At 39.1% G+C, this 70,932-nt stretch overlaps 1 protein-coding gene and 2 long non-coding RNA genes across 3 annotated transcripts; 2 read left to right on the top strand and 1 right to left on the bottom strand.

Moving 5' to 3' along the window:
• Window positions 1-17,640: 17,640 nt before the first annotated feature.
• cacng1a (calcium channel, voltage-dependent, gamma subunit 1a) lies at window positions 17,641-23,924 on the bottom strand. The gene is made up of 5 exons (XM_077199976.1): window positions 23,531-23,924; window positions 18,958-19,032; window positions 18,469-18,606; window positions 18,055-18,300; window positions 17,641-17,729 (listed from the first exon to the last, which is right to left on the bottom strand). Exons 1-4 carry the CDS (start codon window positions 23,763-23,765, stop codon window positions 18,071-18,073), a joined length of 678 nt encoding a protein of 225 aa, XP_077056091.1. The 5' UTR covers window positions 23,766-23,924; the 3' UTR covers window positions 17,641-17,729; window positions 18,055-18,070.
• A 17,574-nt stretch (window positions 23,925-41,498) lies between these two features.
• On the top strand, window positions 41,499-47,177 carry LOC143707260 (uncharacterized). The gene is made up of 2 exons (XR_013193141.1): window positions 41,499-41,534; window positions 47,032-47,177. It is a non-coding gene; the product is annotated as an uncharacterized LOC143707260 (long non-coding RNA).
• LOC143707261 (uncharacterized) lies at window positions 45,036-45,268 on the top strand. Its single transcript, XR_013193142.1, has 2 exons — window positions 45,036-45,070; window positions 45,111-45,268. It is a non-coding gene; the product is annotated as an uncharacterized LOC143707261 (long non-coding RNA).
• Window positions 47,178-70,932: the final 23,755 nt, after the last annotated feature.

Genomic DNA, 70,932 nt, shown 5'->3' with positions numbered 1-70,932 from the left:
GGGGTGACGTGACGAGACAACACAAGCACATGGCTCAAAACACAAGACCATGTGCTTGCACACAAAACATGATTCTGTCATGATCCTGCCTCAAGACTAGAGAAAATCAAGGACACGAGGGCAGAATCATGACACTTTCTTTCTTTCTTTCTAACTAATCTTTCTTCTTTCTTTCTTTCTTTCTAACTAATCTTTCTTCTTTCTTTCTTTCTTTCTAACTAATCTTTCTTCTTTCTTTCTTTCTTTCTTTCTTTCTTTTTCTTTCTTTCTTTTTCTTTCTTTCTAACAAATCTTTCTTCTTTCTTTCTTTCTTTCTTTCTTTCTAACTAATCTTTCTTCTTTCTTTCTTTCTTTCTTTCTAACTAATCTTTCTTCTTTCTTTCTTTCTTTCTAACTAATCTTTCTTTCTTTCTTTCTAACTAATCTTTCTTCTTTCTTTCTTTCTAACTAATCTTTCTTCTTTCTTTCTTTCTTTCTTTCTTTCTTTCTTTCTAACTAATCTTTCTTCTTTCTTTCTAACTAATCTTTCTTCTTTCTTTCTAACTAATCTTCTTTCTTTCTTTCTTTCTTTCTTTCTAACTAATCTTTCTTCTTTCTTTCTTTCTTTCTTTCTTTCTTTCTTTCTTTCTTTTTCTTTCTTTCTTTCTAACTAATCTTTCTTCTTTCTTTCTTTCTTTCTTTCTTTCTATCTAATCTTTCTTCTTTCTTTCTTTCTAACTATTCTTTCTTCTTTCTTTCTTTCTTTCTTTCTTTCTTTCTTTCTAACTAATCTTTCTTTCTAACTAATTCTTTCTTTCTTTCTTTCTAACTAATCTTTCTTCTTTCTTTCTTTCTTTCTAACTAATCTTTCTTCTTTCTTTCTTTCTTTCTTTCTTTCTTTTTCTTTCTTTCTTTCTAACTAATCTTTCTTCTTTCTTTCTTTCTTTCTAACTAATCTTTCTTTCTTTCTTTCTAACTAATCTTTCTTCTTTCTTTCTTTCTAACTAATCTTTCTTCTTTCTTTCTTTCTTTCTAACTAATCTTTCTTCTTTCTTTCTTTCTTTCTTTCTAACTATTCTTTCTTCTTTCTTTCTTTCTTTCTAACTATTCTTTCTTCTTTCTTTCTTTCTTTCTTTCTAACTAATCTTTCTTCTTTCTTTCTAACTAATCTTTCTTTCTTTCTTTCTAACTAATCTTTCTTCTTTCTTTCTAACTAATCTTTCTTCTTTCTTTCTTTCTTTCTTTCTTTCTAACTAATCTTTCTTCTTTCTTTCTTTCTTTCTAACTAATCTTTCTTCTTTCTTTCTTTCTTTCTAACTAATCTTTCTTCTTTCTTTCTTTCTTTCTTTCTTTCTTTCTTTCTTTCTTTCTTTCTTTCTTTCTTTCTTTTTCTTTCTTTTTCTTTCTTTCTAACTAATCTTTCTTCTTTCTTTCTTTCTTTCTTTCTTTCTTTCTTTCTAACTAATCTTTCTTCTTTCTTTCTTTCTTTCTTTCTAACTAATCTTTCTTCTTTCTTTCTTTCTTTCTAACTAATCTTTCTTTCTTTCTTTCTTTCTAACTAATCTTTCTTCTTTCTTTCTTTCTAACTAATCTTTCTTCTTTCTTTCTTTCTTTCTTTCTTTCTAACTAATCTTTCTTCTTTCTTTCTAACTAATCTTTCTTCTTTCTTTCTAACTAATCTTTCTTCTTTCTTTCTTTCTTTCTTTCTTTCTTTCTAACTAATCTTTCTTCTTTCTTTCTTTCTTTCTTTCTTTCTTTTTCTTTCTTTCTAACTAATCTTTCTTCTTTCTTTCTTTCTTTCTAACTAATCTTTCTTCTTTCTTTCTTTCTAACTATTCTTTCTTCTTTCTTTCTTTCTTTCTTTCTTTCTTTCTTTCTTTCTTTCTTTCTTTCTTTCTTTCTAACTAATCTTTCTTTCTAACTAATTCTTTCTTTCTTTCTTTCTAACTAATCTTTCTTCTTTCTTTCTTTCTTTCTAACTAATCTTTCTTCTTTCTTTCTTTCTTTCTTTCTTTCTTTCTTTCTTTTTCTTTCTTTCTTTCTAACTAATCTTTCTTCTTTCTTTCTTTCTTTCTAACTAATCTTTCTTTCTTTCTTTCTAACTAATCTTTCTTCTTTCTTTCTTTCTAACTAATCTTTCTTATTTCTTTCTTTCTTTCTTTCTTTCTTTCTTTCTAACTAATCTTTCTTCTTTCTTTCTAACTAATCTTTCTTCTTTCTTTCTAACTAATCTTTCTTCTTTCTTTCTAACTAATCTTTCTTCTTTCTTTCTTTCTTTCTTTCTTTCTTTCTTTCTTTCTTTCTTTCTTTCTTTCTTTCTAACTAATCTTTCTTCTTTCTTTCTTTCTTTTTCTTTCTTTCTTTCTTTCTAACTAATCTTTCTTCTTTCTTTCTTTCTTTCTAACTAATCTTTCTTCTTTCTTTCTTTCTTTCTTTCTTTCTAACTAATCTTTCTTTCTAACTAATTCTTTCTTTCTTTCTTTCTAACTAATCTTTCTTCTTTCTTTCTTTCTTTCTTTCTTTCTTTCTTTCTTTCTAACTAATATTTCTTCTTTCTTTCTTTCTTTCTTTCTTTCTTTCTTTCTTTCTTTCTTTCTAACTAATATTTCTTCTTTCTTTCTTTCTTTCTTTCTTTCTAACTAATATTTCTTCTTTCTTTCTAACTAATATTTCTTCTTTCTTTCTTTCTAACTAATCTTTCTTTCTTTCTTTCTAACTAATCTTTCTTTCTTTCTTTCTTTCTTTCTTTCTTTCTAACTAATCTTTCTTCTTTCTTTCTTTATTTCTTTCTTTCTTTCTTTCTAACTAATCTTTCTTCTTTCTTTCTTTCTTTCTAACTAATCTTTCTTCTTTCTTTCTTTCTTTCTTTCTTTCTTTCTTTCTTTCTAACTAATCTTTCTTCTTTCTTTCTTTCTTTCTTTCTTTCTAACTAATCTTTCTTCTTTCTTTTTTTCTTTCTAACTAATCTTTCTAACTAATTATTTCTTTCTTTCTTTCTAACTAATCTTTCTAACTAATTATTTCTTTCTTTCTTTCTAACTAATCTTTCTTCTTTACTGACGTGCATTGACGGATGTTCAGATCAAACACCCCAACTGTCAAAAATTCAAATATAAACTCCTTGAAGCCCTAGACACAATCAAATTGCTATCTATCATTTATAATCTATCTAAACTATTTAATAGTTGAGGTTTTTAAATATCATTTGTGTCTAACTGAATGCTATTGAAATTGTGTCTCATAATAGCAGTTTAATTTCCTCCTTATCTTCACCTTGGTTACTGTGCAACGCGCCTCCAGGGCCACATTAGCTGTTCTTAAAATATACATTTCCTATTTTAACTAGTGTTGAAATAAATATACATGTTATGATGAAGATTTTAAAATATGCTCACATTTAAACACGAATCATTGTTATTACTGTTTAGAAAAGTTTTTGTCATGGAGTTTTGCGGGTTACCGTCGTGGTGACGAGTGGATCCTGATGTTAGCCAATTACTGCGTCTGCGTGACAAATAAGCCACATTTTCAGTAAAGTGAAGCTATCTTCTCAAAAGATCTGATAACTAGTGAAAAGCTTTGTCTGCAGATTGAAATGTATGAAACGTCTCAGGTTACTATTGTAACCATAGTTCCCTGAGAACAGGGAACGAGACGATGCGTCCATCGACGCCATGGGAACGCCCCCAGCGTGACTGCGTCTGAAGCATCTATGTCAACTAGTCCAATGGAAAGAATGAGCGTCACGGGCGGGTGACGTCATGACCAGGATATGATAAAAGCACATCCGGTGCAAACCGGCATTAGCTTCGAAAATTGCCGAAGCAAGCCGATCACAGGGATGCAGGAAGTATGGCAGGGTGACGCATCGTCTCGTTCCCTGTTCTCAGGGAACTATGGTTACAATAGTAACCTGAGACGTTCCCTTACGAAGGGAACTCAACGATGCGTCCATCGACGCCATGGGAACGAGAATACCCAAAGCGCCAGAATTCCAAGTACCTGAGTGTCAGTCTGTTGTAACTAAGCACTAAGCACCTGAGAACCTGGGGCAGCATCCAGGTCCAAACTGTAAAACCTGACGAATGTGAGCGGTGAGGACCAGCCTGCCGCATCACAAACGTCTTGGAGGGAAACCCCAAATAACAAGGCTTTAGAGGCCGCCATACCCCTCGTTGAGTGAGCTCTGACCACCAAGGGACACGGATGGTCAGAGTGCTCGTATGCAAGTGAAATAGCCTCGACTATCCACTTGCTAACCGTCTGTTTAGAAGCAGGAAGACCCTTCTTAGGTGATCCAAAGCAAATAAATAACTGGTCGGACTTCCTCATAGAAGATGTCCGATGAACATAAGTATCCAGTGCTCGCACTGGGCACAAGAGGTTCAGCCTTTCCTGGTCCGCAGATGTAAAAGGAGGAGGACAGAAAGCCTGCAGCACGATAGGCCTCGGAATCAAGGTCGGCACCTTAGGGACGTATCCCTGTTTTGGATATAAGAATGCCTTGACCATCCCCGGTGCAAACTCAAGGCAAGTGGGGGAAACCGAAAGGGCCTGAAGGTCTCCAACTCTCTTAAGGGACGAAATAGCTAGCAGAAAGATAGTCTTAAGGGTAAGAAATTTCTCTGAAACCGAATCTAAGGGCTCGAATGGAGCCCTAGACAGGCCTTCTAGTACTAATGCCAAATCCCAAGCTGGCACCCTAGTGCGAGTTGCAGGCCTCAGCCTCAGTGTGCCACGAAGGAAACGTGTAATCAGGGGGTCTCGACCCAACGATGTACCCCCAACCAGGGCGTGGTAAGCCGCAATGGCCGCCACGTAAACCTTAAGTGTGGAAGGACATAAACCTGACGTAAAGCGCTCCTGCAAGAACTCGAGTACTGTGTTCACAGAACAGTTAACCGGATCCCACTGATGTCGGTGACACCATACAGAAAAAACTTTCCATTTCAGCGCATATAGTTTCCTAGTAGCTGGAGCTCTGGAGCTTAGGATGGTCTCAGCAGCCTCAGCTGAGAGACCACTCTCTATGAGTTGGGCCCCCTCAGAGGCCAAACCCACAGGTTCCAAATCTCTGGCCGAGGGTGAAATATTGTGCCCCCGGCCTGAGACAGAAGGTCTCTCCTGATCGGGATCTCCAAGGGAGGACCGTCTGAGAGATGGATCAGGTCCGCAAACCAGATCCGACTCGGCCAGCGTGGTGCTACAAGCAGTAGGCTTATTCCGTACTGGCGGACTCGTTCCAGAACTCCTGGGAGCAGAGCAACAGGGGGAAATGCGTACAGACGTAGCCTCGGCCACGTCTGCACCATAGCATCCAGCCCCAGAGGGGCTGGGTGAGTAAGGGAGAACCAAAGTGGACAGTGCGTCGTGTGCTGAGACGCAAACAGATCCACCTCTGCTTGGCCGTAAAACTCCCAAATTTTCTCCACCGCCTCGGGGTGGAGTCTCCAATCCCCTGGCCTCAGCTCCTGCCTCGACAGGATGTCTGCCCCCACATTCTGGTCCCCAGGAATATACACTGCCCTCAGGGAGAGTACCTTCCCCAGAGACCACAGGAGGATCTGGTGCGCCAGTTTGCAGAGCGGACTCGACCGCAGACCCCCCTGACGGTTCAGATAAGAGACCACTGATGTGTTGTCTGTTCGTACAAGCACATGATGGCCCCTCAGGTCTGGGAGAAACTGTCTCAACGCATTGAAGACAGCCATCATCTCCAGGCAATTGATGTGCCACGAAAGATGATGACTTTTCCACAGACCCTGAACCGAGCGGCCTTCCATTACCGCTCCCCAGCCGGTGAGGGAAGCACCTGTCGAGATCGTAACACGATGGCAAAGAGCTCCCAATACCGGACCCTGGGTTAAGAACCAATGTTTCCTCCATATAATTAAGGCACGAAGGCACCGCCGCGTGACCTTGATCATACGAAGTGGGTTTCCCCTCGGGGAGAACCCTCTGGTCCTTAGCCACCACTGTAAAGGTCTCATGTACAGCAGGCCAAAAGGAATCACGTTGGACGCTGCCGCCAAGAGACCCAACAGTCTCTCGAACTGTTTCACAGTGCGTGACTGGCCTAGCTTTAGCTCTTTGGTGGCTGTCAGGATAGCAGCTACACGAACGGGCGATAGAGTGGCCCGCATCGTCACTGAATCCCATACCACACCAAGGAAAGTGGTTCTCTGTACTGGAGAAAGAACACACTTCTTGGCGTTGAGCCTCAACCCCAACATCTGCATATGAGCGAGAACGACACCTCGGTGCCGAACCGCCGACTGCTCTGATTCCGCCAGAACCAGCCAGTCGTCGATGTAGTTCAGAATACGTATGCCCTGAAGCCTGAGAGGGGCTAGAGCTGCATCCACGCATTTCGTGAACGTGCGGGGTGATAAAGCTAGACCGAAAGGAAGAACCCGATATTGGTATTCTTTGCCCCCGAAAGAAAACCTTAGGAACTTCCTGTGCTGAGGGAGGATGGAGATATGGAAGTAGGCGTCCTTCAGATCTATCGTGACAAACCAGTCCTCGAATCTGATTTGAGTCGCGATCTGTTTGAGTGTCAGCATCTTGAACTTGAGTTTCTGTACTGAACGATTCAACAGACGAAGATCTAAAATGGGACGCAACCCCCCATCCTTTTTTGGAACAATGAAATAACGGCTGTAAAAACCCGACTCTCTGTCGGGTGAGTACACCTGTTCTATAGCTTCCTTTGCTAACAGGGCCTTTACCTCTTGCTCCATTACCAGAGCCTGCTCGGGATGCACCACTGTGGGCAGCACCCCGTTGTAACGAGGAGGACGAGAACCAAACTGGATTCTGTATCCTTTCTCTACAATCTGCAGGACCCAATGAGAAATATTCGGCAGAAGCTTCCACGCTGCCAGAAAATTTACTAAGGGAACCAGCCTCTCGAGGCTGGTCTCTGGTGTTATCGAGACAGCCAATTCCGGAGCCTGAAACATAATGGCAGGAACTACCTGAACTGGCCGCTCTAAGGCCCCCCTCAGAGGGCGCGAAACCGATGCTGTGCCGCAGCATAGCATCAGCGACTCGCTGGAGACCGCTGCGCCCTGAAGCACCGAGGGTGGCAGGGTTGGCAGAACGGTCTCGTGAGGACCCCGAAATGGAACGGGCACCGTAAAATGAGGTGTACACCGCTCCACTTCGGTCGGGGCTGTCCTCACAGGCCTGATGCGTGAACATCAGGACCTTTTTTTTTTTTTTTTGAACCGAAGTCTTCTTCGCCTGAAGAACGGTCCTCAGATCCGGCTTCGACTTAGAAGACTTCGGTTGAGAGGGTTGCGTCTGTCTCCAGTCTCTACGTGGAGGTGCACGAGATGCAACACTCTCTTTCTGATGCACACGATATGATGAGCTCGACGGCTGGGGCTGCTCACGCCCAGCAGCCCCAGGGGGCTGGACACGGCGAGGGATAAACTTTTTAAAAGCGTCAGCTTGCTTTTTAGACTCCTGAAATCTCTCGACGACCGCGTGGACTGCGTCGCCGAAGAGACCAGAAGGTTCAAGCGGAGCATCTAATAAAAAAGCTCGATCTTTTTCTTTAATCTCTGACAGATTTAACCATAAATGTCTCTCAGTAGCTACCAAGGCTGCCATAGACCGCCCAATTGCTCTGGCGGTCTCCTTAATAGACCCTGAGAGAAAGATCGGTAGCCCGACGAAGTTCTCGAATATCGTCATGAGAAATTCACTCACTACTATCCAGATCCCCCAGCAGGTCAGCTTGATAAGCCTGAAGCACTGCCATTGTGTGCAGACATGCTCCAGCTTGACCTGCTGCCTTATAAGCTTTGCCCACTAAAACCGAGGTGGCTTTAAGCGGTCTAGTGGGCAAAGCCGAGGCTTTCAGGGACGATGCGGGACCAGGCGAAAGATAGCTGGCTAAATTCTGTTCCGCCTGGGGCATCGCCTCATAACCATACTCTTTTAGCCCTCTTATTCTCGAATAAGTGTTAACTTGAGGGCTAAAAAGTCGTGAAGAGTAAGGTTTATTCCACGATTTCGATATTTCATTATGAAGATCGGGAAAAAAGGGAAGCCCTCGTGGTGGAGATAATGTCGTGGAAGATAAAAAGCGCTCATCTAATTTACTTTTAGGACGAGCACCTTTATTCTCAGATGGCCATTCAATATTTAATTTCTCTACAGCCCGTGACATAACATCCACCAGCTCATCATATGCTGGGGAAATAAATTGTGAATCTCTTTCCCCCATGTGTGTGCTTTCACTCTCCATACTCATAACATCGACCTCCTCGGAGGAAGAGCATTGAAGTAATGGAGGGCTCTCTCCCCGGGCGGAAGAAACCGCAGTGCGTGCTTCCGACACCGGGGGGAGAGCGCTGGATCTTCCGGGTAAGGAAGGAGAAAAGGCCCGCGGACCCGTCTCCAACCCCTCCGAAAGATCCTTTTGCGATCCCCAGGAATGCATTCTCCGCGCCGCCTCGGCAGACGCGGGTCCTGATCCCTGAGGATCGCGAGCCTGCCCACTCTTTTCATCAAAGAGTGACAGGCGAGAGCGGAGCATGCGGAGCGGTAGCATTTCACAGTGTTGACACTCAGCCCCCTCGAAGGCTGAGACCGCATGCTCCACTCCCAAACAAATGACACAAAGCTCGTGTGTGTCCCCACCCGTTAAATAACGCGGGCAGGGAGGAACACACTGCTTGTACACTTGTTTCGCCATAACGTTTCCGAATAAATTGCAACAGACAACAATAAATAGACAGAGACAGTATAACACAGATCGCTTGCTGAGGCAACAGAAGCTAATGCCGGTTTGCACCGGATGTGCTTTTATCATATCCTGGTCATGACGTCACCCGCCCGTGACGCTCATTCTTTCCATTGGACTAGTTGACATAGATGCTTCAGACGCAGTCACGCTGGGGTCGTTCCCATGGCGTCGATGGACGCATCGTTGAGTTCCCTTCGTAAGGGAACTGGGTTATAAACGACTTATTTCTTTGTTTGGCATGTTTAAGCTGCCTGATATCACACGCATCAAAGCCAACTGACCAATTCCATTAGTTCTGTTGTTGGAAGCTTCACAAAGCAAATATTATAGGTGGATTATTACAGACTGTTTGTGTCTCGTCGTGTTTACCACCTCATCCAGTACAAAAAGTTATTGCAATGGTTTCTTGCTTTTTGACGCCTCCTGTACAGAACTGTGGCTAATGAGATTTCTATTTCCCAGAATGCTTTGCACGGGACATAATCGGAAGAGATAATGTTTAATTTATTTATCTTCGTGTTTTTAAGACAAATAAATTAAGGAGAAAGCTTGTTATTATAGTTTAATGTTGTATTGAGTTGGGATCTAGAGATGTTTTTGTTTTTGTGATGGAGTTCCCATCGTGGTGACGAGTGGAGCCTGCAGTTGGGCGGAGAACAGGCGCTGAACAGATTAAGCTGTGGTATTTATTGAGGGTGGAGGTGTCCAACATCGGTGTGGTGGAGGAGTCACAGTTCTGCTGTCTGACAGCTACGAGGAGCTCAGTGTTCCTGCAGCTCTACACCTCGACATCACTGCTGAGGACCTCCTCATAAAGCTAAAGTTCACACACACACCAGCAGTGTGAATTCATGAATTTATGTTACATTTAAATAACATATAAGAGAGTTTTAACATATTTTGGTTTGTGTTTTTCTATGCATTTCATAAAGGTAAATTAAATAATGATTAAGTCTGATGCGTATATATGACCTATGACATATGATATATGAATAAAGAAATAGAAGAGAGTAATTAATTAATTCATTATAACTGTTAATTACATATTTATATAATACTTATATAGAGAAGTATTGTGTACATACACAATTTAAAAAAAAATAGTGTTTTTTTATTTATTTATTTATTTTATATCGCACTTAACATTACCTCTAAACAAGCGCTGAAGACAATATATATGCCAACAATAATTCAAATTAGGTGTTGATTACCCACAGACAAATTTTGTAATTACCTATTATTAAATATGCTGTCCTTTCTGTCAAAGTGTCACTTGCGAAGAGTACAGACTCCCCATAACACTGTGACATAAACTTATAACATGTTTCAGAGTGTAGGGTTTGGGGGTTATCGTCGTGTTCACGTGTAGGTCCAGCCGTGAGGCAGACGACAGGCTCAGTCAATGCGCTTACATGAGTAACTGTTCATATCAATATTTCAGAAAGTCTGTATCTTACCGCATATTGTAATAGTGAAATAGAATGAAATGTATGTTGTTCTGAAGTCTGTTTGAGTTTATTATTGTTGGTGCTTAGTTTAATTATGTTTCTGCTACATAAGTACATTTAAAGTATTTTCTTTTTTTTTGCCTCTCTATCTATCTATCTATCTATCTATCTATCTATCTATCCATCTATCCGTCTATCTATCTATCCATCTATCCGTCTATCTATCTATCTATCTATCTATCTATCTATCCGTCTATCCATCTATCCATCTATCTATCTATCATCTATCTATCTATCATCTATCTATATATCTATCTATCTATCTATCTATCTATCATCTATCTATCTATCTATCCGTCTATCCATCCATCCATCCATCCATCCATCCATCCATCCATCCATCCATCCATATTTCAAACTGAAAACCTTTAAAACTACTTCAAACTTTCTGGCTAGGCTTTTTCAAGCCAACTTAAAGTTTGCCAACAAACTTTTTATCTAGTTTTAAATATACTTCTTTTGAAGTGTTGTTGCTTAATGTAAAAATATATAGTGTAAACGATAAATCACGTTTGAGAATTCTGCTGGCTACTGTATACAGGCCACCAGGGCACCATAAAGACTTTATCAAAGAATTTGCTGACTTTCTATCAGAATTAGTATTGGACTCAGATAAAGTACTAATTGTTGGTGATTTTAATATACATGTAGATAATGAAAAAGATGCATTGGGATTGGCATTTAAAGACATTGTAAACTCATTTGGAGTTAGACAACACGTGTCAGGACCTACTCATTGTCGTGATCATACTCTAGATCTAATATTATCACATGGAATAGATGTTGATGCTGTTGAAATACTGCAGCAGAGCGACGACATCTCAGATCATTATCTAGTCTCATGTAAATTATATTTAGCCAAGGCTGCAAAGCCGACTCCTTGTTATAAATATGTTAGACCTATCACTTCTGCCACGAAAGATTGCTTTATCAATAATCTTCCTGATCAGTTTCATCATCTCAGCATCCCAGATAGCTTAGAAGAACTCGATATTGCAACAGAAACTTTTAACTCTCTCTTTTCCAGCACTTTAGACACAGTTGCTCCGCTGCGCTTAACTCTCTGCCCATTTCGTGTTTTGAGCCAAAATCAACTCAGATATATAAACAAATGCACTTTGCAGCACAAGGCAAAAATGTTCCGAAAAAAATTATTACTTTTATAGCATAATGACCTGTTTTTGGAATTTGCAGTTTACATCTTATAATAATTTCAAATTCAGAAATACAGGTTTGTGAATCTGCGAGTGCAAATCTCAACATTCAATTTCAGATTTTTATTTGACAGGTTTTCACATCAGAGCTGTAAGTGTACATTTTAGCATACAAGTTCCAAATTCAACTGAACGTGCAATTCGCATGATCTCTAAGCGCTTTAGCCTGTTATAACTATGTCGCTGTCTTCACAAAGTGCTGAAATGTAGGCTGTATCATTATGACATTGCCATAGTCAGGAAATGAAGAAATGACGAAGGAATATGTTCCAAATCAAACTTTATTAACGAAACACAAGATCAGAGGGAATAATTTCTTTAAATTCTTTTCTTTTTCTTTCTTTTTTTTTTTTTTATCAGTTGGCCGGTCACACGGCTTTCATAGTTTAGGCTACTGGACTGCGGAGATCTGCAGTTATTTTTATTTTTTATTTATTTTTATTTATTTTTATTTATTTTATTTTTTTTATATCTTATTTATTTATATCTTAATTTTGAATTACTTTTATTTTTCGTGGTAGGCCTAATTTTAGTTTAATTTGAAGCAATTTCGTTATGTGCTTTTGTCATTTAAAAAAAATAATTTAAAATTGCTATTTAGGTTTAATTTAGGCTATATTTAATTATGTAGGCCTATATATAATTTAGCTATATTTAAGTTTAGTTGAAGTTTTTATTTCTTTCCAGTTCATAATTTTAGAGCTTCAAATTCAGCTTATTTCAGTCTGCAAAGTAACATTTCTAATTTTCGTTAATTTTTTTAAATGAATAATTTATGCCTGAATCTATTCTGGTGTTCCCTGTGTTGTTCACCTGGTATACTTATGACTGTAGGAGTGAGGAATCAAATTCTCGGATGACACAGTCATCATTGATTAACAAACTCAAATAGACAACTTAAGCTTGAATTGGATGAGTTCCCTGAGTGGAGCAGGGTGAATTATCTGAAACTGAATGCCTCAAAGACGAAGGAGATGGTCATTGATGTCCATAGAGAAAGATCTACCATACCATCAAAGCATTAGATGTCAACAGTCAGGAAAAAGAGATGGCGCAAGATTATAAATCTGTGAACCACCATCGATCAAAACTCACTCTCAAATCAAATAGTAAGAGGATTTTTACTATTACTTCCTAATTCGTTAATCAGAGTTTCTTTTTAGTTAATAGTAGTTACTAGATTGTTAATAAACTTTTTCAGTAGTTCTCTGGGAAGCATTAAAAAAATAGTAGTTATTGATTAGTTAATTGTGAACTACCACTTTCATCTGTGCGCTATTATGTACTAGTTCGTTAATCAGAGTTTCTTGTTAGTTAATAATAGTTACTAGATTGTTAATATTGTTTTACTCATTGGTTCTTGTGTAGTCTTGTGTATTCATTAACGAAGGAACTGTATTCTAAAGTGTTACCGATTTTCCACATGCCAGAATTACCATTGCTGGTACTGTCTCAAAGTCTGTAGATCATTGAGCCTTAAAACGTGTGTGTGTGTGTGTGTGTGTGTGTGTGTGTGTGTGTGTGTGTGTGTGTGTGTGTGTGTGTGTGTGTGTGTGTGTGTGTGTGTGTGTGTGTGTGTGTGTGTGTGTGTGTGTGTGTGTGTGTGTGTGTGTGTGAGTGTGTGTGTGATCGTGTCACAGCATGCATGGCAATCTAACGTTGTGTTTCTTATTTCTCTGTGAGAATATTCTTATTTCTCTAATTTATGTGATTTTTGTTTTATTTAGTTCTCACGGCATGTTTAATTGCATCGAGGACGACATCATTTGACTAATAAATGCCCGTAAACAAGAACGCCTTGTGTCCGTGTCTACGGAGCCCGTAAAGGGATGTGGTGGAAGAAAAAAATTTAGGATGGGAGAATTTTTTTTAAAAACTTTTGCGTTCCCTCGCAAAACTTTTGCGTTCCACTGAGAAATTTTGCGTTCCCTCGCAAAAGTTTTGCGTTCCCTCGCAAAGTTATTTGCGTTCCCACGCAAACCCTGTTGTGAGCTCGGACAGACACTTCCTGTTTAATGTTCCGCTGGCAGTGCTTCAGAGATCCGTACGTTAATGGAGCGTTTCATAGTGTTTGAACTTGGACTTAAATATAAAAAATGCTGGCAATATTCAGATCGGCTATTCGAACTTCCCGGATCAATATTCTTGAGCTAAACGTTGTTTAAACACAAACGACACCTATTCGAGCTAATTCTCCCCATAATATAAATTTATCTCTAAACAGCCGATTGAGAGACAAGTCCAAATAAGGGGCCGTCTGCAAAGTTCAAATCCCAAACCCATCTGCACATTTTATATTATTAAACATATTCTATAGCTTCACTATGACATTGTGGCCAAATCCAGTTCACACATCACCGCTCTCCTGCTGGTTATACTACAACACTTAGTTTGATTAAAAAAAGAATAGTTGTTATGATATTTTATGAAATAAAATCAATAACTTCACACTGTTATGTGTAATGCCATCGAAATTCAGTAAGCAAATATAATGCATAAGCTATGATTGTAACTAGCTGCGCACAGTACCAATATAATTTTGTGTAAATAATAGGCCAACTTATTTTTTATGTGCAATTACTTCCCATACTAGCTTTCCTGTAGCTCAAACAGTAGAGCGTTGGTGCATGTAATACCAAGGTCATAGGTTCGATTCCCAGGGAAGAGCAAGAAGTCATAAGAATGTAAATGTATACCTTTGGATAAAAGACTTACATTTACAGTTATGCATTTGGAAGACAAAGTGTTGTATAACCAATATTAGAGCAGTGATGTGTGAACTAAATTTGGTGTGTTACAGTGGAGTTATTGAATATTTTCCATAATATAAAATGTGCAAAAGCAGTGTAGTATGACCAGTGGGTCACCATTGATGTGTAAGCTGAATTGGGTGGCACTACAGTTTGTAACATTGAAGTTAATGACTATTTTTGTATTTTTGAATATGAGTTGATGCTGTAGTCGTTTGTTGGGTTATATTGCACTTTGCAGATGGTCCCTTGACTTGTCTCTCAGCCGCCTGCACATAAAGATCCATTTAGCCTATATTATAAAGCTCGTTTTGAGGAAAATTGGGTTGTAGCTCGTTGTCTAGGTTACTGTGATTGTAAATAGGTGTCGTTTGTGTTTTAACAACGTTTAGCTCAAGAATATTGATCCGGGAAGTTCCTTGAGTTAAGCACTGACCACATTTCTTTATACTTGAGTCCAAGTTTGAGTCCAACACTATGAAATGCTCCATTAACGTACGGAGCTCTGAAGCACTGCCTGCGGGACATTAAACAGGAAGTGTCTGTCTGAGCTCACAACAGGTTTTGCATGGGAACGCAAAACTTTTGCGTTGGAACGCAAATATCTTTGCGAGGGAACGCAAAGTTTCTCGGGGGAACGTAAAAGTTTTGCGAGGGAACGCAAAAGATTTTTTAAAAAAATTCTCCCATCCTAATTTTTTTTTCACCACCACGTTCCTTTAGGGGCTCCGTACGTGTCTGTTAACTGGAGGGAGCTAAAAACCAATGATAATTGCCACTTTAATATTATAATTAAAATTAAATTAAAATTAAATGATGGCTGTCTCTGTAGGCTATAATGGAATGATAATGTGTGTAGCTTCTGTCAATAGAGGTAATCTTCAAGGTCTAAAGTAGAGTGTCGAAACCTACTTCTGGACGGCCACTGTCCTGCAATGTTTAGCTCCAACCCCAACTCTGCATGACAGTGGCCCTCCAAGACATAGTTTGGACACCCCTGTGTTAAAGGTACAGTCTGCTTCTGTACCTACTTCAGAATTGTCCAGCTGGCATCCTGCAAGCTTAAAAAGAACTTGATGTCTCTATCCAATGAATTCCCTGAGGTGTTACATAAAAATATAACAGCAGTACCCTTGAAAAGACATGTCTGCAGCTGAGACAACTGATGTGGTGCATTGTGCATCTCTCATGAGAATGAATGATCTCGCATTCATAACCAGAGGCCCATTTCAAACAAACAGTCGGAGATCCCTCCACCCTATATATATATATATATATATATATATATATATCAAATCCATACAGTGGTATAAATATTAATAATAATGAGAAAACCTGAATATCAAAATCTCTGGTGCATGGCATGGTGTAAATGAAATCAATGTTGTGACTCTAAATATTTTTTAGGCCATTTATTAATGAATCACACAATAACAGAGGCAAAATAAATGTTAGCATGAATACAGGAGTTAGCCTATTCTTTTTATTAGAAATACATGGTGTAATATCAGATATACATATATTTTGTTGGGTAGCATAACACAATTCAAATATCCATGGTCTCTTGTTCTGCATGCAAACAACATCAAAATAAATAAATACAAATTATTCACGGTGACATTGCATTTTTAAGTATTTGCCTCAGTAAATGACTTTTAAAGACTTTTAACTGTCATCACAAACAGAAAAACACCAAGATTCCGATTAGTCAGTATGTTCACCCAGCTGAATTTTTTATTATTATTATTATTATTATTATTATTATTATTATTATTATTATTATTATTATTATTATTATTACTATATTGTTGGCCTTTATTATAGATATGACATGAAGTGAGAGGAGAGGAGAGGAGAGTAGAGGAGAGAGGGGAATATGATCAGGAATCAGGGACTTGAACTTGGGTTACCCGAAGGGATGTATTACTAGATTTTGGAGCGCTGCCCACAAGGCTATGGCTCCTAGTCAAGTCATCCTCATTTATATAGTGCTTTTAACAATGTAGATTGTTTCAAAGCAGCTTTACAGAGATAAACATATAATTGAAGGTAACAGAGATTGGTTTGGTTTTATAGTGGTTCTTGAAAAATGTTTTTTCCAGCTAAAGTTAGTTTTGATTGATTCACTTCCGTCCAAATGATCATTTGTTATTAAATTAGGGGCCGCTAAGACGACACCGTTCTCTCTAAACAGACTTTAAACGTGAACCTGTGATAGACGCTGATGGCGTTCACATGCGCATTAAGAATTGATTCTATTGTTATGTGCGTTTGAATATATGTGCGCAGGTTTGTAATTCTTACAAACCATGCCTAAACAAACTACTTGTCTTGTCTATAAATTTTGATGCAGAATTTTATTTTATCTTATCACTTCGGGTAGGTACGCGAACCAAAAAATTCCACAACGCTTTATCTGTAGAGTGGTATAGGGATCCTCCATAGGGAGAGGCTAGTTGGCACTTCAGCACTGCATTGTCATCGGGTCCAGGCGAAAGTCCTTCGTCAGATCTGGAAACGGCCTGGATCCGGCAGGCTGCGGGAAAACCTCGGGATAAACAAAGACACTAAAATTAGCGTAGATGCTACACCACATTGCTGTTTGTTTAGGCAGTGTGACTGTGACAGTGATCCAGTGAACTTTATAATAAGACCTAATAAGACTTTTAAGCCCACTGAGCAAATTGGAATGATCTGGAAAATTGTAATTAATATCACAAAGCCTTATGAATAAAAATGTGTAGACAACAAATTTTATGTTAATATATGTTTTAATCATACTGGGCATTTCTCTCTCTCTCTCCATTTCTCTCACTCTCATTTCGGGCATTTCTCTCTCTCCCCCTATATATATACATATATATATATATAAATCAGTGATTCTCTCAACCTCTGGATCAACACCCAAAATACTTTGCAGGTTTGTTCTTACCTTCAGCTTAAAACATAGATAGACAGAGTTTGTGCAGACCACAAAATTCGACATCTATCCATTTCAATCATGTAAACAGTTTGTGGGTGCATTTCAGGAAGCTGTAGACTTTGAAAGAATGACAGTAATTTTACTCCTTCACATAAGGGTGATATTGATGCCATTTTTCTTTGCACCTGCAAGATCTGACAATATTCCAAAATGTCTGGGCAATCATTCAGTAAGCACAGCAGACCAAACATTTACATTATGCTCAGGGCAGTTGAGAGCAACACTGTACCCAAAGCAAAAAAATAATTATTGTTAAAACTATTATTAAAATTAGATTTACACAAAACTAAAGCAGTATTCACACATCTGAAAAATACATCCTAAACCCATTTACAGGATGTGAATAATACTTTCTGGAGCAAAATTTTGAATATTGAATATTGACCACTGAATATTGAGATTTTATTATTTTCTTAATGCTCCCCATTTGCAAATTAGTGCAGATGAATATGTTAGCCAGGTGTTAATAAACACTTCAGTCCTTGCAATCACAATTGTTCTCCAACCCTTCTCCATTCAAACCATTCCAGTGTCCTAAACAGACATACAGGGAAAGTTTATGTACCGAATTGTTACACAAAAATTCCATCTTCATAAAGACAGCTGCACTTTCATATTACATGTAAAGATTTTACACTTTAGGATGTTGAAAAGTTACGTATACAGAAATAATATAAAGATTGAAACGCTTGGCTACTTGCTGGCATGATATAAAAAATTACATTACACTGTATATTGTTCAATACTAGTTTGCAGGGAGGGGGGAGGGGGGGTTGGAGGAAGTTTCTGAGGTAATTTAATGACCTCTGCTTGTCAAGCTCTCACATAGGTATAGGTATATTGTGAGTCAATGGTTTACCTGCTGCGTTATGGCTCTAGATCTGTTCAGGCTCAGCGTCCGTGCAGGTTTCCCATGGATTTCTTGGTATCTGTGGCATTGAGACGAGCAGTAGACCAATTCCACTTAGGAGGAGCAGGACAAAACCCGTCCACGCACAAGCAAAAGACCAAGAATAGTAATACTCGATCCAAATAGTTTCCTTGCTTTCTATCATCCTTTTGACTGACTGCCGCATTACCTCTACTGAGATGATGGCACACAGACCTGAGTACAAAGATATGAAAAGATATTATTAAAGATTTCTCTATAGCTTTTTCACAAATATAAAAAAGTTGTGGAATCTAGAAAATGAATGTTTATCTATCTGTCTGTCTATCTGTAGTTTTGTTTCAGGTCAGGCAAATTAAGCTGTGATTAGATGTTCCATCTTACCAGCAAAAGCAAAGAACATGCCAGCAGGCTTGTACAGATAGTCCTTTCCCTTTCTGAGGGAACCCAACACACACAATGTGCCCAGAATCATGAAGAGCAGACTGAAGAGGGCTATGGCTGCTGCTGAGATGTTGTATTCTGAGTAGAGAAATCAGAAAGAGCTACATGTCTATTTTAAAGTATGACAGTGAATCAAATGTCAATGACAATGACTTTCAAATATGATATGACTCATGCTTCAGAAAAATTTCCCTAGAAGCCTTCGTAAACAGTGCACACTCTGGTATTTCCTCCAAAAACAGGGTAACTATCCACTATGATTCTTCCACTGTGATTCTTTCTTATTTCATCCTTCATTATATGTTCCATCCACTGCTTCATCCTCACAGTAAATCCCACAGAAGAAAATAATGGTGCACAAAAGCATTCTCCAACCATTACAGTACAAAGTCAGTCCAGGCTTGAATTGATTTGACTAAATGAACTTACCTCTCTGAGTTTTAACTTCAAAGATTTCAGAATCTTCCCCTGGTGTGAAGTGTCTGAAGTAAGAGCAGTTGATTTCTGAGAGAAAAAATATATATATATATATTAAAATTATACATTTGAATGAAACCCCATGTAAGAATGTTCAAGGGGAAATGTATTTTCCTTTGCTGGCTACTATTGATGATATGTGTATTATAAGACTGAGTTTATTCATACCCTCACAAGGATTCTTGTGAGTTGCCTGTTGCCTTAAGTGTCAACTGCAAAGTAAAAAAAAAAAAAAAAAAAAAATGTATATCCCATGAAATTTCACGAGCAGCTAAATATATATGTTGAGTTATTTTGACAACTGTAAACGACTCAGAGTTGGCTCCATGACGCTGCTATGACAAAGACTGCAAGGGATTGCAACCTGGTGTTGTTTACCTGGAATTGTATTGTTTTATTTACAGAAATGACTGAGAAGGTCTGGTTTCACAACTATATTTCTATAGTTCTGAGTTGCATGTTGAGCTACCCTTTCATTGAGTGCCAAATATACAAGCAGTATTAAAATAATCATGTGCCTTGTATTCATGCAATGTCTGGCAATGAAGTTGAGTGGCTAAAAACTGCCTCTCAGGAGCATAAATGTCCAAGATCATTTATGTATATAGTTTTTTAATATGACAGAGCAAAGTTGATACTACAATGTTGCAGTCTCATTCCTAATATTCATTACTGTACATACTCCCTGAAACTGTCATGGATCTATGTTAAAAGTAATGTACTGTATAATGCCATGTCTTACAGCAGATGAGATTGTTTCCAAACTAATACCATACCATTTTAAGTCAAATCCACCTGTCTGTTGTTAGTGACACCAAATGTTCTCATGTTTAATAAAAGCAAAACCTCTTTTTGAACTGGTTTACAATTTGCATCAGCTTAGGTAAAATGCGGGGAGGAAGAACACATAAGTTGTGTATTTTTCATTTGTATTTACTTACAGCTTACATACCACAGAAACAAATATCAGCATAATCTATTATGTTCTCAAAAACATGTGACTGTTACCATAAGTTTTAATCATTTTAATGATATGGGGCACAGTCGGAGGGGTATTATTTGAGGTATACTGTTCTCTCAGATGTGACCGTCAGTCACAGAAATGGAATTGTACCACTCTTAAATTAAGTGTGTCTCCCATCTTGTGACAGCTGACTATTTACACAACCTAATTATAGATTTTACTGACTGCATTTACAAGACCAGTCACACACGTACTCACACAGCTGGGTATATTTTGTCATGTGTTAAAAACAACACTTGGTTAAATTCAACCTTTTTATAGACTTTCTATTTGACCAATTTTTTATAATTTGGAAACATGTCTTTAATGGAGTTTTGGGTCTAAACATTTTTTTAGAATGTCTATTTACACAAATTAGCCTTGTTGACAAAAGATATTTGCGTTACATCCAGCCACCATTTTCTGGTTGAGACAACAAAATTGCAAAAGCAGTGAACAATAAGGATAGTGAATATAGATTTTGACAAGACTGAAACATGTTCAAATCCACCTTATTCCAATCTCTTTGTTTCTCCCTTTTCCCATTGCATATCGGCTCAGAGAGGCTGAATAAAATAAATTAAATTAAATTAAATTGCAAAACAAACCTGTTTTGTAACGGTGAAAGAGTAAAGATAGTGGACAAATCTTTTTACATGACTGACGCAAGTTCGAAACGACCTTTCTCATACTTTTTTTCCTTTTCCCATCACATATCAGCTTGGAGAAGCATTTATTTTAAGTTAAATTTAAGAAAAGTGAAAATAAAGTGCCTAACTGGTAATTAATAGGCTTATGGGCCTAGTTGAAAGTGGATGTGGACTGAACAAGCTGACATGTCGACCGCGTGCAGCTTATATTGTGAACATGGACATTTGAGGATACCTTTACAAATAAGCAGGTGAATATGATTAGGGTTTGAGTTAGGGGTAGGTGTAGAGGTGGGCTTTAGGGATAGGGTAAAAAAAGGCAGCATTATTTTTATTTTGTTAAAATATGTTATGATATAATAGCTAATGGGCATGGCATTGTCACTTCTTGTCTTTCATGTGCAAAGACACAAATAGTCCACACCTGTTAAGTACATCCTGTCATTGTGCTTAGCAGTGATCGCATACAAGAGCTGTCATAGCACGTAAAACAAGTTTCACAGACAGGTAATTCCAGAATTCCCAGTAGATTTACAGACAAGCCATGAGCCTGACTAAGGGATAGATGGATAAATTAACTCTCTCTTTGAAGACACTCTAAAAACCTCTGATTATCTCTTGGTTTTATAATTACAGTGGATATGCATTTTTGGAAGGAGGAAGGGAGTTAAGACACAATTATTCATACCTTACGATTAAAATGATTAGTCGCCAAATATTGCTTGAAATTTAGGCTGGTGCTAAGTGTGTCAAGTAAAATGTGTGACTGGAGGATGGCATGTCTCTTTTTCCCTTCTATTTGTGCAACAATTTTTGTGAACAATATAAACACTTTGTCAAAAGTTTGGATATACCTAATCATATTTATTATTGCTAGTTTCTACTATTATATACTATTTTCTACAGAATAGTAAAGTAATCAACATTTTTAAAAATTACAATACCACATCTATATTTCTATATCTAAATTTCTTTAAACTATATTTTGGCATCCTCAAAGATGTCACCCTTTGCCTAGATTACAGTTCGGAACTCTCTAGGGAGACTCTTTTTTTTTTTAACAAACTCAATTATCAAATTATTTAAGGTGTTTTTAAACAGTAGGGTACAACGGGGCTAAAGGCACACCGAAAAATCCGCTTTTCAGGATGCCTGTGGAAATCCTTGATGTGATTGCGGGCAGCAGGGCAAAGTTTATTCTGTGCTAAATTGATCTAATATTTAACGTTCTTAAAAATGTTGTAGATTTAAGTAGCAAATGAGAATCGCTAAAAATTATTGAAAAGAGGCACCCCTGCTGTGCGAAAGGCACAATAATTACAACAAAATAGCTGGCTGACTTTTCCATTTGTTGACATGAGAGTGTTAGATTCAGATGGTAAATATCAAATATAATAAATGAAACCATCATTTAAAAATATGATATTAATCATATCAAATAATAAAATATTACATTTATTTATTACTACTGTAAAGCTATATGAATGTATTATGGGATATCATAATAAATGAGATTCCTTGCAGAATCTTTACTTTTTTTTAAATAATTTTGTTTCTGTATTTTTAAAATGAATATATTTTAATGATAGTATATTTATTGAACAAAAATTAACTATTTTATCAATCAAAATAAACAGAAAATAGTACAAACTTTGGTAAAGTGACTGTTTTGAACCCCGTGTGTAGGGTAAAATTGCCTAAATTACACTTCATACATTTATACGATTTTTAAACAAACAAACCACTTTTATGATTTATTTTTACGCAAAATCTGTTGCTCCATCTATTTTTAATACATTTTCAATAAGAACATACATATTTCTTCTGCAATCATACACTATGGAAGTAGTATAAAGCATGATTTTCTTAAGGTGTGCCTTTAGCCCCGTTGTACCCAACTGTTCATGTCTAATGTGTAAAGGACTTTCCATATGCTAGGGAAATGGATATCTGTGCCTTTACATACATTATTTTATAATAAAAAAAATACATTCATTTTGTAAAATAAATAAACAAATAAATAAATAATCATACGTAAAAAACAATTGATGTTTGTCAACAAAACAATTTTCAACCATGTAAAACACAGACCTTTAGAACAACATTTTTTAAGATAATGAGTAACAACCCTAATCCTGTGCAAACCCTGCATGTCAACCCTAATCCTGTGCAGATCCTGTATAAATCCTGTATAATTATTATGTAACAGTAAATAATTAGTTAATGATTTTCATTAATAACATTAACAAACATTGTTACATTGTATCATATCTAAAACAGATCCCTATTAGGTAAGTAATACAAAGAATTAGAAATGTAAATATAAAACTATATATATATATATATATATATATAAGGTATATATTCATATTTATATACTGCTTTGGTTACAAAACTGCTTACACTGTGTTGTAAAATAAAAAAATCTATTTAACACTTTACAGATCTGGGGGTAGGGGGTAATAAAATAACCTGGTAGTTTAAAAACCAACTAATTGCCTGATCTAATTAGAGACAGTCTTCATTAATTAACTGTAACTGAGTTTTGATTATGGAAAATTCAGCTTGAAGCAATTCACCTTAAATCCTGCAGATATACTATGTTCAGGAGTGAAACAAATTTTACGACTATGTTAAGACATGCTGTCCAACATTTAACCTCCAAAGACATGTGTTGATTTTTAACCATCGATATTTACTTTCACTAGCTTCCATGCTTTTAAAATAAATATTTTTCAATTTTCACCTCATTTAGTGAATACAAAGAAAAAAAATGATTAAACAATCATTATGCAGAGACTTTATAGGATATTGAGCCAGAGATTCAGAGAGGCCTGTTTATCTGATCAACATTTCTCACTTTGTCACTTACCCCCCGGTAAGCTGATAGGTCCACAGCTTTTACCAACAAATTCCTCATCCTCAATATAGATGTATTTCTTACAAAGTCTCCAAAGGCCAAAGTGGGCTGCCTCACATGTTGTGTTTACGTTCTCCACTTGAGGACTCAACACAGCCCAGTGGTCTGTCACCACCGCTGTTAACATGGACACTGAGCCCACCAATATTACAAAAAACAAGATTTTTGTCTTGGTTTCCTTCTTCATTTTGTCCAGTATCCAATGCTAATAGACAAATAAAAGGAAAAATGACACGAGAACAATTCTTTCAGTAAAGTAATCTCTGAATATCTGGACAGTGTATAACAGAGACTTGATTCTTAAAGGCTCAGTGCAGAACTGTGCTTGTGCATGGATAAAAGAGGCTAAATGGCAGTGCCCTAGTATTTCTGCTGAGGCCAGACTCAAGTTGCAGCTGTTGAGGCTCATCAGGAAAGTTGATGACCAAACTGGCTTGTCTCACAAGAGGTCTGTGGGGGATATGTTGGGCTTCTATAAATGTGTGCAGTGAGTCTAATATCTGGCAGTTGACATATCAGATACCATCTGCAATAACTAGGGCGTGTCTATTCCATGACAAGCACTATTAAGCATTAGGTGTAAGTGGGATTGAATATAACGTGAGACAAGATAGACAAAATTTATAAACTGTTAACAAATTTTATTAAAGTGATCATTGAAGTGTCTTTTAAATGTTGAACAACTGATTAATTGATTCTGTCCTTTGAGTAGGCATATTTGGACACAGGGAAAGAGTGGAGATGGAGAGGGAGAGCTTTGTGGCAGTGTGAATTTTTAAAACAAAACTTAAAAAGAATGTTCCCTTTCAGTCGAGAACGTCAGACGTAGTCGACGGTCGACTGAATTGGGAGATCGCTAGAGAGCCTGTCTTCTTCGAGTACTATTGAACGAGCCAATGTAATTGGCGTGCGTGATTCGCATCACACACTCCGCCCCCGCGGCGCGGGTATAAATACGGAAGTGGATGCACGCACTAGTTGCCTTTCGCTTCGGAGCCGATCGTTTGATGTCTCTGAGAGTGCTGTTGTCTACAACGAGCGAGTGTGTCGGTGTTCTTCAGGAAGACTCTCCCAGTGCTGGTGTTCTACAGCGCGAGTGCAGCGGTGATCGCGAGCTTTGAGCTCTCAACTGCTGTTTTAACAGCAACAAATTTCTAAATGTTTGTGTGTGTTGATGGCTGGTTAGAGGGCGGAAAAGTGAGTGCTTCACTGTTTCAGTTCTCTGTTCAGTGTTGCCGCGGTCATTCCCCTGTGTGCTCCGGCACTGGTGACGGTCCTATTTTCTGAAAGAGCAACACGGGTGCGTTTGCGTCTTTTTCAAGATGTCATTCCGCCCGTGCGTTTCTGGGTGCGGTCGTTCCCTGTCTCTCTCTGATGGTCACAACTGTTGTGTCACGTGTTTGGCTTACAGCACGCTGAGACAGCTTTTGTGGACAGCTCATGTTTTCACTGTGGGAACATGACTGTCGCAGTGTTGAGGGCGAGACTCGCCTTCGTTCGCGGAGAGCGAGTCCCCATTACCATGCCCCACCCTCGGGTGCTGTGTGGGATGGGTGACCGGAGGATAGTGTTGGATGTCCCGCCCGGTAACCATTCCCTGTGGGCTCCTCACTTCCACTGCAACCACTGGAGCCTCCTGTGTTGTCTGCTGGTCCATCTGTAATGGGTGGGCCAGCGGTTTCACTCGGGGCTCCCCTGGAGGACAGGACGCCGATTGCAGCATCGGAGGGTGAGCTGACTTCTAGAGATGATGACTCGGCTGCATTGTCTCCCTCCGGGAGTTCAATGTTGCCCGAGCCGGATCCAGAATTATCAGCTATGCTGAAACGGGCCGCCGAGGCTGCCGGGCTCGAGTGGAACCTCCACCGTGTCCCGTTCAGTCTCGGTTGGAATCTGGAGTTTGGTACCTTGGGGCGGGCCGCGCTGGTTCTCAGCTCGCCGCCCCAGTGCCTTTCTTTCCCGAAATGCATGGAGAGCTTGTCGGGTGGTGAACAGCATCTTTCTCTGCCAGAAACTGCCTGACTAGCTTTTCCCCCTCATTACCCTTGATGGAGGAACGGTGAAGGGTTGCGAGGTGTCCCTCCATTGGAGCGGTCTGTCGACACAGGTGCACCTGTGTCCGGCGGCCGCTGCCTTTTGGGGGGATCCTCGTCTCCCCCCTAAGGCCTGTGAGTTTCGTCTGCTCCGACGGGCAGAGCTTACAAAGCCTATGGGCAAGCCCCTTCCTCTTGCGTGCCATGGCGTTGCTGCAGGCTAGGGCACCCATGGCATGCACGAGGGTAATCCAGACCGTGCGCTCATAGGTGAGCACCGCACTGCATCCGACCTCACCCTCCGGGGTACGGGTGTCGTAGCGTGCGTAGCACCTCAGGCTCGGCTACCCCGCTCAAGTCAGTGATAGTCATCACATTAGGTGTTGAGCAGACGTGCTCCTGAAAATTCAGTGATATTCATCACACCGAGTGTTGAGCAGTGCTCCTGACTTGTGCGTGCTTATCTTATCCTGCTGGCGAAGGATTTGATATAGCCGCTCCTCCAGCCGGTACGAAGGCCAGTTGTAAACTCGTTCTTCGTGCTACTAGGGGGTGGGTCGTGACCATCTTGGCCCAAGATTGGTCTGCAGCTTTGACCTGAAAGACAGGTGCTTCAGATCTCTACCTCCCGCACCGCAGGCCATCCTGTGTGTTGCGTCTAAGGGTGGAGTATCAGTACAGTGTCCTTCCCCTCGAGTGCTCCAGAGCCCGTTGGGTCTTCAGGTCAACTGGAAGAGAGTAATCTCGCCCACGGGCTGAGTATCTCTTTTCTAGTTTTGGAGAGGTACTCGGTCCAACATGTCTCTCCAATGAGAATGTGTTCAGCTGGTGTTGAAGTGAGAAAGGGTCCCACTGAAAGAACTTTCAGAGGCTCCTGGGGTATATGGTAGTCGCAGCCTTTGGCTCCCTCCATATGTGACCGCTTCAGCGCTAGCTTCACGATCGAGTCCCGAGGTGACCGTGGCAGAGCAGCTCACCCTGTGTGACTATAGTTCATCCCGGTCTGCTGCCAAACCCTCTTCGAGGGGCCATGTACAAAGGGCGTGTTTTAACGGGGGCCTGGGCGACCCCCGACTACACGGGCATTCGTGCCTCGAGTTGTTAGACATTGCGACCGTTGCGCAAGCTTCCCCTGCATGTCACAAACTCACCCGTCACCTCCTCCTTGGAGTCAGACGCTTCTGAGGGCGCCTTGTTCCACTCCTCCCGCTTACTCAATCGTGCCGCCATCGAGCCTCACGACAGTTATAGCCAGGGCAAGTGGAGACTCCATCCCCTGGGTCCGGCTGGGTCATGACCATTCCGGGGCCGCTCAGTTGCCCCCCCGGTTTTATTTTTCCGCCAGTGTTTGGGTAAACCGAGCGGACTACCCTTGGACAAACACTGGGACTCATCTGCCCCAGGGGCCCGCAGAAATGCGTTTAACCCCAGTGAGCCTTCTAAAAGTGACTGCGACTCATGGTCGCCTTGCGCCTGCAAGTCAGTGAAATCATCACTCTTCATGTTGAGCAGAATTGGTCCTGAAACTCAGTGAAGTTCATCGCACTCAGGTGTTGAGCAGCAATGCTCCTGTAGCTCAGTGAGTCCATCACAGGTAGCTCAGTGAATTCATCACACGCAGTGCTGAGCAGAAATGCTCCTGGTGCTCAGTGAAGTTCCTCGCACTCAAGTGTTGAGCAGAAATGCTCCTGAAGCTCAGTGAGTTTATCACACTCAGGTGTTGAGCAGTAATGCTCCTGAAGCTCAGGGAACTTGTCACACTCAAGTGCTGAGCAGAAATGCTCCTGTCGTTCAGTGAAATTCTTCGCACTCAAGTGTTGAGCAGAAATGCTCCTGAAACTCAGTGAGTTTATCACACTCAGGTGTTGAGCAGGAATGCTCCTGAAGTTCAGTGAACTTGTCACACTCAAGTGCTGAGCAGAAATGCTCCTGTCGCTCAGTGAGGTTCTTCGTACTCAAGTGTTGAGCAGAAATGCTCCTGAAGCTCGGTGAGTTTATCACACTCAGGTGTTGAGCAGGAATGCTCCTGAAGCTCAGTGAACTTGTCACACCCAAGTGCTGAGCAGAAAATGCTCCTGAAGCCCAGTGATCTTCACATGTTGTGTTGAGCAATGCTCCTGTCTTTTGCGCCCGTCGCTTGCACCTACGTGCCAAGTCAGGAGAGGAACAGGTCTTCATAGTTGCCCCTTATTGGCCCAACTAGACCTGGTTCCCTTCAACAGCCTTCCTGACTTCCCCTGAGAACTCTTTCGGGGACGGGGCACGATGGCACACGCGTTCTTCCCCCGGAGATTCCGGGTGGTCTTACATCTGAACGCGGAGGTTCAGGTGGCTATCACAAGAACATGTGGTAGTTACCATCACTTCTGCGAGCACCCCCTAGAATTGGGTAGCGTGCTTACGCCTTTAGAAGTGGAACCTAGTCGTTGAGTCCGTCTTCTCTCCAGAGGAGATCCTGAAAGCTTTCGATCACTTCAGTGCTCTCTTTCCTGCAAAATGGGTTGCAGTAGGCTGTTTTCCTTCACCCTCAAAATGATGTTGCCTCGGTGTTTAAACGACGCTCATCGTGTTGCAGAAGTATGCAGAAGCACGTTCTGATCGTCAGCCTGAGGAGCAAGGTCTTGTAAATCCTTGTGTCCCTCTTTATCCTCTTGGGCCTTGTCCCTGGTGCGACTGCACTGCAGAGACCGCCCCTGAGCCACTGCAGGCAGTGAGTTAAAAATTCTGTTATATCAGTTCTCCTGCTCGCGTGGTCTCTACTAGAGGGTAGGGACTTGCTCGCTTTCGGTCAACGTATTGTGCCTGGAGTCTGCGCCGGCTAACTCTCACAAGCTGAGACCCCGGCTCGGATTGTGCCCAAGGTTCCTACCTCTCCCGTAATAGGAGCAGGTGGTGAGCCTGCAAGCGCTGCCCTGGAGGAGGCAGATCCAGCCCTGGCTTCTCTGTCCGTTCGCTTGGACGTGTACAGAATGCAAGTCATAGACCTCAGACCAGCTCTTCAAGTATCTGTTGGAATTCAGCAGAGAGGGAAGGCTGTTTCCATGCGAAGTTGCACTTAGTGCTTGCCTTCATTTCGGCAAAGATCCGAGATGCAACATGTCCACTTAGGTGTTGAGCTCCTCTATGATGAGTGTAAAGTGCTCCGCCTGGGCGTTGACGATATACTTTGCTAAACAGATTCTAGAGTTGGGGGCTGGACGACACCTAGTTGAACCGCTGCTTTCCGTGGGCTCCCTTCTCATGAAGCCAGTTTCACCGTGAGCCCGGTTCAAGTGTCGGCTTGCTGCGCCATTCCCCTCCTATGGACTGGATACGTGCGCCTTTCTACTCCAGTTGAGTTCCCTTAAAATTGAACCCTGTTGAGTTCCTCCACACCCCTCCGACGTCGGACGTGCGGAACGTCTGGTGTTAGGCCTACCACTCGTAAGCAGTGTGGAACCTGTGTTAGGCTGGGTCCATATGTTGCGGTCCCTTCGGTGACCCCATATGTGTATTCTTCCACGATACGGCTCCCTGCGGTGAGCCCGTGTCTTCCCTCGGCAGAGTCTCTCTGCCGTCACTGTCCGGTGTGTCTCCCCCCGTCCTAGGCTGGAGCCACCCCAGTGACATTCCATATGTTAGACTGCCCGGTTTCCGCCCAGTTCATATGTGTATTCTCCACATTACCTCCCTCGGGTTGGATGTGGCTTCCGCAGCGTCCCTTCCTTCCAACGTGCGGGGAACGCTTTCCCAGTGGTCCTGTAGGAACAGCAGTGACTTCCCTGGCCTAAGCCATGTCCTTCCCCGCCTTAAGTTTGCGGGGGCATCAGGAGGCTTTGGTTTAGGCACTGGAAGGTGGCAGCGTTAGTGGCGTGTTCAATGGGTGATCCCAATTCAGTCGACCGTCGACTACGTCTGACGTTCTCGACTGAAAGGGAACGTCCTGGTTGCGTATGCAACCCACCGTTCCCTGAAGGAGGGAACGGAGGACGTAGTCCCCTTGCCACTACCGCTGGACCACCGCTGACCCCGGGTTACTCTCGGCTCCTCAGCGAAAAGCAACTAGTGCGTGCATCCACTTCCGTATTTATACCCGCGCCGCGGGGGCGGAGTGTGTGATGCGAATCACGCACGCCAATTACATTGGCTCGTTCAATAGTACTCGTAGAAGACAGGCTCTCTAGCGATCTCCCAATTCATTCGACCGTCGACTACGTCCTCCGTTCCCTCCTTCAGGGAACGGTGGGTTGCATACGCAACCAGGACGTTCTCTGGACCTTAAAAATTGGTTCACTAAAAACGAAATCAAATTAAAACAATACAATAACATTTGGGGAACATTCTGCATTTGCAGGAAACATCTCAGGGTACGACTGTAACCCTTGTTCCCTGAGAAAGGGAACGAGAACTGCGTCGAATGATACTTTGGGGGAACGCCCCTCAGCGTAGCGCCTCTGAAGCATGAATGAAACTAAGCCAATCCTGATTGGTGTTGTGTCATGACGTAACGTGTGACGCCACAAGCGGAAGCTACAAAGGGACGCCGGCACACAACAGAGTTAGCTTCTGTGATGAAGCAAGCGCTCCGAGGGAGGGGAAGGCGTGGCGAAGGGACTCTGTTTTCATTCCCTTTCTCAGGGAACAAGGGTTACAGTCGTAACCCGAGACGTTCCCTTTCGAGGGAACTCGAACTGCGTCGAATGACACTTTGGAGGAACGAGTACCCACTATGCCACAACGCGCCCTGCCTGTCCTAATGTGAAGCTGCTCACAGGCACACTTACAGTAGGACGAGAGCACAAGAGTGCCAGGTGTAGATGGAATGTCCAGACTATAGAACCTAATAAAGGTATGAGGGGTGGCCCATCCTACTGCATCGCAGACTTCCTGGATAGGGGCCCCCGAAAGGAGGGCTCTAGAGAACGCCATGCTTCTGGTTGAATGAGCCCTCAAAGGCCAAAGGTGAAGGCAAATTGCGCACCTGGTAGGCCATAGAAATAGCTTGGACAATCCAGTTGGAATCGGGAAGCCCCTTCTTGGGCGACCGGAAACACACCATGAACTGGTCTGACTTCCGCCATGAAGAGGACCTCTGGATATATAGTTTAAGAGCTCTGACAGGCCAGAGCAGATGAAGTCTCTCCTCATCAGTCAGCACTTGGGGTGGAGGATGAAAAGCCTGAAGAACCGTAGGCCATGCCACATTAGATGGCACCTTGGGCAGATAGCCCTGCATGGGATGTAAGATGGCTTTAATGTAAACTCCAGGCACCCATGGGATATAGAGAGCGCCTGGAGATCTCCTACCCTCCTCAGAGAAGTAATGGCCAACAGAAAAAACACCTTTAGGGAAAGGTTCTTGGCCTCAGCCGACTCCAGTGGTTCAATGGGGGCCTCGGCCAGCCTTTCGAGAACCACCGCCAGGTCCCATGTGGGAACCCTGGTACGAGCCGCAGGCCTCATCCTCCAAGCCCCACGGAGGAAACGTACGACCAACTGCTGTCTCCTGGGCAGCAACTGGGCAGTTAACTGGGTCCACCTCACGTTCTCTACACCAATTGGTGAAAACATTCCACATTACAATTAGCCATACAATTTCCTCGTGGAGGGAGCTCTTGAGCTGATTATGGTCTCCACTACTCCTGCTAACAGGCCGGCCCCTCGGTACTGTGCCCCCTCAGGGGCCAGACCCACAGTTTCCATAGTTCTGGCCAAGGGTGAAATACTGAGCCCTCTGCATGTGTCAAAAGGTCCCTCCTGAGGGGAATCTCCCACGGAGGGCCGTCCAGGAGCGATATTATTTCGGAGAACCATACTCGGGCCGGCCACAAACGGGGCTACCAGCAGTAGACTGATCCCGTCGCGACGGACCCTCTCGAGAACTCCCGGGACCAGAGCGATCAGGGGAAATGCATTCAGACACAGCCTCAGCCACGTCTGCACCATGGCATCCAACCCCAGCGGGGCTGAATGTGTGAGGGAGAACCACAGTGGACAGTCCACTTCCACTGGGCCGAACCTCTGACATATTGACTCCACCACCCCGGCCCCTGTCTCGACAGGATGTCTACCCCAAGATTCTGATTTCCCGGGATGTATGTTGCTCTGAGAGACAACAGTTTCCCCTGGGACCACAGGAGGATCTGATGCGCCAGTCTGCATAGAGGGAAAGACCTCAGACCCCCCAGATGGTTTATATAGGCCACTACCGACATATTGTCTGACCTCACAAGGACATGATGGCCCTTGAGGTCCAGCAGGAAGCTCCTCAGAGCTTGGGACACCGCCAAGATCTCCAGATAATTTATGTGCCAGGAGGAATGATGGTCCTGCCATAGGCCTGTCATAAAGCGGCCGTCCATCACTGCGCCCCAGCCCGTGAGGGAGGCATCGGTCAAAATGGTTTTCCGACGACATGGTGCTCCCAACACAGGACCTTGGAAGAGAAACCAAGCTTTCTTCATAATAGATAGGGAATGAAGGCAACTGCGCGTAACCTGGTCATGCGGAATGGGTTCCCCTTTGGGAAGAACCCCTAGGTTTCAACCACCACTGCAGGGCCCTCATGTACAGCAGGCCGAATGGAATGATGCTGCCATGAGCCCTAACACTCTTTGAAAATGTTTCACAGTGATAGCTTGGCCTAGCTTTATCCTGGACACTGTGGCTAGGATGGACTCGATCTGTGCAAGAGACAATTGTGCCTGCATCGTGACCGAGTCCCACACCACTCCCAGGAACGTGGTTCTCTGGGCTGGTATCAACATGCTCTTTTTTGTGTTGAGTCTCAACCTCAGGCTCTGGATGTGGGCGAAGACGACATCTCGATGCCGAACCGCCAGCTCTTGCAACTGGGCAAGGATCAGCCAGTCGTCGATATAATTGAGCAGCCTGATGCCCTGGAGCCTCAGCGGTGCTAGGGCTGCATCCATGCAATAGATAATGTGCGAGGAGAGAGAGCTAGGCCGAATGGTAGAACCCGATATTGGTACGCTTCGCCCCCGAAAGCGAACCTCAGTCCGGTGGAGGAATATGGTCTATAGCCTCCTTTACCAGCGGGGAGTTTACTTCTTGTTCCAATCCCCAACCATGCACTGGGTCGACTACAGTCCAGACCACCTCGTTGAACTTTGGTGGGCGGAAACCGAACTGCAGCCTGTGCCCCTTTTGAATGGTGTGCAGGGCCCAGGGAGAAATATTCGTGAGATTTTTCCATGCATCGAAATATTTTACCAAAGGAACCAGGCTCTCGAGCCTGGTTTCGGGTATCAATCGGGATTCGTTCTCGACCCCCTGAAGCGGATCTCCTAGAGGGTTCGACCGAAAACGATTCTCGATGGGCGAATGTGATTGCTGCCTGGCCGCAAGCCTGTGGGCAATCCGCTGGAAACCGATGCGTCCCGAAGCGCACTTGGTGGCGGGAAGTCGACATCGATTTCCTGTGGGCTCTGCGGAGGAGGCGACCTCAATCGCTCCGCCATGGATGGGGCCGCCCGCAGAGAGCCTAGGCTGGCTAGGAACTCTTTGATAAAGCCTTCTTAGCCTGCAGGACGGCCCTCAGGTCACCCTGCTTTTGTTGAGGCTTTGCCTGAGAGTGCCATCTATGCCCACAGGCTCCTTGAGGGGGGGGGCTCTAGAGGCGACACTCTCCTTTTGTGCCTGTCTGTAGGCTGAGGAGCAGGTGGATGGCTGCGGCTTCCCACTGGGGGCAGACTTCTTGGGTTTAGAGCGGTGAGGGAGGTATTCTTTGAAGGCTGCAGACTGTTTCTTCGCCTCCTGGAACCTGTCGACGACGGTGCTGACGGCGTCGCCCAACAGGCCAGAAGGCGAAATCGGGGCATCAAGGAGAAAAGCCCTGGCTTTCTCCTTGATGCCGGATAAATTCAACCATAAATGTCTCTCCGAGACCACCATTGCCGCCATGGAACGGCCGATAGCGCGGGCCGTTGGACCCTCGCCCTCATCAATATCTCTCAGAAGGTCGGCCTGATACGCTTGGAGTACTGCCATTGTATGCAATAGCACCATATAAGCCCTGCCCACTAAAGATGATGTGTCCCTGTAGGGTTTAGTTGGCAGCACCGGGGTTTTCAGGGATGATGCAGATTTGGGTGATAAATAAGTGGCAAGTGGTTGTTTTACCGAAGGCATCATCCCATAACCGTTCTCTCGTGCCCCCAGGATGTTACTGTAATTTAAAATAGGGGGATTGGACACACGGAAGAATCTGGTTTGTTCCACGATTTACACAACTCGTTGTGTAAATCGGGAAAGAACGGCAAACCCCGGTGGTAAGGTTGTTCTCTGTGCTGCAGGAAGCGCTCATCCAATTTGCTTTTAACCTGCGCTAACTGCCTCTCATGTGGCCAGCTAATATTTAAACGGGCCACTGCAAAACAACCTCTACCAGCTCCTCATATGCGGGGACATGGGGTGGCGAGTCATCCCCGAAATCCCCGCCCTCGATGCTGAGCACCTCTACTTCCTCGGAAGCAGACAGCTCGAGCATCGGGTTCTCCCCTCGTGCGGAAGAACATCGGAACTGGCATGGGAACCCTGAGAACGTGCCTCAGCAGTCTCAGGATCCCCTGCCAGATCCATTTGCGAGCCCCATGAAGAACGTTGCCGCGCCGCCTTGGCGCACCACGGAGCTTGACCATCCTCATCGAAAATGACCAGGCCGGAGCGCAGCACACGGATCAATTGAGCCTACAATCCTCACAATCCCCCTCGAGAGCTGGCATGACAGACAACACCAAATAAGACCTACAAAGACAAGAGAGCGCTTGCTGAAGAACAGAAAGCTAACTCTGTTGTGTGCCAGCGTCCCTTTGTAGCTTCCGCATGTGCCATCACACGTTAGGTCATGACGCAACACCAGTGTTGTGCTAGTTACTAAGATATAATAACTAGTTAAAGTTACTAGTTACTTCATTCAAAAAGTAACTCAATCACTTTGTTGATTACTTACACCAAAAAGTAATGCATTACAGTTAAAAGTAACTTTTTAGTTACTTTAAAAAAAAAACATTCTTTAATGTTCCCATTAATGTTCTTTTATGCGTTATGGTCTACACAAACACAAAACTGACTTAAACAGAAAGTAATTTTTAAACACTATTTTATTTAAGTCAGACCAGCACAAACTGAATATATCACAAGGATTTCTGAGGTGACTCGCTATGCTGACTCTCGATCTTCGCAGTAGACGCGCCAGAGAGAAATGCACATTTCATACGGATTACATAAGCAGAGAGCAGTCTGTAGTCTGTTTTCTTTCGTTTTGAATTGTTCTGTTTAAAAGTAGACATGTCTGTGAGGCAAGTAGGTTACCCTATGCGCCGAGTTTCGGTTCATTTATGAGACGAGCTCCAGTTCACGCGCTGGGGCCTCCATTTCCTGATTATCTATCGTCTGCTATATTTACTTCTTATTTATTACATCCAGGCAATTGGTTGATGAAACATTGATTAAAATTAAGATACAATTAATACAAAACGAAATTCACTTTAAAGAAAGGTTTTGTGCTTTCTGTTTGATGTCTATGTGAAAGTTTTAAAGCATAGTTTAGTGCCGCTTTCAGAGCGCTCACGTACGGAGAACTGTCACGTCCGTAACATTGTTTCTTCCTCATAAAGGCAAACACTAAAAATAAAATAAAATAAAAGGCATGACAAAGCAACCCAAGAGCGACTAGATGCGATCCCTAGCAATGCAAAGATGCTCAGTCACGAAATTCAGAATGACCTGTAGGATGCTGCGTGCACTCTCCTGTTGCGACGGATTAAACGTGAACTGCATGGGGGACATTTCTATGCTATTTTAGCAGACGAGTGTAAGGATGTATCTAAAAAGCAGCTGGTGGCTGTTTGCTTTCGGTATGTGCACATGGGGACTGTGCGAGAACCCCGCTGTTGGCCTCGTAGCCACAGACAACATGACTGCTTATGCGATAGCACAGAAAATATTAGAAGTTGTCGCACCTTTTGAACTAGACCCTAGCCTTTGCGTTGGTTTTTGGTTTGATGGTGCTTCGGTAATGGCTGGGCATAAGGGGGGTGTCCAAGCCATTCTTAAGGGCACCTTTCAAAACGCCATCTACGTGCACTGTCACTCTCATAGGTTAAACCTAGTAGCCGCATTCTGATATAATACTTTTCAAACAGTTGTTCAGTAAATCAGACTTCACGTCTAAAAGCCTCTAGTCTATCGATACATCAGTGACAGACACGGTTGATTTGATCGAGAACCTCAAACAAGAACTGACAGACATTCGCTGCAGTGACTCTGCGTTCTCAAATATGTTAGCAACAACAAATAAGATGATGGAGGATCATGGTGTCAAGAACTGGGATGCCATCAGTTTGGCCCGCTCAATGAAGCTCACAGGCCGATTTGAGGGAAGTATTGTCACATGCACGTTGGGGAAATCGACAAGGGTGAGGAGTGATAGTGACCTGCGCAACATTTCCAACACGCTAATAGACTGCCAGCTTAATGAACTGAACACTCGATTCCACAGTGACACCTATGGCCTATCCTGATGTCCCCTAGCCTAGATACAAATGACACTACCTTGGCTACTATAGCGAACTCTCTCAATGATACAGGGAAGCGCTTCCACGTAACCATATCAGAGTCGGAGCTCGAAGTGTTTGTGCAACTCATAGAGAGGAAGAAAAAAAAGAGGAGAACATCTCAAAAGTCTTGTAGAAGTGATGGACATATGCAATGAGGACGTTTTCCCGAATTTCCTTTCTTAAAAGCTCTGATAACACTGCCAATGACATCCTGTACAAATGAACGTATCTTTTCCAGTGTAAACCGGATTGAAACACCAAATAGGAGCCCCATGCTTACCATGCTTAAGGTGAGAGCCTTATGTCCCTCTGTCTGTTGACCTTTGAGAGAGAGCTTACAGTAACTCTTGACTTCGATGAAATCATTGACATTTTCAAGAGCAACCCCCGCCGATGTAATGACTACATACAGATATTATAGCAGTATATTAGTCAGTAATTTTTATTAGGTTAAACAGTGAGATAACGTTTTTAATTTAAGGCCCACCTACAATTGGTCTGGCCCATCCAAACTTGGAATCCTGGCGCCGTGCCTGCCCTCGAGCATTTTAATCGAAATCAATTGAGAATTGACACGATGGTAAGAGTTAAGAAGACCAAAGTTTCACGTGGAGCATTCGGGGATTTTTCTCCTGAATTACCACAGGGTGTGAATTGTGCTAAAAAAATTTGCCTTACATCTCTAAAAAGCGTTCCGCACATTCAGCTGACATAAACCACAATTTCAATAAACAAAACAAACTATCCAGTGTATGAAATGTTTTCTGTGTTGACACGAATCTTGTGCGATGTCCTAACTGCTGGGATAATCACACAACAATGCAACGTAGCCGACACGTCCGCTAATGACACCTGCGATTTGCGAACTAATGACTTCTTTGAACTGATTCCATTTATGAATGCTTAAAACAACTGATCTGTCAACATTGAACTCACGAGACGTCTGAATGGGTGTAACAAATCGGTAATACTTTACAATAAAGTTCAATTTATTAAACTCTAGTTAACTACATTAGTTAACATTAACTATTAACAAACTTCATTTCTACAGCATATTATCGTTTTAATGTTAATTTAATCATTAATAGTAGCCTTATTGAAATAAGATGTATTTGTTAACATTAGTTAGCCTAATGCACTGTGAAGTAACATGAACAAACAATGAACAGCTGTATTTTTTAATAATTAAAATTAACAAAGATTAATAAATACAATTAATAAATACAAATGTATTGCTCGTGGTTCATGTTAGTTAGTCTAATGCATTAACTAATGTTAACAAATCAAACCACATACTCAGAACACCTCTTAAAATGAGAATGTAAGTGTGCTTACCCCATTTATTTTTAGTAAGAGTGGTTAGGAAGATTTAACCTTAATAAAATACAGTATTTTCAGGTTATTTATATGACAATGTGAAGAAAACTGTCATGATCCTGGTATTCTCCTTCCTTTCTCTGTCTCCCTCTTCTGGTCACACACGCTATCATCTTTCATACACACACACACCCTCCGTGCAGACACACCCATTTACTATTACACTCTTCATTCTCTGCCAGCCCTCTCTCATCAATTATCGTTATTGCGTTATTGAATTAATCCCCTCTCACCTGCTACCTCTTTACCTCTGATTAGTTTTCCTACTTCTTGTTTCCATTTTCCACCTCTCCTTTGCCAGATTATTATCAATAATTACGTACGTGTCTGATCGTTCTCTTGATTATCTTGTCCTGTCTCGTCTCGTTTGGTGCGTCCTGATCTGCTGGCTTCTCTGACTGTAAGTTCGCTAAAGTTATACTCTGCCCAGTTATCCTGCTGTTGAAGACAAGAGACGGGTTCCTTGCCTGATTTCCTGACCGCTGTTCCTGAGGCTCTTCTTATCTCCTTCGTTGTCTCTCCGGGACCTGCCAGCCCAGCCCAGGGTTTCATCTCTATTGTTCACTATACTTATTGAGAGACTTTATTTTGCTAGCCCTACATGGCGCATTCCTTGGTTATATTAAAGACATTATTTATCTGCTATCGCTCTTGGGTCCTTCCTTCAGACATCCCTGACAAAAACTTACCAAATAAATTTTTTTTTAGTTCCAAGCCCTGGTAAATGAAGTTTTGAGAGATATGCTCAATATATTTGTTTTCGTTTACTTGGATAATATTTTGATTTTCTCCCCCTCTCTCCAGGTGCACGTCCAGCACGTTCATCGGGTTCTCCAACGACTTCTAGAGAATCGTTTGTTTGTAAAAGCAGAGAAGTGCATGTTTCACGCCCAGTCTGTCACGTATCTCGGTTCAGTCATTTCGGCGGAGGGGATCAGCATGGACCCCACTAAGGTTCAGGTTCTTTCAGCGTTTCCTTTGGTTCGCAAATTTTTACCGACGGTTTATCCGCAATTTTAGTCAAGTAGCCGCGCCCCTTACTGCGCTCACCTCCGTCAAGTCTCGTTTTGAATGGTCTCGGGCTGCACAGACAGCCTTTTATCATCTCAAGTCTTTATTTACTTCCGCTCCTATTCTCACTACTCCTGATACCTCCAACCAATTCATCGTTGAAGTGGACACGTCAGAGGTGGGCGTCGGGGCCATTCTCTCCAAGCGCTTTTCCGCTGACGGCAAGGTCCATCCGTGCGCTTATTTTTCTCACTGCCTCACACTGTCTAAACGCAATTACGACGTTGGCAACCGCTAACTGTTGGCCAATCGTTTAGCTTTGGGCATAACGATCTGCATACATCCGATCTGCTAAGCGTCTTAATGCCCGTCAAGCTCGTTGGGCGTTATTTTTCGGTCGTTTCAATTTTACCATTTCTTATTGCCCCGGTTCGAAGAATGTCAAGCCCGACGCACTTTCTCGTCAGTTCGTTTCCCCCGAGGAGGTCCCTGTCAAGGAAGAGATCCTTCCTCAGGGATGTGTCCTCGGCGCATCCATCTGGGGAATCGAACGACTAGTCAGACGAGCTCTTTCCCTCGTCACTGTTCCCCGCCAGTGTCCCAGGAACTTGTTGTTTGTGCTCATCGCTGCATGCTCTGCCATTCTGCAATGAGCTTTTTGCTCATCCTGGAGTCAGAGGAACGCTTGCGGCTATCCGCCAGAGGTTTTGCTGGCCCACCCGTGAACTTGATGTCCGTCGATTCATTGCGTCTTGCTCTGTCTGCGCTCAGACCAAACCCAGTAATTCACCTCCCGTTGGACTTCTCCGCCCGCTTCCTATACCTTCCCGTCCGTGGTCCCATATCGCGCTTGATTTTAAAACAGGACTTCCCCCCTCGGGGGTAAATACTGTTATTCTCACGGTCGTTGACCGTTTCTCCAAAGCCGCTCATTTTATCCCCCTTCCTAAGCTTTTAGTTTCATCTCTATTGTTCACTATACTTATTGAGAGACTTTATGTTGCTAGCCCTACGTGGCGCATTCCTTGGTTATATTAAAGACATTATTTTTCTGCTATCGCTCTTGGGTCCTTCCTTCAGACATCCCTGACAAAAACTTACCAAATAATTTTTTTTTTTAGTTTAGACTGGAGTGAGGGGAAACCAGAAAAAAAAGTGCTAATCAAGTTGTTGTTGTTAGCTATCTGCTAATTGTATTCGATTGTATATGGTAGAAAATTAGACTATTAGTTAAAATAATGCTACTTTTTTATTCAAATTTTTTTATATGGATATGATGATATACCAAAATAATTATTAGGTTTAGCAAAGAAGGATTTTGTCTTACAAAGCTATGAAATACAGTGGTAAAATCACAGCTAAAAATAAAAAAAAATAAAAACGAGGGCAAGAAAAGAAAAGATGACAGGGTCCATCGGCCACCATCGAAAACCAATACATTTTAAGCGCGAGAGCTTGGTTAAACAAGGGGGGAATGCCAAGCACAAAAAAATGCAGGGACAAGTGTGTGGAAAACAAATCAGGATCGATTAAGGCTTTTAATCACCAGAATGCTGCCGGTCGTTCCACTGTACTGGCAGAGCTAAACGTCAAATTTGGTGGGTGCTCCAAAATTTTTGCTGGTGCTCCTAACTTTGAAGTTGGGAGCACCAGTGCTACCAAGTAAAAAAGGTAATTTCAAGCTCTGTCTGAAGAAGAACGATTCAGTGTAATTGTAGTTCGATGCCGCTTTATTAAGGCAAAGCGCTGACCGCTATTCATAAGTACTCCTCGCTAAAGACTGTAGCGCTGTGACGTCACGTATTCACGTCACATATGTGTTACCATGAATGCGCCATATCACGGTGACAGCAAATTTGACATAATATTTTTAAAGAATGTTAATGTATTAAAAAAAACTCTAAAGTTATAATGAAAGCAGCAAAAAGGAGAACAGGGCACATCCATAGTTTTTAACTATGCCTGATCTAAGATAAACTTATAAGGAATTTCAAAGTATATATTGTGTATTATCTGTGTAGTATTTTATTTAAAGTTTATTTTCACAATCTGTTGCACTTAACTGTGTAAATTACTGTAAACATTAATGGCACCTTATATTTCTTATTTTAATCATTCATTCATTCAAATCATTCATTCATTATTTTTCATTTAAAATAACATGGTCTTTCTTTCTCTTTCTCTCTCTCTCTCTCTCTCTAGAGACAGGAAACACTGCAGGACAATCGGGCATCCAAGTAACATGTTAGTGTGGTTTATATTTATTTTTAATGAGAAACATTATAGAGTGCAACAGGCGTTTTCTGGAAGTAAAAACACTTCCGGTAACCAGCGACTGTGAAAAAGGGGGCAGGTACTCTATTGGGTGTATAATGAACAATTGACAGATGAACTGACAGATATTTTATCTAAACAGGTAAAATCTCTTCATCTGATGGTGGCCATGTGTTTTCGCCTATCATAACTGGTTTAACTGGCTCCTCCTTTGAGATCAACATGACTTCTGCCAAATCAAATGTACTGGCAAATTGTAAGTGTAATAAAACACTTTTGCCTATGTAATGTATTAAATTAATCTTAATTAAGCAGTCCAAGTTAACTATTTGGGACCAATTGGAAATTTACATTCTGATCTAACTGCGTCTGACCCTACTGCCTGTTCTCTGGATCTCATCCTGTCTGCTGCCTGCCCAGATCTCCTGCCTGGTTTCCTTTATGCTACTGTCTGCTCTATTCCATTGATTCTCGCTGGTACTGGACCCTTGCCTGTTGACTCTGCTTTTCCTCAATAAACTGTTGCAAATGGATCTGACTGTATCTGATGACTCACAACAGAAAGAGAAAGAAAGATATATTAGTTAGAAAGAAAGATAGATAGATTAGTTAGAACGAAAGATAGATAGATTAAGTAGAAAGAAAGAAAGAAAGAAAGAAAGATTAGTTAGAAAGAAAGAGATTAGTAAGAAAGATAGATTGGTTAGAAAGAAAGAAAGATTAGTTAGAAAGAAAGATAGATAGATTAGTTAGAAAGAAAGATAGATTAGTTAGAAAGAAAGAAAGATAGATTAGTTAGAAAGAAAGATGGATTTGTTAGAAAAAAAGAAAGATTAGTTAGAAAGAAAGATAGATAGATTAGTTAGAAAGAAAGAAAGATGGATTAGCTAGAAAGAAAGATGGATTAGTTAGAAAGAAAGAAAGATTAGTTAGAAAGAAAGAAAGATAGATAGATTAGTTAGAAAGAAAGATAGATTAGTTAGAAAGAAAGATAGATTAGTTAGAAAGAAAGAAAGATTAGTTAGAAACAAAGAAAGATAGATAGATTAGTTAGAAAGAAAGATTAGTTAGAAAGAAATAAAGATTAGTTAGAAAGAAAGATGGATTTGTTAGAAAAAAAAAGATTAGTTAGAAAGAAAGAAAGAAAGAAAGAAAGAAAGATGGATTAGTTAGAAAGAAAGAAAGATTAGTTAGAAGGAAAGAAAGAGAAAGAAATATAGCTTAGTTAGAAAGAAAGATTAGTTAGAAAGAAAGGAAGATAGATATGTTAGAAAGAAAGAAAGATAGATTAGTTAGAAAGAAAGATAGATAGATTAAGTAGAAAGAAAGAAAGAAAGAAAGAAAGAAAGGAAAGAAAGAAAGAAAGAAAGAAATATTAGTTAGAAAGAAAGACAGATAGATTAGTTAGAAAGAAAGAAAGATAGATTAAGTAGAAAGAAAGAAAGATTAGTTACAAAGAAAGAAAGATTAGATAGATAGATAGATAGATAGATAGATAGATAGATAGATAGATAGATAGATAGATAGATAGATAGATAGATAGATAGATAGATAGATAGATAAGTTCAATAGTAAATGGTTGTTTAATTGAATCTAGGGCTTCAGGGAGTTTAGATTTGAGTTTTTGTGTTGTACACTACTGGGCCACCGTAGCCTTGGCTCAATTTGAACTGTTGCAATGAAAGTCAATGGGATTTTTATGGTTTTTAATATTAATTTTTAAGAAAACTGAAAGTCAAATCAGTCTGAAAAGATATAGCAACTCGAGTCAGAACAGTCTGAAGGTCTGACCCGAGTTTGGAGTTGGTAGAGTTAAAACTCTAGGAGGAGTTAGAGTCAGAAAATTTTGGTTAAGAAAAAGAAGAAGAAGAAGAACTAGAAAAAGTTTGTCGAGACAAACTTTAAGTTGGATTGTGAAAGTTTGGACCAGAAAGTTTAAAGAAGTTTAAAGTAGTTTGAAGTTTAAATTAGTTTGAATTTTAAAGTAGTTTGAAGTTTTGACCAGAAAGTTTGAAGAAGTTTAAAGTAGTTTGAAGTTTAAATTAGTTTGAATTTTAAAGTAGTTTGAAGTTTAAATTATTTTAAAGTTTAAATTAGTTTAAAGTTTAAAATAGTTTAAAGTAGTTTAACCTAGTTTAAAGTTTTAAATAGTTTAAAGTTTAAAGTAGTTTAAAGTAATTTAAGGTTGCTTGGGTGTTTCTAGTGGGCTGCCAAGGTGTTCTGGTGGTTGCTGGGTGGTTGGTAAGGCATTTTGGGTGGTTGCTAGGGTGTTCTAGGTGGTTGCTAGGCAGTTGCTAGGGTGTTGTAAGGTATTTTGGGTGGTTGCTATGGTGTTGCTATGGTGTTCTAGAGTATTTTGCTTGGTTGCTAGGGTGTTGCTAGGGTGTTTTAAGGTATTTTAGGTGGTTGCTAGGGCATTCTGAGAGGTTGCTAGGCAGTTGCTAGGGTGTTCTGGGGGTTGCTATGGTGTTCCTAGTGTGCTTAAGGCTATTTTGGGTGGTTGCTAGGGTGTTGCTAGGGTGTTTTAAGGTATTTTGGGTGGTTGCTAGGGTGTTCTGGGTGGTTGCTATGGTGTTGCTAGGGTGTTCTAGGCTATTTTGGGTGGTTGCTATGGTGTTGCTAGGGTGTTTTGAGGTATTTTGGGTGGTTGCTAGGGTGTTCTGGGTGGTTGCCAGGCAGTTGCTAGGGTGTTCTGGGTGGTTGCTATGGTGTTGCTAGGGTGTTTTAAGTTGTTCTGGGTAGTTGCTAGGCAGTTGCTAGGGTGTTCTGGGTAGTTGCTAGGCGGTTGCTAGGGTTTTCTAGATGGTTGCTTGGGTGTTCTATGGTGTTCTTGGTGGTTGCTATGGTGTTGCTATGGTGTTCTAGGCTATTTTGGGTGGTTGCTATGGTGTTGCTAGGGTGTTTTAAGGTATTTTGGGTCGTTGCTAGGCAGTTGCTGTGGTGTTTTGGGTGGTTGCTATGGTGTTGCTAGGGTGTTCTATGGTAGTTTGTGTGGTTGCTATGGTGTTGTAAGGTATTTTGGGTGGTTGCTAGGCAGTTGCTAGGGTGTTCTGGATGGTTGCTAGGGTGTTCTGTGTGGTTGCTAGGCGATTGCTAGGGTGTTCTGGGTGGTTGCTATGGTGTTGCTAGGGTGTTTTAATGTGTTCTGGGTGGTTGCTAGGGTGTTTTGGGTGGTTGCCAGGCAGTTGCTAGGGTGTTCTGGGTGGTTACTATGGTGTTGCTAGGGTGTTGTAAGGTATTTTGGGTGGTTGCTAGGGTGTTCTGGGTGGTTGCTATGGTGAAATATTTATGAATTTAAAAGTTCATAAGTGTATGAATTTAGGAAAATTCACAATTGTATAAATTCATGAGTTCATAAGTTCAAATTCATGAAAAAGATTAGTTAGAAAGAAAGAAAGAATAGTTAGAAAGTATGAAAGATTAGTTAGAAAGAAATAAAGATTAGTTAGAAAGAAAGAAAGATAGAGAGGTTAGAAAGAAAGATTAGGTAGAAAGAAAGAAAGAAAGAAAGAAAGAAAGAAAGAAAGAAAGAAAGAAAGAAAGAAGGATTAGTTAGAAAGAAAGAAAGATGGATAAGTTAGAAAAAAAGAAAGATGGATAAGTTAGAAAGAAAGGAAGATGGATAAGTTAGAAAGAAAGAAAAATGGATTAGTTAGATTAATTAGAAAGAAAAAGAAAGAAAGAAAGTTTAGTTAGAATGAAAGAAAGAATAGTTAGAAAGAAAGAAAGATTATTTAGAAAGAAAAAAGAAAGAAAGATAAGTTAGAAAGAATTAGAAACATTGATTAGTTAGAAAGAAGGAAAGATAGATTAGTTAGAAAGAAAGGAAGAAAGATAGATTAGTTAGAAAGAAAGAAAGAAAGATTAGTTAGAATGAAAGATAGATCAGTTAGAAAAAAAGATTAGTTAGAAAGAAAGAATAGTTAGAAAGAACGATAGATTAGTTAGGGAGAAAGAAAGATATATTAGTTAGTTAGAAAGAAAGATTAGTTAGAAAGTATGAAAGATTAGTTAGAAAGAAATAAAGATTAGTTAGAATGAAAGATAGATCAGTTAGAAAAAAAGATTAGTTAGAAAGAAAGAATAGTTAGAAAGAACGATAGATTAGTTAGGGAGAAAGAAAGATATATTAGTTAGAAAGAAAGAAAGAATAGTTAGAAAGTATGAAAGATTAGTTAGAAAGAAATAAAGATTAGTTAGAAAGAAAGAAAGATAGAGAGGTTAGAAAGAAAGATTAGGTAGAAAGAAAGAAAGAAAGAAAGAAAGAAAGAAAGAAAGAAAGAAAGAAAGAAAGAAAGAAAGAAAGAAAGAAAGAAAGAAAGAAGGATTAGTTAGAAAGAAAGAAAGATGGATAAGTTAGAAAAAAAGAAAGATGGATAAGTTAGAAAGAAAGGAAGATGGATAAGTTAGAAAGAAAGAAAAATGGATTAGTTAGATTAATTAGAAAGAAAAAGAAAGAAAGAAAGTTTAGTTAGAATGAAAGAAAGACTAGTTAGAAAGAAAGAAAGATTATTTAGAAAGAAAAAAGAAAGAAAGATAAGTTAGAAAGAATTAGAAACATTGATTAGTTAGAAAGAAGGAAAGATAGATTAGTTAGAAAGAAAGGAAGAAAGATAGATTAGTTAGAAAGAAAGAAAGAAAGATTAGTTAGAATGAAAGATAGATCAGTTAGAAAAAAAGATTAGTTAGAAAGAAAGAATAGTTAGAAAGAACGATAGATTAGTTAGGGAGAAAGAAAGATATATTAGTTAGTTAGAAAGAAAGATTAGTTTGAAAGAAAAAAAGATAGATTAGTTAGAAAGAAAGATAGATTAGTTAGAAAGAAAGATAGATCAGTTAGAAAGAAAGATTAGTTAGAAAGAAAGATTAGTTAGAAAGAACGATAGATTAGTTAGAAAGAAAGAAAGATTAGTTAGAAAGAACGATAGATTAGTTAGAAAGAAAGAAAGATTAGTTAGTTAGAAAGAAAGAAAGATTAGTTTGAAAGAAAGAAAGATAGATTAGTTAGAAAGAAAGATAGATTAGTTAGAAAGAACCATAGATTAGTTAGTTAGAAAGAAAGAAAGATTAGTTTGAAAGAAAGATAGATTAGTTAGAAAGAACCATAGATTAGTTAGTTAGAAAGAAAGATAGATTAGTTATAAAGAAAGATAGATTAGTTAGAAAGAAAAAAGATGGATTAGTTAGATTATTTAGAAAGAAAGAAAGATAGATAGATTAGTTAGAAAGAAAGATTAGTTAGAAAGAAAAAATAAATATTAGCTAGAAAGAAAGATAGATTAGTTAGAAAGAAAGAAAGAAAGATATATTCATTAGAAAGAAAAAATGATAGATTATTTAGAAAGAAAAAAGATAGATTAGGTAGAAAGAAAGAAAGATTAGTAAGAAAGAAAGAAAAACATTAGTTAGAAAGAAAGATAGATTATTTAGAAAGAAAGAAAGATAGATTATTTAGAAAGAAAGAAAGATAGATTAGTTAGAAAGAAAGATTAGTTAGAAAGAAAAAAAGATAGATTAGTTAGAAAGAAAAAAGATAGATTAGTTAGAAAGAAAGAAAGATAGATTAATTAGAAAGAAAGAAAGAAAAATAGATTAGTTAGAAAGAAAGATTAGCTATAAAGAAAGAAAGACATTTTAGTTAGAAAGAAAGATAGATAAATTAGAAAGAAAGATTAGTTAGAAAGAAAGAAAGATAGATCAGTTAGAAAGAAAGAAAGATAGATTAGCTAGCAAGAAAGAAAGGTAGATTAGTTAGAAAGAAAGAAAGAAAGAAAGAAATAAAGAAAGAAAGAAAGAAAGAAAGAAAGAAAGAAAGAAAGATTAGTTAGAAAGAAAGAAAGATAGATTAGTTAGAAAGAAAGATAGATAGATTAGTTAGAAAGAAAAAAAGATAGATTAGTTAGAAAGAAAAAAGATTAGTTAGAAAGAAAAAAGATTAGTTAGAAAGAAAGAAAGATTACTTAGAAAGAAAAAAGATAGATTAGTTATAAAGAAAGAAAGATTAGTTAGAAGGAAAGAAAGAGATTTGTTAGAAAGAAAGAAAGATTAGTTAGAAAGAAAGAAAAAAGATTAGTTAGAAAGAAAGAAAGATTACTTAGAAAGAAAAAAGATAGATTAGTTAGAAAGAAAGAAAGATTAGTTAGAAGGAAAGAAAGAGATTTGTTAGAAAGAAAGAAAGATTAGTTAGAAAGAAATGAAGAAAGATTAGTTAGAAAGAAAGAAAGAAAGATAGATAGATAGATAGATAGATAGATAGATAGATAGATAGATAGATAGATAGATAGATAGATAGATAGATAGATAGATAGATAGATAGATAGATAGATAGATAGATTAGATACATAGTGCCCCATGTCAAACGAGACCTCCCTCATGTTTCTATGACAATTCAGTCCAGAGATATCCCTTCGATCTCTTTCAATGGAAGTCTATGGGAGTTGTTGCTAAGGTGCTCTAAATGGTTGCTAGGGCGTGGCTTGATAGCTTCACAATGATCCTGAGAGACTGATTGGTTGTCTGAGTAAAATGAGCCCGCCCCTTTGTCTCTATGACACTGTGATCCAGAGTTATGTTCAATATAAAAGCGGTTTCTATGGTGTAGGACGGCCCATTTCATGGGCCGTCCTACACCATAGTAAGTCAATGGGGAAACTTTGGGCAGCTCCTGCCCCCCAGGGGTGCAACTTTTACCCCATTGTGTGGTATGTTCTTACAGAGTCTGTCAGCCTCTTCAAATGTGGTAAATTACACGTTTCTGCGACATCCTCGTTCCGAGCTACGACTCGTCAAAGTTTGACGCAATGTTAAGTCTATGGGATTTTTCGGCCGGTTTTTCGCCCCTGGGGCGAACATCGTACCCCCGATCCCTTATAAAAGTCATAGCACACCATTCCCGAACAGGCCGCACGTTTTGACGCCTCATTCGTGGGTCTGTGACAAAAACTGCGGGAGGAGTAGCGCGTCAAAAAGTGGCCAGAAGAATAAGAATAAGAAGAATAAGAATAACTAGAATGTACATTTCCAGAAGAAAATGTGAAGTGGTGCTTGCAGTGGCAAAACTCGCCACTCGGTTGCTAGGGTGTGGTATATGATTGCATACGAGCCAACAAACATGTCTCTACTATGTTCTGGTGCTGAGATATGGCTTATTCATGTTGTTCAGGTGGTTGCTAGGTGGTTGCTAGGGTGTTCTTGGTGGTTGCTAGGCGGTTGCTAGGGTATTCTGGGTGGTTAGGGCATTACTAGGTGGTTGCTAGGGTGTTCTGGGTGGTTGCTATGGTGTTGCTAGGCAGTTGCTCGGGTATTCAGGGTGGTTGCTATGGTGTTGCTAGGCGGTTGCTAGGGTGATGCTAGGTGGTGGCTAGGGTGTTCTTGGTGGTTGCTAGGCGGTTGCTAGGGTATTCTGGGTGGTTGTTAGGGCGTTGCTGGGGGTTTATTGGTGGTTGCTATGGTGTTGCTAGGGTATTCTGAGTGGTTGCTAAGGTATTCTGGGTGGTTGCTAGGGTGTTGCTAGGGTGTTATGGGTGGTTGCTATGGTGTTGCTAGGCGGTTGCTAGGGTGTTCTGGTTGGTTGTTAGGCGGTTGCTAGGGTATTCAGGGTGGTTGCTATGGTTTTGCTATGCGGTTGCTAGGGTATTCTGGGTGGTTGCTAGGGTGTTCTGGGTGGTTGCTAGGGGGTTGCTAGGGTGTTCTTGTTGGTTGCTAGGGTGTTGCTGGGCGGTTGCTAGGGTGTTCTGGGTGGTTGCTAGGGTGTTGCTAGGCGGTTGCTAGGGTGTTCTGGGTGGTTGCTATGGTGTTGCTATGCGGTTGCTAGGGTATTCTGGGTGGTTGCTAAGGTGTTTTGGGTGGTTGCTAGGCGGTTGCTAGGGTGTTCTGGGTGGTTGCTAGGGTGTTGCTAGGCGGTTGCTAGGGTGTTCTGGGTGGTTGCTAGGGTGTTGCTAGGTGGTTGCTAGGGTATTCTGGGTGGTTGCTAGGGTGTTGCTAGGCGGTTGCTAGGGTGTTCTGGGTGGTTGCTAGGGTGTTGCTAGGCGGTTGCTAGGGTATTCTGGATGGTTGCTATGGTGCTGCTAGGCGGTTGCTAGGGTGTTTTGGGTGGTTGCTATGGTATTCTGGATGGTTGCTATGGTGTTACTAGGTGGTTGGTAGTGTTCACATTTGGTTACTATAGAGTTTTTATAATGTTAATGGCATGATTTAGCACTAAGCTAATCAATATTAGCATGTAGCTATTCACAGCTAGCATGTTTAGCATGTTGAAAGTCCTGTGTGCTAGCATGAGTCAAAAGACCCAAACCCCATCTCTATACGATGTTCTGATGCAGAGATGTAGGTCTTGCAAAATGGTTGCTAGGTACTCTGTTTGGTTGCTAGGGAGTGGCTTGGCAGCTGCCAATGATGAAACTCCAAAGGCTGCTTGTCAGTATGAATTATATAAACCAACCCCCATCTCTATACGATGTTCTGATATAGAGATGTAGGTCTTGCAAAATGGTTGCTAGAGTACTCTGTTTGGTTGCTAGGGAGTGGCTTGGCAGCTGCCAATGATGAAACTCCAAAGGCTGCTTGTCAGTATGAATGATATAAACCAACTCCCATGCCTCTGTGACATTCAGAATGGACGATATTCCTCTTTGGATTTTGGTTGCTAAGGTGCTCGACAATGGTTGCTAGGGTGTGGCTAGGAAGTGTTGAGGTGATTCATGATTGGCTGTTTGCTGCCCCGAGTCAAACGAGACCACCCTCATGTTTCTATGACAATTCAGTCCAGAGATATCCCTTCGATCTCTTTCAATGGAAGTCTATGGGAGTTGTTGCTAAGGTGCTCTAAATGGTTGCTAGGGCGTGGCTTGATAGCTTCACAATGATCCTGAGAGACTGAATGGTTGTCTGAGTAAAATGAGCCCGCCCCTTTGTCTCTACGGCACTGTGATCCAGAGTTATGTTCAATATAAAAGCGGTTTCTATGGTGTAGGACGGCCCATTTCATGGGCCGTCCTACACCATAGTAAGTCAATGGGGAAACTTTGCGCAGCTCCTGCCCCCCAGGGATGCAACTTTTACCCCATTGTGTGGTATGTTCTTACAGAGCCTGTCAGCCTCTTCAAATGTGGTACATTACACGTTTCTGCGACATCCTCGTTCCGAGCTACGACTCGTCAAAGTTTGACGCAATGTTAAGTCTATGGGATTTTTCGGCCGGTTTTTCGCCCCTGGGGCAAACATCGTACCCCCGATCGCTTATAAAAGTCATAGCACACCATTCCCGAACAGGCCGCACGTTTTGACGCCTCATTCGTGGGTCTGTGACAAAAACTGCGGGAGGAGTAGTGCGTCAAAAAGTGGCCAGAAGAATAAGAATAAGAAGAATAAGAATAACTAGAATGTACATTTCCAGAAGAAAATGTGAAGTGGTGCTTGCAGTGGCAAAACTCGCCACTCGGTTGCTAGGGTGTGGTACATGATTGCATACTAGGCAACAAACATGTCTGTACTATGTTCTGGTGCTGAGATATGGCTTATTCATGTTGTTCAGGTGGTTGCTAGGGCATTGCTAAGGTGTTCTGAGTGGTTGCTAGGGTGTTTTGGGTGGTTGCTAGGGTATTCTGGGTGGTTGCTAGGGTGTTCTGGTTGGTTGCTAGGGTATTTTGGGTGGTTGCTAGGGCATTGCTAGGGTGTTCTGGGTGGTTGCTAGGTGGTTGCTAGGGTGTTCTGGGTGGTTGCTATGGTGTTGCTAGGCGGTTGCTAGGGTATTCTGGGTGGTTGCTAGGGCGTTGCTAGGTGGTTGTTAGGGTATTCTGGGTGGTTGCTAGGGCATTGCTAGGCGGTTGCTAGGGTGTTCTGGGTGGTTGCCTGGGTGTTGCTAGGCGGTTGCTAGGGTATTCTGGATGGTTGCCAGGGTGTTGCTAGGCGGTTGCTAGGGTGTTTTGGGTGGTTGCTAGGGTGTTGCTAGGTGGTTGCTAGGGTGTTCTGAGTGGTTGCTAGGGTGTTGCTAGGCGGTTGCTAGGGTATCCTGGGTGGTTGTTAGGCGGTTGCTAGGGTGTTCTGGGTGGTTGCTAGGGCGTTGCTAGGCAGTTGCTAGGGTGTTCTGGGTGGTTGCTAGGGTGTTGCTAGGGTAATTTGGGTGGTTGCTATGGTGTTACTAGGTGGTTGGTAGTTGTCAAAGATGGTTACTGTTGAGTTTGTAGCATTTTATTGGCATGATTTAGCACTTAGCTAATCAATATTAGCATGTAGCTATTCACTGCTAGCATGTTTAGCATGTAGCAAGTCCTGTTTGCTAGCATGAGTAAAAAGAGCCAACCCCCATCTCTATACGATGTTTTGATGCAGAGATATAGGTCTTGCAAAACGGTTGCTAGGGTACTATGTTTGGTTGCTAGGGAGTGGCTTGGCAGCTGCCAATCATGAAGCTCCAAAGTCAATGTGAATGTATAAACCAACCCCCATCTCTATACGATGTTTTGATGCAGAGATATAGGTCTTGCAAAATGGTTGCTAGGGTACTCTGTTTGGTTGCTAGGGAGTGGCTTGGCAGCTGCCAATCATGAAACTCCAAAGGCTGCTTGTCAGTATGAATGATATAAACCAACTCCCATGCCTCTGTGACATTCAGAATGGAAGATATCCCTCTTTGGATTTTGGTTGCTAAGGTGCTCGACAATGGTTGCTAGGGCGTGGCTAGGAAGTGTTGAGGTGATTCATGATTGGCTGTTTGCTGCCCCGAGTCAAACGAGACCACCCTCATGTTTCTATGACAATTCAGTCCAGAGATATCCCTTCGATCTCTTTCAATGGAAGTCTATGGGAGTTGTTGCTAAGGTGCTCTAAATGGTTGCTAGGGCGTGGCTTGATAGCTTCACAATGATCCTGAGAGACTGATTGGTTGTCTGAGTAAAATGAGCCCGCCCCTTTGTCTCTACGACACTGTGATCCAGAGTTATGTTCAATATAAAAGCGGTTTCTATGGTGTAGGACGGCCCATGAAACACCATAGTAAGTCAATGGGGAAACTTTGGGCAGCTCCTGCCCCCCAGGGGTGCAACTTTTACCCCATTGTGTGGTATGTTCTTACAGAGGCTGTCAGCCTCTTCAAATGTGGTAAATTACACGTTTCTGCGACATCCTCGTTCCGAGCTACGACTCGTCAAAGTTTGACGCAATGTTAAGTCTATGGGATTTTTCGGCCGGTTTTTCGCCCCTGGGGCGAACATCGTACCCCCGATCCCTTATAAAAGTCATAGCACACCATTCCCGAACAGGCCGCACGTTTTGACGCCTCATTCGTGGGTCTGTGACAAAAACTGCGGGAGGAGTAGCGCGTCAAAAAGTTGCCAGAAGAATAAGAATAAGAAGAATAAGAATAACTAGAAAAAGTTCGTCGAGACAAACTTTAAGTTGGCTTGTGAAAGTTTGGACCAATAAGTTTGAAGAAGTTTAAATTAGTTTAAAGTTTAAATTAGTTTAAATTTTAAAGTAGTTTGAAGTTGAAATTAGTTTAAAGTTTAAAGTAGTTTAAAGTTTAAAGTTTAAAGTTTTAATGGTTTAAAGTTTAAAGTAGTTTAAAGTTTGAAGTATAGTTTGAAGTAATTTAAAGTTGCTAGGGTGTTTCTAGTGGGTTGCTAAGGTGTTCTGGGTGGTTGCCTGGCGGTTGCTAAGGTATTTTAGGTGGTTGCTAGGGTGTTTTGGATGGTTGCTATGGTGTTGCTTGGGTGTTCTACGGTATTTTGGGTGGTTGCTATGGTGTTGCTAGGGTGTTTTAAGGTATTTTGGATGGTTGCCATGGTGTTCTGGGTGGTTGCTATGGTGTTGCTAAGGTGTTGTAAGGTATTTTGGGTGGTTGCTTTGGTGTTCTGGGTGGTTGCTAGGCCGTTGCTAGGGTGTTCTGGGGTTGCTAGGCAGTTGCTAGGGTGTTCTGGTGGTTGCTAGGGTGTTGCTAGGGTGTTCTAGGGTATTTTGGGTGGTTGCTATGGTGTTGCTAGGGTGATTTAAGGTATTTTGGGTGGTTGCTAGGGTGTTCTGGGTGGTTGCTAGGCAGTTGCTAGGGTGTTCTGGTGGTTGCTATGGTGTTGCTAGGGTGATTTAAGGTATTTTGGGTGGTTGCTAGGGTGTTCTGGGTGGTTGCTATGCAGTTGCTAGGGTGTTCTGGTGGTTGCTAGGGTGTTGCTAGGGTGTTCTAGGGTATTTTGGGTGGTTGCTATGGTGTTGCTAGGGTGATTTAAGGTATTTTGGGTGGTTGCTAGGGTGTTCTGGGTGGTTACTAGGCAGTTGCTAGGGTGTTCTGGTGGTTAGATAGATTTAGATAGATTATAAATGATAGATAGCAATTTGATTGTGTCTAGGGCTTCAAGGAGTTTATATTTGAATTTTTGACAGTTGGGGTGTTTGATCTGAACATCCGTCAATGCACGTCAGTGGGAGATTTTCTGAGTTTTAATAAGGAAAAACGTAAGTCCAATCAGTTAGAAAAGATAGCATGCCTAGTCAGAACAGTTTGAAGGTCTGAGCCGAGTTTGTAGTAGTTAAAGCTCTAGGAGGATATATATTTCTAAATTTAGGGTCAAAATAATAATAATAAATATAGTAAAGGATTACTTTTTGAGAAAGAAAGAAAGATTAGTTAAGAAAAGAAAGAAAGAACAAAAGAAATAATAGAAAGAAGTAAAGAAAGATTAGTTAGAATGAAAGATAGAAGGATTAGTCAGAAAAAAAAGAAAGATGGATTTGTTAGAAAGAAAGATAGATAGAAAGATGGATAGATTAGTTAGAAAGAAAGAAAGAAAGAAAGAAACAATGATTAGTTAGAAAGAAAGAAAGAATGATTAGTTAGAAAATATACTTGAGAAAGAAAGAAAGATTAAATAGAAAGAAAGAAAGATTAGTTAGAAAGAAAGATAGATTAACTAGAAAGAAAGAAAGACTAGTTAGAAAGAAAGATAGAAAAAAAGATTAGTTAGAAAGAAAGAAAGAAAGATTAGTTAGAAAGAGAAAGAAAGATGGATTAGTTAGAAAGAAAGATGGATTAGTTAGAAAGAAAGAAAGATTATTTAGAAACAAAGAAAGATTAGTTAGAAAGAAATATAGATTAGAAAGAAAGATTAGTTAGAAAGAAAGATAGATTAGTTAGAAAGAAAGAAAGATTAGTTAGAAAGAAAGAAAGAAAGAAAGAAAGAAAGAAAGAAAGAAAGAAAGAAAGATTAGAAAGAAAGAAAGAAAGAAAGAAAGAAAGAAAGAAAGAAAGAAAGAAAGAAAGAAAGAAAGAAAGAAGAAAGATTAGTTAGAAAGAAAGAAAGAAAGAAAGAAAGAAAGAAAGAAAGAAAGAAGAAAGATTAGTTAGAAAGAAAGAAAGAAAGAAAGAAAGAAGAAAGATTAGTTAGAAAGAAAGAAAGAAAAAGTAAAAAAGAAAGAAAGAAAGAAAGAAAGAAAGAAAGAAAGAAAGAAAGAAAGAAAGAAAGAAAGAAAGAAAGAAAGAAGAAAGATTAGTTAGAAAGAAAGAAGAAAGATTAGTTAGAAAGAAAGAAAGAAAGAAAGAAAGAAAGAAAGAAAGATTAGTTAGAAAGAAAGAAAGAAGAAATATCAGTTAGAAAGAAAGAAAGAAAGAAAGAAATATTAGTTAGAAAGAAAGAAAGAAAGAAAGAAAGAAGAAAGATTAGTTAGAAAGAAAGAAGAAAGATTAGCTAGAAAGAAAGAAAGAAAGAAAGAAGAAAGATTAGTTAGAAAGAAAGAAAGAAAGAATTAGTTAGAAAGAAAGATTAGTTAGAAAGAAAGAAAGAAAGAAAGAAAGAAAGAAAGAAAGAAGAAAGATTAGTTAGAAAGAAAGAAAGAAAGAAAGAAAGAAAGAAAGAAAGAAAGAAAGAAAGAAGAAAGATTAGTTAGAAAGAAAAAAAGAAAGAAGAAAGATTAGTTAGGAAGAAAGAAAGAAAGAAGAAAGATTAGTTAGAAAGAAAGAAAGAAAAAGAAAGAAAAAGAAAGAAAGAAAGAAAGAAAGAAAGAAGAAAGATTAGTTAGAAAGAAAGAAAGAAAGAAAGAAGAAAGATTAGTTAGAAAGAAAGAAAGAAAGAAAGAAATAAGAAAGATTAGTTAGAAAGAAAGAAAGAAAGAAGAAAGATTAGTTAGAAAGAAAGAAGAAAGATTAGCTAGAAAGAAAGAAGAAAGATTAGTTAGAAAGAAAGAAAGATTAGTTAGAAAGAAAGAAAGAAAGAAAGAAAGAAAGAAAGAAAGAAAGAAAGAAAGAAAGAAAGAAAGAAAGAAAGAAAGAAAGAAAGATTAGTTAGAAAGAAAGAAAGAAAGAATTAGTTAGAAAGAAAGATTAGTTAGAAAGAAAGAAGAAAGAAAGAAGAAAGATTAGTTAGAAAGAAAGAAGAAAGATTAGCTAGAAAGAAAGAAAGAAATAAGAAAGATTAGTTAGAAAGAAAGAAAGAAAGATTAGTTAGAAAGAAAGAAAGAAAGAAAGAAGAAAGAAGAAAGATTAGTTAGAAAGAAAGAAAGAATTAGTTAGAAAGAAAGATTGGTTAGAAAGAAAGAAAGAAAGAAGAAAGATTAGTTAGAAAGAAAGAAAGAAAGAAAGAAGAAAGATTAGTTAGAAAGAAAGAAAGAAAAAGAAAGAAAGAAAGAAAGATGAGTTAGAAAGAAAGAAAGAAAGAAAGAAGAAAGATTAGTTAGAAAGAAAGAAAGAAAGAAGAAAGATTAGTTAGAAAGAAAGAAGAAAGATTAGCTAGAAAGAAAGAAAGAAGAAAGATTAGTTAGAAAGAAAGAAAGAAAGAATTAAATAAGAAAGAAAGATTAGTTAGAAAGAAAGAAAGAAAGAAAGAAAGAAAGAAAGAAAGAAAGAAAGAAAGAAAGAAAGAAAGAAGAAAGATTAGTTAGAAAGAAAGAAAGAAAGAATTAGTTAGAAAGAAAGATTAGTTAGAAAGAAAGAAAGAAGAAAGATTAGTTAGAAAGAAAGAAAGAAAGAAAGAAAGAAAGAAAGAAGAAAGATTAGTTAGAAAGAAAGAAAGAAGAAAGATTAGTTAGAAAGAAAGAAAGAAAGAATTAGTTAGAAAGAAAGATTAGTTAGAAAGAAAGAAAGAAAGAAAGAAAGATTAGTTAGAAAGAAAGAAAGAAAGAAAGAAAGAAAGAAAGAAAGAAAGAAAGAAAGAAAGAAAGAAAGAAAGAAAGAAGAAAGATTAGTTAGAAAGAAAGAAAGAAATAAAGAAAGAAGAAATATTAGTTAGAAAGAAAGAAAGAAAGAAGAAATATTAGTTAGAAAGAAAGAAAGAAAGAAAGAAAGAAAGAAAGAAAGAAAGAAAGAAAGAAAGAAAGAAAGAAAGAAAGAAGAAAGATTAGTTAGAAAGAAAGAAAGAAAGAAAGAAGAAATATTAGTTAGAAAGAAAGAAAGAAAGAAGAAAGATTAGTTAGAAAGAAAGAAAGAAAGAATTAGTTAGAAAGAAAGATTAGTTAGAAAGAAAGAAAGAAAGAAAGAAGAAATATTAGTTAGAAAGAAAGAAAGAAAGAAGAAAGATTAGTTAGAAAGAAAGAAAGAAAGAATTAGTTAGAAAGAAAGATTAGTTAGAAAGAAAGAAAGAAAGAAAGAAAGAAAGAAAGAAAGAAAGAAGAAAGATTAGTTAGAAAGAAAGAAAGAAAGAAAGAAAGAAAGAAAGAAAGAAAGAAAGAAAGAAAGAAAGAAAGAAAGATTAGTTAGAAAGAAAGAAGAAAGATTAGTTAGAAAAAAAGAAGAAAGATTAGTTAGAAAGAAAGAAAGAAAGAAAGAAAGAAAGAAAGAAAGAAAGAAAGAAAGAAAGAAAGAAAGAAAGATTAGTTAGAAAGAAAGAAAGAAAGAAAGATTAGTTACAAAGAAAGAAAGAAAGAAAGAAAGAAGAAAGATTAGTTAGAAAGAAAGAAAGAAAGAAGAAAGATTAGTTAGAAAGAAAGAAAGAAAGAAAGAAAGAAAGAAAGAAGAAAGATTAGTTAGAAAGAAAGAAAGAAGAAAGATTAGTTAGAAAGAAAGAAAGAAAGAAAGATTAGTTAGAAAGAAAGAAGAAAGATTAGTTAGAAAGAAAGAAAGAAAGAAAGAATAGTTAGAAAGAAAGAAAGAAAGAAAGAAAGAAAGAAAGAAGAAAGATTAGTTAGAAAGAAAGAAAGAAAGAAAGAAGAAAGATTAGTTAGAAAGAAAGAAAGAAAAAGAAAGAAAGAAAGAAAGAAAGAAAGAAAGAAAGAAAGAAAGAAAGAAAGAAAGAAAGAAAGAAAGAAAGAAAGAAAGAAGAAAGATTAGTTAGAAAGAAAGAAAGAAAGAAAGAAGAAAGATTAGTTAGAAAGAAAGAAAGAAAAAGAAAGAAAGAAAGAAAGAAAGAAAGAAAGAAAGAAAGAAAGAAAGAAAGAAGAAAGATTAGTTAGAAAGAAAGAAAGAAAGAAAGAAAGAAAGAAAGAAAGAAAAAAGAAAGATTAGTTAGAAAGAAAGAAAGAAAGAAGAAAGATTAGTAAGAAAGAAAGAAAGAAAGAAAGAAGAAAGATTAGTAAGAAAGAAAGAAAGAAAGAAAGAAAGAAAGAAAGAAAGAAAGAAGATTAGTTAGAAAGAAAGAAAGAAAGAAAGAAAGAAAGAAAGAAAGAAAGAAAGAAAGAAAGAAAGAAAGAAAGAAAGAAAGAAGAAAGATTAGTTAGAAAGAAAGAAAGAAAGAATTAGTTAGAAAGAAAGATTAGTTAGAAAGAAAGAAAGAAAGAAAGAAGAAAGAATAGTTAGAAAGAAAGAAAGAAGAAAGATTAGTTAGAAAGAAAGAAAGAAAGAAGAAAGATTAGTTAGAAAGAAAGAAAGAAAAAGAAAGAAAGAAAGAAAGAAAGAAAGAAGAAAGATTAGTTAGAAAGAAAGAGAAAGAAAGAAAGAAAGAAAGAAAGAAAGAAAGAAAGAAAGAAAGAAAGAAAGAAAGAAAGAAAGAAGAAAGATTAGTTAGAAAGAAAGAAGAAAGATTAGTTAGAAAGAAAGAAGAAAGATTAGTTAGAAAGAAAGAAAGAAAGAAAGAAGAAAGATTAGTTAGAAAGAAAGAAAGAAGAAAGATTAGTTAGAAAGAAAGAAAGAAAGAAAGAAGAAAGATTAGTTAGAAAGAAAGAAAAAGAAAGAAAGAAAGAAAGAAAGAAAGAAAGAAAGAAAGAAAGAAAGAAAGAAAGAAAGAAGAAAGATTAGTTAGAAAGAAAGAAAGAAAGAAAGAAAGAAAGAAAGAAAGAAAGAAAGAAAGAAAGAAAGAAAGAAAGAAAGAAAGAAAAAGAAAGATTAGTTAGAAAGAAAGAAAGAAAGAAGAAAGATTAGTAAGAAAGAAAGAAAGAAAGAAAGAAAGAAGAAAGATTAGTAAGAAAGAAAGAAAGAAAGAAAGAAAGAAAGAAAGAAAGAAAGAAAGAAAGAAAGAAGAAAGATTAGTTAGAAAGAAAGAAAGAAAGAAAGAAAGAAAGAAAGAAAGAAAGAAAGAAAGAAAGAAAGAAAGAAAGAAGAAAGATTAGTTAGAAATAAAGAAGAAAGATTAGTTAGAAAGAAAGAAGAAAGATTAGTTAGAAAGAAAGAAAGAAAGAAAGAAAGATTAGTTAGAAAGAAAGAAAGAAAGAAGAAAGATTAGTTAGAAAGAAAGAAAGAAAGAAGAAAGATTAGTTAGAAAGAAAGAAAAAGAAAGAAAGAAAGAAAGAAAGAAAGAAAGAAAGAAAGAAAGAAAGAAAGAAAGAAAGAAAGAAGAAAGATTAGTTAGAAAGAAAGAAAGAAAGAAGAAAGATTAGTTAGAAAGAAAGAAAGAAAGAAAGAAGAAAGATTAGTTAGAAAGAAAGAAAGAAAAAGAAAGAAAGAAAAAGAAAGAAAGAAAGAAAGAAAGAAAGAAAGAAAGAAAGAAAGAAAGAAAGAAAGAAAGAAAGAAGAAAGATTAGTTAGAAAGAAAAAAAGAAAGAAAGAAGAAAGATTAGTTAGAAAGAAAGAAAGAAAGATTAGTTAGAAAGAAAGATTAGTTAGAAAGAAAGAAAGAAAGAAAGAAAGAAAGAAAGAAAGAAAGAAAGAAGAAAGAATAGTTAGAAAGAAAGAAAGAAGAAAGATTAGTTAGAAAGAAAGAAAGAAAGAAGAAAGATTAGTTAGAAAGAAAGAAAGAAAAAGAAAGAAAGAAAGAAAGAAAGAAGAAAGATTAGTTAGAAAGAAAGAAAGAAAGAAAGAAAGAAAGAAAGAAAGAAAGAAAGAAAGAAAGAAAGAAAGAAAGAAAGAAAGAAAGAAAGAAAGAAAGAAGAAAGATTAGTTAGAAAGAAAGAAGAAAGATTAGTTAGAAAGAAAGAAGAAAGATTAGTTAGAAAGAAAGAAAGAAAGAAAGAAAGAAAGAAAGAAAGAAAGAAAGAAAGAAAGAAAGAAAGAAGAAAGATTAGTTAGAAAGAAAGAAAGAAGAAAGATTAGTTAGAAAGAAAGAAAGAAAGATTAGTTAGAAAGAAAGAAAGAAAGAAGAAAGATTAGTTAGAAAGAAAGAAAGAAAGAAAGAAGAAAGATTAGTTATAAAGAAAGAAAGAAAGAAAGAAAGAAAGAAAGAAAGAAAGAAGAAAGATTAGTTAGAAAGAAAGAAAAAGAAAGAAAGAAAAAGAAAGAAAGAAAGAAAGAAAGAAAGAAAGAAAGAAAGAAAGAAAGAAAGAAAGAAAGAAAGAAAGAAAGAAGAAAGATTAGTTAGAAAGAAAGAAAGAAAGAAGAAAGATTAGTTAGAAAGAAAGAAAGAAAGAAGAAAGATTAGTTAGAAAGAAAGAAAGAAAGAAGAAAGATTAGTTAGAAAGAAAGAAAGAAAGAAAGAAAGAAAGAAGAAAGATTAGTTAGAAAGAAAGAAAGAAGAAAGATTAGTTAGAAAGAAAGAAAGAAAGATTAGTTAGAAAGAAAGAAGAAAGATTAGTTAGAAAGAAAGAAAGAAAGAAAGAAGAAAGAATAGTTAGAAAGAAAGAAAGAAAGAAAGAAAGAAAGAAGAAAGATTAGTTAGAAAGAAAGAAAGAAAGAAAGAAAGAAGAAAGATTAGTTAGAAAGAAAGAAAGAAAAAGAAAGAAAGAAAGAAAGAAAGAAAGAAAGAAAGAAAGAAAGAAAGAAAGAAAGAAAGAAGAAAGATTAGTTAGAAAGAAAGAAAGAAAGAAAGAAAGAAAGAAAGAAAGAAAGAAAGAAAGAAAGAAAGAAAGAAAGAAAGAAAGAAAGAAAGAAAGAAAGAAAGAAAAAAGAAAGATTAGTTAGAAAGAAAGAAAGAAAGAAGAAAGATTAGTAAGAAAGAAAGAAAGAAAGAAAGAAGAAAGATTAGTAAGAAAGAAAGAAAGAAAGAAAGAAAGAAAGAAAGAAGAAAGATTAGTTAGAAAGAAAGAAAGAAAGAAAGAAAGAAAGAAAGAAAGAAAGAAAGAAAGAAAGAAAGAAAGAAAGAAAGAAAGAAGAAAGATTAGTTAGAAATAAAGAAGAAAGATTAGTTAGAAAGAAAGAAGAAAGATTAGTTAGAAAGAAAGAAAGAAAGAAAGAAAGAAAGATTAGTTAGAAAGAAAGAAAGAAAGAAGAAAGATTAGTTAGAAAGAAAGAAAGAAAGAAGAAAGATTAGTTAGAAAGAAAGAAAGAAAAAGAAAGAAAGAAAGAAAGAAAGAAAGAAAGAAAGAAAGAAAGAAAGAAAGAAAGAAGAAAGATTAGTTAGAAAGAAAGAAAGAAAGAAGAAAGATTAGTTAGAAAGAAAGAAAGAAAGAAAGAAGAAAGATTAGTTAGAAAGAAAGAAAGATTAGTTAGAAAGAAAGAAGAAAGATTAGTTAGAAAGAAGAAATATTAGTTAGAAAGAAAGAAAGAAGAAATATTAGTTAGAAAGAAAGAAAGAAAGAAAGAAAGAAAGAAAGAAAGAAAGAAAGAAAGAAAGAAAGAAAGAAAGAAAGAAAGAAAAAAGAAAGATTAGTTAGAAAGAAAGAAAGAAAGAAAGAAAGAAAGAAGAAAGATTAGTTAGAAAGAAAGAAAGAAAGAAGAAAGATTAGTAAGAAAGAAAGAAAGAAAGAAAGAAGAAAGATTAGTTAGAAAGAAAGAAAGAAAGAAAGAAAGAAAGAAAGAAAGAAAGAAAGAAAGAAAGAAGAAAGATTAGTTAGAAAGAAAGAAGAAAGATTAGTTAGAAAGAAAGAAAGAAAGAAAGAAAGAAAGAAAGAAAGAAAGAAAGAAAGAAAGAAAGAAAGAAAGATTAGTTAGAAAGAAAGAAAGAAAGAAAAATTAGTTAGAAAGAAAGAAAGAAAGAAAGAAGAAAGATTAGTTAGAAAGAAAGAAAGAAAGAAGAAAGATTAGTTAGAAAGAAAGAAAGAAAAAGAAAGAAAGAAAGAAAGAAAGAAAGAAAGAAAGAAAGAAAGAAAGAAAGAAAGAAAGAAGAAAGATTAGTTAGAAAGAAAGAAAGAAAGAAGAAAGATTAGTTAGAACGAAAGAAAGAAAGAAAGAAGAAAGATTAGTTAGAAAGAAAGAAAGATTAGTTAGAAAGAAAGAAGAATGATTAGTTAGAAAGAAGAAATATTAGTTAGAAAGAAAGAAAGAAGAAATATTAGTTAGAAAGAAAGAAAGAAAGAAAGAAAGAAAGAAGAAAGATTAGTTAGAAAGACAGAAAGAAAGAAGAAAGATTAGTTAGAAAGAAAGAAAGATAGATTAGTTAGTAAGAAAAAAAGAAAAAAGAAATATTAGTTAGAAAGAAAGAAAGACAGAAAGAAAGAAGAAAGATTAGTTAGAAAGAAAGAAAGAAAGATAGATTAGTTAGTAAGAAAGAAAGATAGATAGATAGATAGATAGATAGATAGATAGATAGATAGATAGATAGATAGAAAGAGATAGATAGATAGATAGATAGATAGATAGATAGATAGATAGATAGATAGATAGATAGATAGATAGATAGATAGATAGATAGATAGATAGATAGATAGATAAGTTCATTAGTACATATAGAATGGTAGTTTAATTGAGTCTTGGGCTTCAGGGAGTTTAGATTTGAGTTTTTGTGTTGTACACTGCTGGGCCACCGTAGCCTTGGCTCAATTTGAACTGTTGCAATGAAAGTCAATGGGATTTTTATGATTTTTAATATTAATTTTTAAGAAATCTGAAAGTCAAATCAGTCTGAAAAGATATAGCACACTAAGTCAGAACAGTCTGAAGGTCTGACCCGAGTTTGGAGTTTGTAGAGTTAAAGCTCTAGGAGGAGTAGCAGTCAGAAAATTTTGGTTAAGAAAAAGAAGAAGAAAAAGAATAATAATAAGTTTAAATAGGATTTCAGTAAGTTGGCTTTCACAAGCCAACTTAATAATAAGTTTAAATAGGATTTCAGTAAGTTGGCTTTCACAAGCCAACTTAATAAGTATGTGAGATAACAATAGTGTTGCTTTGCCATAGGCAAGCACCACTAATAAGTATGTGAGATAACAATAGTGTTGCTTTGCCATAGGCAAGCACCACTAATAAGTATGTGAGATAACAATAGTGTTGCTTTGCCATAGGCAAGCACCACTAACTAGAATGTACATTTCCAGAAGAAAATGTGAAGTGGTGCTTGCAGTGGCAAAACTCGCCACTCGGTTGCTAGGGTGTGGTACATGATTGCATACTAGGCAACAAACATGTCTGCACTATGTTCTGGTGCTGAGATATGGCTTATTCATGTTGTTCAGGTGGTTGCTAGGGCATTGCTAAGGTGTTCTGAGTGGTTGCTAGGGTGTTTTGAGTGGTTGCTAAGGTATTCTGGGTGGTTGCTAGGGTGTTCTGGTTGGTTGCTAGGGTATTTTGGGTGGTTGCTAGGGCATTGCTAGGGTGTTCTGGGTGGTTGCTAGGTGGTTGCTAGGGTGTTCTGGGTGGTTGCTATGGTGTTGCTAGGCGGTTGCTAGGGTATTCTGGGTGGTTGGTAGGGCGTTGCTAGGCGGTTGCTAGGGTATTCTGGGTGGTTGCTAGGGCGTTGCTAGGCGGTTGCTAGGGTGTTCTGGGTGGTTGCCTGGGTGTTGCTAGGCGGTTGCTAGGGTATTCTGGATGGTTGCCAGGGTGTTGCTAGGCGGTTGCTAGGGTGTTTTGGGTGGTTGCTAGGGTGTTGCTAGGTGGTTGCTAGGGTGTTCTGAGTGGTTGCTAGGGTGTTGCTAGGCGGTTGCTAGGGTATCCTGGGTGGTTGCTAGGCGGTTGCTAGGGTGTTCTGGGTGGTTGCTAGGGCGTTGCTAGGCAGTTGCTAGGGTGTTCTGGGTGGTTGCTAGGGCGTTGCAAGGCAGTTGCTAGGGTGTTCTGGGTGGTTGCTAGGGTGTTGCTTGGGTGTTCTGGGTGGTTGCTAGGGCGTTGCTAGGCGGTTGCTAGGGTATTCTGGGTGGTTGCTAGGGCGTTGCTAGGCGGTTGCTAGGGTGTTCTGGGTGGTTGCCTGGGTGTTGCTAGGCAGGTGCTAGGGTATTCTGGATGGTTGCCAGGGTGTTGCTAGGCGGTTGCTAGGGTGTTTTGGGTGGTTGCTAGGGTGTTGCTAGGTGGTTGCTAGGGTGTTCTGAGTGGTTGCTAGGGTGTTGCTAGGCGGTTGCTAGGGTATCCTGGGTGGTTGCTAGGCGGTTGCTAGGGTGTTCTGGGTGGTTGCTAGGGCGTTGCTAGGCAGTTGCTAGGGTGTTCTGGGTGGTTGCTAGGGTGTTGCTAGGGTAATTTGGGTGGTTGCTATGGTGTTACTAGGTGGTTGGTAGTTGTCAAAGATGGTTACTGTTGAGTTTGTAGCATTTTATTGGCATGATTTAGCACTTAGCTAATCAATATTAGCATGTAGCTATTCACTGCTAGCATGTTTAGCATGTAGCAAGTCCTGTTTGCTAGCATGAGTAAAAAGAGCCAACCCCCATCTCTATACGATGTTTTGATGCAGAGATATAGGTCTTGCAAAACGGTTGCTAGGGTACTATGTTTGGTTGCTAGGGAGTGGCTTGGCAGCTGCCAATCATGAAGCTCCAAAGTCAATGTGAATGTATAAACCAACCCCCATCTCTATACGATGTTTTGATGCAGAGATATAGGTCTTGCAAAATGGTTGCTAGGGTACTCTGTTTGGTTGCTAGGGAGTGGCTTGGCAGCTGCCAATCATGAAACTCCAAAGGCTGCTTGTCAGTATGAATGATATAAACCAACTCCCATGCCTCTGTGACATTCAGAATGGAAAATATCCCTCTTTGGATTTTGGTTGCTAAGGTGCTCGACAATGGTTGCTAGGGCGTGGCTAGGAAGTGTTGAGGTGATTCATGATTGGCTGTTTGCTGCCCCGAGTCAAACGAGACCACCCTCATGTTTCTATGACAATTCAGTCCAGAGATATCCCTTCAATCTCTTTCAATGGAAGTCTATGGGAGTTGTTGCTAAGGTGCTCTAAATGGTTGCTAGGGCGTGGCTTGATAGCTTCACAATGATCCTGAGAGACTGATTGGTTGTCTGAGTAAAATGAGCCCGCCCCTTTGTCTCTACGACACTGTGATCCAGAGTTATGTTCAATATAAAAGCGGTTTCTATGGTGTAGGACGGCCCATTTCATGGGCCGTCCTACACCATAGTAAGTCAATGGGGAAACTTTGGGCAGCTCCTGCCCCCCAGGGGTGCAACTTTTACCCCATTGTGTGGTATGTTCTTACAGAGTCTGTCAGCCTCTTCAAATGTGGTAAATTACACGTTTCTGCGACATCCTCGTTCCGAGCTACGACTCGTCAAAGTTTGACGCAATGTTAAGTCTATGGGATTTTTCGGCCGGTTTTTTGCCCCTGGGGCGAACATCGTACCCCCGATCCCTTATAAAAGTCATAGCACACCATTCCCGAACAGGCCGCACGTTTTGACGCCTCATTCGTGGGTCTGTGACAAAAACTGCGGGAGGAGTAGCGCGTCAAAAAGTGGCCAGAAGAATAAGAATAAGAAGAATAAGAATAATAAGTATGTGAGATAACAATAGTGTTGCTTTGCCATAGGCAAGCACCACTAACTAGAATGTACATTTCCAGAAGAAAATGAGAAGTGGTGCTTGCAGTGGCAAAACTCGCCACTCGGTTGCTAGGGTGTGGTACATGATTGCATACGAGCCAACAAACATGTCTCTACTATGTTCTGGTGCTGAGATATGGCTTATTCATGTTGTTCAGGTGGTTGCTAGGTGGTTGCTAGGGTGTTCTTGGTGGTTGCTAGGCGGTTGCTAGGGTATTCTGGGTGGTTAGGGCATTACTAGGTGGTTGCTAGGGTGTTCTGGGTGGTTGCTATGGTGTTGCTAGGCAGTTGCTCGGGTATTCAGGGTGGTTGCTATGGTGTTGCTAGGCGGTTGCTAGGGTGATGCTAGGTGGTGGCTAGGGTGTTCTTGGTGGTTGCTAGGCGGTTGCTAGGGTATTCTGGGTGGTTGTTAGGGGCGTTGCTGGGGGTTTATTGGTGGTTGCTATGGTGTTGCTAGGGTATTCTGAGTGGTTGCTAAGGTATTCTGGGTGGTTGCTAGGGTGTTGCTAGGGTGTTATGGGTGGTTATGGGTAGCACCACTAATAATAAGTATGCACAATAACACTAGTGTTGCTTTGCCATAGGCAAGCACCAATAACTAAAAAACTACAACATTGTTTCCCTTAAGGCTTAAATGAACCAGATTTTGTTTTACATCGTTACATTTTTTCCCTGACTGACAGATGATGCTTGTAACCCGATCATAATCCGTTAACCAAGAAGATTAGAATGTTATATTCTAATTAAATTAAATTAGAATGTATGTATTTCTAAATACGTATCACTTTTTTCAAAGCTCTTCACTCCGTTGTCTTAACCAACTTTCAGCTTCACTGCAGTAAATTTCACATTCAAAACGCATTAAAACTACCAAAACACATCAGTTCATGTCTCAAATTAAGTCATTCTTTTAGAACACTAAAGGTTTCACCCAACAAACACAATTAAAAATACAAATCAAAAAACACAAACAACAGGCAGCAATATACACTATTTTCTGCTGTTCAGAGTTCAATGCAGTTTATCTTACATGGTTCGTTTTTTAATTAATGTACAAAATTATTTCCTTTTGTATAGATGGTGATGAAAATGAAAGACTAAGACTAGTGTATGTGTTTAGTTACATCTTAATTGTTCTGTTTGTTTGTTTTTTTTAGATTAAGAATATATTTCAAGGTGGTACACGATAGAAATATTGCAAATTTCAGTCTTATTAATTTTTGTGTCGAAAGGTTTTAAACTTAAATACCACAGTCTTGGAAATATTATGTAAGCATGTGCAAATTGGCCTGTACAGTAAACCAAGTTCTGTTGGTCTTTGTGTTTAAGTGAGAAATAAATTCATGTAAATTGGAAAATCTCAGTTTAGCGGGAGATTGATCTTGTGATCACTGAGTGAAAAGTTTTGAGAAGGCATTCAATGTTCAGAGTTTTGGCAGTGGTTGTGTCTAAGTGAAATATGTAGTTTGGAAGATGTAGTCACTGAATGCATTTTTACAACTGTAAAAAAAAAACTTAAAAAAACTGTAATGTTTGCAAAACAAACAAAGCTATAAATGGAGCCTTATTTATCACACAGAAAGAATTAGTGATAAACACATTTACACAAACACATGCAGATCACTGTCTCTCTAGGGTCGTCCACACCGTCATAATGAGGGAAAGAAGACAGAACGATAATATGTTCCCCACATTACACCAGGATATTTCACCCAAAATTAAAAATTCACTCATTAAATGGTCAACTGATGTTAAAAACAAAAACATTGTATGGTAACCTCTCCACATTCTGTGTTGTTACAGTGCTGCCACTGATTTTTTTTTTTGAAACCACTGATTTTTTTTTAAAAAGGTCTAAATCAACTTCAAGGTTTGGGTGCAGTGAGAAAGTCACAGAGACAGAACTAAAAACCTAATACGTCAAATAAACTCTTTAAAGATATCATTTAAGACTGTGGTATAAATTATTGAATGATTTGACCATAACTTATTACTATTCTTGACATTCTAACATAGGTAATTTCGCACGTGTGTGTGTGTGTGTGTGTGTGTGTGTGTGTGTGTGTGTGTGTGTGTGTGTGTGTGTGTGTGTGTGTGTGTGTGTGTGTGTGTGTGTGTGTGTGTGTGTGTGTGTGTGTGTGTGTGTGTGTGTGTGTGTGTGTGTGTGTGTGTGTGTGGAACCCCCACAGTCATTTACATCTCAATGCAGGACGGCTTGAAATGTGTTTTAGGTGAACTGGCCTGAGAGCTCACAAAAATAAAGTTACCAATGTCCGACAATCTGTGGAACTTCTCAAATAAACTACAATAAACTAGAGAAAACGCTGGGATTTACATTTCCAAATTTATTTTGTAACGTTTTCTTTTGTAAAAAATGTATTTAAAAAATAAATAAAAACAACAATTACACTATCTACTGTTAACTGCAGTTTGTAACATTATCCATATTTACAATACTGTACAAAATTATTAATCATTTTACCCTTTTGTATAGATGGCGATTAAACGGAGACTAACACGAACACTTCTGTAGGTGTTTAGTTAAATATAATTGTTTTTAATTTTTAAATATAATTTTTTTAGAATTTTATTTTTTAGATTCAGAATAAATTTCAAAATGGTATTATTGTATAAATGTTGCAAATTTTGGTCTTATTCATGTTTTGTTGTGTTAGGTTTTGAACATCAGTTTTGATTAGAGAATGTAAAGATGTGCAATTTGGTCTGTATAGAACATAAAGTTCTGTTGCTGTTTGTTTTAAGTGAGAAATAAATGCATGTAAATTGAAAGATGTGATTGAATAAATTTTTTGCCAAAGCAATAATAAATGATCCACAGTTTGTCACATAAGCCCCTTTCACACAGAGATTCTGGAAAATACACTGATAATTTGTCCCGGGATCATTTGATTTCTGTTCATCCACACTACCAGGGATTTTCTGGAATCAGTGTGTGTTCACACACATCCTGTAAAGATACCGTTAATACATGTGACATGGCATTCATTCTGCCTTTATTTCACACAGAGTCAATTCCGGGACTGATCCCAGCAATGTTACTAGGGGAAATTAGGAATAATTTTGTATAGTATTGTAAACATGGATAATGTAACAAACTGCAAGTAAGAGTAGATAGTGTAATTCTTGTTTTTATTTATTTTTTAAATACATTTGTACATGTATTGTAGTTTATTTGAGAAGTTCCACAGATTCTTGGACATTGGTAACTGTATTTTTGTGAGCTCTCAGGCCGGTTCACCTTAAACACCTTTCAAGCCATCCTGCATTGAGATGTAAATGACTGTGGGGGGATGTGCTCAATCCACACACACATGAAATGACCTATGTTAGAATATCAAGAATAGTAATGAGTTATGGTCAAATCATTCGATAATTTATACCACAGTCTTGAATATCTTTTATTTTTAGAGTTTATTTGACGTATTAGGTTTTTAGTTTTGTCTCTGTGACTTTCTCACTTCACCCAAACCTAGAAGTTGATTTAGATCTTCCAGTGGTATTGTATCTGTTATTTCATAAAGAAACATTTCTGCCATTTTTGCAGCACTGTAACAACACAGAATGTGGAGAGGTTACCATATAATGTTTCTGTTTTTAAAATCAGTTGAACATTTAATGAGTGATTTTTTTATTTTGGTTGAAATACCCTGGTGTGATGTGGGGAGATTATTCTGTGTGTTCTGTCCCTCATTATGACGGTGTGGACGACCCTAGAGAGACAGTGATCTACATGTGTTTGTGTAAACGTATTTAACACTAATTCTTTCTGAGTGATAAATAAGGCTCCATTTGCAGCTGCTATTGCAGGTTGTTGTTTTTTTATTAGTTTTTTTAGAGTTGTGTTAATGCATTCAGTGACTACATCTTCCAAACTACATATTTCACTTAGACACAACACTGCAAAAACTCTGAACATAATGTAGCCTGTGGGCCGGGTTAGGATTGGGATCCTTCAGTTGACTCCCACTCTCTTACTTTTATTTTCATTTTCATGTTTAATTGCACCACTAATTGGGGGGTGGAGCGTGTATTTAGTAAGCCATCTAATGTGATGGAGGCAGGCTTATATATAGACACCTTGGGTCCTTAGACTGGGACGGAGTCAATTTACTGTTGGCTCTGGTGTGGTGAATCAGTGATTCAGAGGCTGTTTGAGTGTTAAGTGCGTGAAGGAGCCGACGCTGATTGAGCTGCAGTGCGCCTTTGGTTTCCTGTCTGACCATGTATGGGCGAGCGAACTACGGCACAGTAATGCCAAACCATTTCTGTGTTTAATAGGCATCGGCTGGAAACTGTGACTGCCGCAGATGTTTACATTCAACTTAGTGTTTCCCCTTTTACTGTGAACGTATGACAGATCTGTGCAGTTACCCTTGAGTTGCTAGCTGCTGTTCTCCATATTGTGTGATTGTGGATGCTGCTTATAGTATAGGTAGTTTATATTATTATTATTTTCTATTTTTTTTTCTCCCTTATTGACTGTTTGTTTTCCTCTAGCTTGTTGGCTGTAGCTGTTATTGTATGTGAATGTATGAATTGTACGTCACAGGCTAGAGTGGGTTTATATATTTATTTTGGTTATTATTTCCTTTACGCCTTATTCCCTTCTCTGTTTGTAACCAGCCTCGGTGTTAGTGGAGCCAGGGTAACTCCTGTATAAGAGACCTCACTAGAAAGCGAGTTTCCTTTTTTTTGCTTTTCTTTCTTTTGTTTAACGAAGTTTGCAGTGCCGTGTAGTGTGAACCTTAATGCCTTTTAACCATATTTATTGGAGTGCTGTGAGTTTAGACATTGAACGCTAGGGTGTATTACTTCAAATGGGGTTTGTGTCTTTGTTCACCGGTGGTAGTGCAAACTTAGCCTTCCCTTAGTGTTCTCTCTATTACTTTACTGGCTCCTGTGCAGATGGCTTGGTATTCCCTAATTGTATGTTTATTTTTTATTTTTTTTATATTTTACCAACCAACACCTTCAATCATTTCTTAAATAAAGATTGTATTTTTATACTTTTCTAAGAACCTGTGTCTGTACATTTTATTGGGGCAGAGTTCCCCTTGCTCTGACACTTGCCCTAACTAGTTTAACCCAAGGGGTGCCGTAGTCAGTCGAACAATTTGGGGCGCTACAATAATACAACATTGAAAACCTTCTCAAAACTCTTCACTCAGTGATCACAAGATCAGTCTCCGCCTAAACTGAGATCTTTCAATTTACATGAACTCATTTCTCGCTGAAACACAAAGACCAACAGAACTTGATTTAATGTACAGGCCAATTTGCACATGCTTACATATTATTTCCAAGACTGTTATATTTAAGTTCAAATAACTTAAATATAAAAAAAAAAAAAACAATCAGAAAAATTAAGATGTAACTAAACACCTACCCAAGTCTTACGCCCGTTTCACACATACTCCGTGTGCAGTGCGTATGCGGTGCGTATGCGGTGCGTGTTGCGGTGCGTATACGGTACAGGAGCAGTACGTGCTAAAGTGCTTTCACATATGCTGCGTTTGCAGTGCGCTACTGATCCGCAGTTTCTGTGTAATTTTGATTTTAAATCAAAACGTTAACTTTGACATTGTTGAAGACATTGAAACAGTATGAAAATTAATTTTAATCATCGTGATTCTTTGTTTTACATGTAAAATTTACATTGTTCCCCCCACCCCCTCCCCAAAATATATGATGTATTTTTTGAGGGGGAAAAAATCATATATGATGGCATTTTGCAACTTTTGGGACTATAAACATACTTTTTTGCTTTTCTTGACCCTGTAATTTAGAACACATTAACTGTAATTATGCATATATGATTAAATATGTTTCATGTTACAATTCGCTGGCACTTTAATTCAGTGCGGTGCAGCACAGCAGAAATAGACTCGGGGCGGAAACGATCTCTGCACTGCTGTATACGCACCGCACCTGAAATGGATCGCTGGACCGCACCCGCGTGCAGTGTGAAAGCTCTAACCTGTTAACATGGGTACGTAAAAAAATACGCACCGCATACGTACTGCAAACGGAGTATGTGTGAAACGGGCATTAGTCTTTCATGTAAACATGAACCATGTAACGAATTCTGAACAGCTGAAAATAGTGCATATTGCTGCCTGTTGTGTTTTTTTTTTTTTTTTTTATATATTTAATTGTGTTTGTTGTGTG

This window comes from Siphateles boraxobius, unplaced genomic scaffold (assembly GCF_051911475.1).
Source record: "Siphateles boraxobius isolate OS27281-9 unplaced genomic scaffold, OSU_SipBor_1 41, whole genome shotgun sequence".
Taxonomy (NCBI): Eukaryota; Metazoa; Chordata; class Actinopteri; order Cypriniformes; family Leuciscidae; genus Siphateles; species Siphateles boraxobius.
This window is presented reverse-complemented; position numbering and strand designations above follow the sequence as displayed.

What these genes read in the sequence shown, in the direction of transcription:
- cacng1a (XM_077199976.1), bottom strand. Translation starts at nt 23,765, where the DNA reads ATGAAGAAGGAAACCAAGACAAAAATCTTGTTTTTTGTAATATTGGTG. An exon ending in ACCTATCAGCTTACCGGGGG is followed by an intron (nt 19,033 to 23,530) that starts GTAAGTGACAAA and finishes TTTTTCTCTCAG; the next exon opens with AAATCAACTGCTCTTACTTC. An exon ending in CATGTTCTTTGCTTTTGCTG is followed by an intron (nt 18,301 to 18,468) that starts GTAAGATGGAAC and finishes CTTTGTACTCAG; the next exon opens with GTCTGTGTGCCATCATCTCA.